Genomic DNA, 59,255 nt, shown 5'->3' on the forward strand with positions numbered 1-59,255 from the left:
AGGCTCAGGTAATAATGTACAGTCTGTTTCCTGACTGTATTCCTGTGACAAGATCTGGGAATTGTTCTGTGCTATTCAGTTCTACTGAGGGCAGGTGCAAGGTTTTTCGGGAGCACAGGTAAAACTCCATCTCCCACCAACCGCACACACCAATACCCATTATCCAGAACCTCCGGTAATAGTGTGGAGGGGGCGTCTTAGAAGTACAACTCCTGCCATTTGCATTAAGTTCAACAATGATGCCTCTCTGCTTAATTTTGTGATAGATTCATGGGCACCCCCCCCCCCAGATGGTGGAGCCCCTAGGCTGCTGCCTGTTGGTAGAGCCGGCCCTCCTTCTACTCCTTCAGTGATTAGTTTGCACTGCAGTGCCTGCTAACTGTGTATTGTGTTGGCCACCCTGGACCATACTCACTGCCTACTACCCTACTCTGCCAAATCTTTGGGGGCACGATCGGTCTTCCAGATACTGGCCAGGACAGTGGGCAGCCGATGACGTGATTAGCGCTGACATCGTGGACCCCTCCGCTCCTCCACAGTGGCACTAATCACAGCATTATATAGTTTGGGTGATGATGAGAATGTGCCATTATCAGTGGAGGCTCCAGAGGTGGGGCTGCCGCACAGTTGAAAATTCAAATAGGGAGCCACACCCACTGTCACCAACTGCCATTCCAATCTGAATCACTGGCAATGGGTGTGTGTCCCGTATTTATATTTTCAACAGTGCTGCAGCCCCTCCTTTGTAGTCGTCACTGGTATCTGCTGCGCCACAGCCCCTGCCTTGCTGACCTGGCTGCCAAGAAGTTGGCGACTGCGACACACGTACATTATCTGTATGCACCTAACGGCTGAAGGTCCTGTCGCCCGGTAAGTGTCTCTGCACTTTAAGGTAGTTGGCTTACAATAGTCTGGTGATACAATTAGGAGTATGTACATTTTCACTTTTTTTTTTTTTTACCAAAACCCTACGGGATGCGGTCATTTGGTCTACAGCATGATGGTCGTCAGTAATTAGGTCGACACCATTAGGTCGACATGGTAAAGGTTGACATGGTTCTAGGTCGACATGGTTCTTGGTCGAAAGGTCATTAGTTCGGCAGGTCATTAGGTCGACAGGTCATTAGGTCGACATGGGGTCTTTAACTTTTTTTTTTTTTTTTAGCCGACTTGTGCCAACAGGTGGTATTTCATGCCCTACCATCCACTAGGGCATAGTGGGAGAATAAAATAGTGTGCTGAGTGCAGCAAGACACCGAGCCTGAAGCATTGCGAGCGCAGCGAGGGGATGCGGTGCTCTTTAAACTGTGTCCATGTTGATTGTGTTGACATTCGGGTAAAAAAACTGTGAAAAACCCCATGTCGACCTTTTGACTGTCGACCTAGACATTGTCGAACTAATGACCTGTCGTACTAATGACCTGTCAAACCTTTCGACCTAGAACCAGGTTGACCTTTTCCCATGTTGACCTAGACCCATGTCGACCTAATGGTGTCGACCTAATGACTGTTGACCATCATGCTGTAGACCAAATGATCGCAACCCGTACCTACAAATAGCTTCAGGAACATTTGTCTTCATGTTACATTTAAGACTGATGCTGTTATTGGCTTTCTAACTGATTAATTGTAGCATTCCCAAGCCATTCTATTAACAGGCAGGTGTCACTTGTCCTACATGGTATATACTTTAAGATTGATCACTTAACAGTTGCTTTGCAATTTATGTGACAATGGGCCCGATTCAGACCTGATCGCACCGCTGCGAATTTGAAAAGCGGGCGATTATCGATTCACTGTGCATGGACTGCAATGCTCGCGCGCTTTGCTGGCCAACGAAGTACTGATACTTTTTCTATTTGCAAGCTGTTGGCAAGGTGATTGAAAAGAGATAGGCACTTGGGGTGGTAGCCGGCCGTTTCATGGGAGTGTCAGGGAAACTGGGAGTGTCAGGGAAACTGGGAGTGTCAGGGAAAACGCTGGGAGTGTCAGGGAAAACTCTGGGAGTGTCAGGGAAACTGGGAGTGTCAGGGAAACTGAGAGTGTCAGGGAAAACACTGGGAGTGTCAGGGAAAATGGAAGTGTCAGAAAACGCTGGGAGTGTCAGGGAAACTGGGAGTGTCAGGGACAACACTGGGAGTGTCAGGAAAAATGGGAGAGTCAGAAAACGCTGGGAGTGTCAGGGAAACTGGGAGAGTCAGAAAATGCTGGGAGTGTCAGGGAAAATGCTGAGAGTGTGAGGACAACTGGGAGTGTCAGGGAAAACGCTGGAAGTGTCAGGGAAAACGCTGGGAGTGTCAGGGAAAACGCTTGGAGTGTCAGGGAAAATGTTGGGATTGTCAGGGAAAATGCTGGGAGTGTCAGGGAAAATGCTGGGAGTGTCAGGGAAACCGCTGGGAGTGTCAGGGAAAACGCTGGGAGTGTCAGGGAAACTGGGAGTGTCAGGGAAAACACTGGGAGTGTCATGGAAAATGGGAGTGTCAGGGAAAACGCTGGGAGTGTCATGGAAACTGGGAGTGTCAGGGAAAACGCTGGGATTGTCAGGGAAAATACTGGGATTGTCAGGAAAAACGCTGAGAGTGTCAGGGAAACTGTGAGTGTCAGGAAAAATGCTGGGATTGTCAGGGAAAACGCTGGGAGCGTCAGGACAACTGGGAGTGGGGAAAAACTCTGGGAGTGTCAGGGAAAAACATTGGGAGTGTCAGGGAAAACGCTGGGAGCGTCAGGACAACTGGGAGTGGGGAAAAACTCTGGGAGTGTCAGGGAAAAACATTGGGAGTGTCAGGGAAAACGCTGGGAGCGTCAGGACAACTGGGAGTGGGGAAAAACTCTGGGAGTGTCAGGGAAAAACATTGGGAGTGTCAGGGAAAACGCTGGCAAGCCCAGGCGTTTTAGGGGAGGATATGTGACATCAGCAACAGGCCGGTTATGCCTGTTTTCATCGCAACCACCAAGTAAGTCTATGGCTACTGCTAGCTTGCAACGAGTGGAGCCCAGTGGAAAAATCATCCGATGGTGAGCTGCTAACGAAGGGTTTTGGACATTCTCACTCTGCTGTAACGTCTTTGCAAGGCGTATAGTGGCAGCGTTTAACACAATGCACATTCACGGCGGTGTGTTCAGGTCTGAATTCCCCCCACTATCCAGGCGTTGCTCACTGCACACTTCCACATCATGCTACTTTAGGCTTTAATTAGTATACAGCACATTGCTTTAGTTATTGATCATGCCCACATGTATACCTAGTTTGTAATTTAAATTACCAGTCATGTCAGCGCCCGCAGCTATGTGTGTCCCCTAACAGATCAACACTTGAATTGCTTCATCAGACACCATCTAGTGGCCATTGAGGTGAGGAGCAGCGTTATTCTTTTATTAGTATGACATAGGTCTGTAAGGATACGGTCACTAGGTCGACCCTATAAAGATCGACACAAGCATTAGGCTGACAATGGAAAGGTCAACAGTCAAAAGGTCGACATGAGTTTTTCAGGGTTTCTTTTTAGCCGACATGTGCCGACAGGCGGTATTTCATACCTTACCATCCACTCCAGCGTGGTGGGAGACTATAATACTGTGCCGACCTCAGCGTAGCACCGTGTCCGAAGCATGGGGAGCAGACGCGGTACACTTAGACGTGTCCATGTCAACTATGTCGACATTCGGTTGAAAAAAAAGTGAAAAACTCATGTCAAACGTTTAACTGTCTACCTTCCCATTATCGAATGCTTGTGTCGATCTTCCTGCCATGTCAACGTTAGCCACGTCAACCTATTTTTGTTGTTAACTTAAGCCCCGTCCACCTTCAATGGTCAACTTAATGTATGTCGACATTTATACAATCGACTCATACCGGGTCTGTAACCAGTGTTCGTGGGAACTAGAACGTCTCCTCCATTCACGTAAATAAGTCAGATGTTGTTATTAATCTGTTTCTTTAACTTTTTTTTTTCTACCAAGAAAACTCTTCAGCCCCCTCACAAGCAGCAACAAAAGGCTCCAAGTGAACACTTTGCTGACCATTGCAGCTTACTGCTGGCGGAGGCGAGACCTGTACAACATTCTTAAAGAAAGGAGATTATGAGATTTCAGAAATACAGTTCCAAGGCAAAGTTTGAATAGTTCTTTAGTATTAAGCTGGGCTGGCTCTTGTTTAACCCCTTGCATCCGTCAGTGGTACCCGTGGGAAGGACCATCCTCTCTCCAGATGGCATGAGAGCAACGGGGGAACTTGTCCAAAGACTGCTAGCAGTATAACTATATGAGAACCTAACACAGAACTGAGCTATTCCATTATACTGGCTGGTGGTGCAGTATAGCAAGGGTTAAGGTATTACAAATGAGCGAGTCAGGCTTAAAAGCAGGGGTGAAGGATTTCAGAATTAATTTAGAAATTCTTGGCTGATCAGGACGGACCAGAGCATACGTGTATATAGCCGTTTTATTGGAATTGCCAGGTTGTGCGGCCATACCTCAGTTAGAAGGTAAGAGAAATCATTATTCGGGATGTTTTTTTTAAATCTCTCATCAGTATTGTTTGACTCTTTAAATTCATCATTGATGTATTAAGCTATTGACACTGTTATATAGGTTTTCATACTTTGGGGGAGTGTATCAATCATGGAGAGATCTATACTGTAGGGGTCTATGCACTAAGCATTGGGGAGATATCAAGTGGAGAGGAATAAAGTACAGACCAACCAGCTCCTGTACTTTTTCGAATACAGCCTGTAACAAGGCAGTAAGGAGCTGATTGGCTGGTACTTTATCTAAACTTACTTCATCTCTCTCTTCAAGGCTTAGTAAATAGAGGCCATAATGGAGAAGCTGTCTATAGACTGTGCTAGATAAAAAAAAACAGAAGCTAATTGGTTGCTATGGGCAACTTCCTCACTTTAGTTCTCTCTAAAAAGGGGTCATTCAGACCTGCTTGCTAGGTTGTGTATATTCGCTGCCTGGTGAGCAGGTAAACTCCGCCCCACCAAATGCATGCCCCCCACCCCCACAGAGATTATTCGATGGTTGCTCACCATCTATTGATTTCTCGTCTCTTCGCATTACACCCCACAGTCGTGCCAATTATACACATTGCACCAGCTAAAGCTCCTAAGGCACTACGCACCAGGTAGAGCCCCTTTGACACTGCTGTGTAATGCCCATTACACATTATGCTGCACACCAAACTGTTACATATTATGCTGCACACCTTAATGCCTATTACACATTATGTCACACACATTAATGCCTATTACACATTATGTCACACACCGTAATGCCTATTATATATTATGCAACATAAGTGCTGCTTACTTACATGCTCATTGCCAGGATTTCCATGCTTGCTGCCAGGGGTTTCTTGCCCATTGCCAGGGGTTACATGATTGTTGCCACAGTTGGTTACATGTCTGTTGCCAGGATGGTTACATGCCCGTTGTCAGGATGGTTACATGCTCGTTGCCAGGGTGGTTATATGCTCATTGCCAGGGGGTAACATGTTCCTTGCCAGAGGTTTCATGCTCATTGCCACAGTGGTTACATACAGGGTGTGTATATGTATGTATATATAAGCGCACTAGCAAATTCCACCACCTTACAGTTCTCACCACAAGTTTTTAGGTGAGAGATAGTTATTCCAAAATGTGTTACACATTCAATACATATAGTAACAAAAATGATTTTGATTAAAAACAACATAAAATTGCACAACATCTGGTCATTACAGTTGTAGTAGACACTTGATGAATTCGAAACCCTACACGTTTCTTCTTAAAAGACTTCATCAGGGGTCAATGCATAAACCATTCTCTGGCCCTTATTCTGATTGATGCGGATATTCCCGAATTCTTACGGTGCGGTCCGCACGCCATGCTGTGCTGCCGCGTGCGGCCATCGTCCGTAGAAACGCCCACGTGTCCTCCGCATTCGGACGGGCTCACTCTTTAAGAACAGGGCGTGTTTACGGACGACATACAAACCATGCGTGTGCGGGGGAAACACTCAGATTCTGCACGGTATTACAGAGTATGCACGGGAATACCGCATCCGAACGGATGGCAAGCGGTCCGTCCGCACGGAAGCGGTGTATTTACGCAAAACTACCCACTATTATGTCTATTCTGCAATACATCACATGACCCACTTATTCAATTACCTATCCTCATAAAAAAATGTTTATTTGGAATTGGAATCAATTAGATGCCAATATATCCTTACAAGCATGCCTAACACATGCATTGCACACATTAACCCTTACAGCAATTGAAGTGCAATGGTTTCAATTAAAGCACTGACAAGCGTCCTATTAGTGAGTAATGAGTTAAGGAGTCGATTGTATTGGGTTCAGGTGTTAATGCTTGTAGTCATTAGGCGTTCCGTTCGCCTACCGCAAGACCGAGTGGTTTCCGCAAAGCAATACTTGACTTATGGACACCGCACATTTCTATCGGTTTTGTTCGCGTGCATTCGGAGTGCTATCCGAATGCACGTCCCCCAACATAAGTGTACTCCCCCGTGTCCGCCCATGTTTCCTCCCAGTTTTGCCCACTTTGAAACTACGCCCATGTGTCATTCCGCATGACGCCCATAATACGCCCATATTTCCAGACTGATTGCGGTGCACAGTTTTGTACGGGATTTGGCCGAACAGGTACGGAGTCAATGCATGGCACATGCGCGTTGCGTTCTCCACGCATGCGCAGACGCCGTAAAGACGCTATCCGAAAGTATGCGGAAAAGTACGCATCAATCAGAATAAGGGCCTCTATTCTCAACACTGAAGGATTATGTATGCAAACCTACTTGATTCATATTGCCCCTGAGGAAGTCCTGATGGGCGAAACGCGTAGGTTTGTGATTTTGAAATGAACAGTCAGATGTTGGAACCAATGTTGGAATCAATATTGAAAATGTTCATATGAAGAATCCGAGGATAAAATCTTGTAGTGATTGTTTTTGAATAAACATATTTGATTTTACAATTGTTTTATATTTTTTCATATATTTATAAAACAGTTATTAAAAAACTAGATATTGGTAAACCTAAATAAATAGAGCGCACTTCTATTCTCCCCTTCCTCTCTCTCACTCTCTCTCTATACATATATAGAGAGAGAGAAAGAGAGAGAAAGAGAGAGAGAGAAAGAGAGACACTATATATGTGTGTGTTTTGCTGTGGGTGCCTGTGTGTGTGTTTTCCTATTCGTGCAAAGTTTAGTAATTCCATTACATTTTCATACCCCCACTTCGACCGCTGTGTATATGTATGTGCTCTATATGCGTTTATACAATAAGTATGTATTTGTATACTGTATGTGTTTTGTGTGTGTGTGTGTGTGTGTGTGTGTGTGCATATGTATTTATGTATGTATGTATGTATGTATGTATGTGTATATGTATGTGTAGGTCATACTTTCCTACATTTTGTTGCTCCTCTCTGAGAGAAGCCCGGAGAGGATTTGCTAATATGCGATTCGGGGGCGGACTGCGGACTGTGATATCATCAATCCCCTCCCCCATTTCAGACAAATGATGTGATTTGCTTTCTTTTAGCCCTGCCCCCTTCCCCGAATCTCAGTGATTGCCGGTATTTCACTTAGTTGCGAAGGGGGGGGGGGGGGGTTGGCGCAAATGTAGGGTTTTTGTCCACCTTTCTGGGGGGGGGCGACTTATTTTCGGGAGCCTCACAGCTGATCCGAGAGGGTAGGCAAGTATGGTGTAGGTACAGTATGTATGTGTTCTATTGTAACATGGGTGAGGATACCCCTTGAATCCTGCATTTGCCCCTGTTTGTCACTTTAAAGATTGCTGATAGGTCAGATCAGTAGATGGAAGAACACCGCCCACCCAGCCACTGCAGACATTAGTAGACGCTGGGAAATGTATTTAGCCCTCCCCCTGTTTTTTTGGGACTGTCCCTTGTCCCACCCAGGGCCTGTAGTGTCTTGCGGTGTGGGGGGTGAGGTGGGACTCCCACCTGTCAGCTTTGTACTGCCTAGCAGAGTAGCATACTGTACCTCCCAATTTATTACAATCTAAAATCGGGAACCTGGAGTGCGCCTTATGCGCGCGGATGAAATTTTGCAACTTGAGAGTGTTTGCAATGCTCCAGCGAGGCCATTTTCGCTGCTGTGGGGACATGGGCAGCGTCTCTGTGAGTTGCTGGCCATGTCCCCAGCCCCTCTGTCTCCTGGAATATATGCTGTGCACATGCGCACAATGTCTATTCCACACAGCCAGGCAGGTGGGGACTCCCAAACCCTCCCCCCCCCCTTCCCCGTGGGACACTGCCAGCCCCGAGCGGGACGCTGGACCGTTCCCGGGGAAAAAACGGATGGTCCTGCAAAAATCGGGACATTTGGGAAGTATGGAGCAGCAGGAAATATTCGCTGTGTGCATGGAGGCAGGGAGAATGCCCTCAACAATGCCCAAAAAATGGGGCATGGTCTCGTGATTGCAGTATTGCCATGAAGCGTAGCTCTAGAAAGGTCAGGCCCCTTCCCGGGAGCATGCGGCTGGGCCGGGATTTCAATATGTTGGGATGTACAGTATGCCACACTGCAGGGACCTGCGGTGAGGTAAATGGCTCAAGAGTCCATGGCAAGTACCAGAGCCAGATATGCACACAATATATGATCCATGGGGTACATGCCGGCATTATACACATGTGCAGCAGTATACACTGCTGGAGATTCGCTGAGTTTTGATAAGAGATGTGTAGAAAATATAGCCAGGTGAGGCATTGCCTCACCTGCCATAGACTTTTTACTCCAGAGTTTTGACTATAAAAATGATTAGAATAATCAAAATAAGATTTTTTTAAATAAATTGATTGTATTTTTGACATACTTTATCAATTAAAAATGCCGGCATACACACTAGTATGACAGGAAAGGCTGCGCCTCACCCCACCGCACGCCACTGCCACACTGCTCCTGCTGCAGAATATGATGCCACCAGGCCGTTTCTACAGGGGGACGAGCAGAGCATTGGGATCGCACAGGGTGCCACGCCTCCCACCGTGCGATCGCCCAGCTCATGCGCTGACTGCTGACTACTATTGCTGCCAGGCAGCCAGCTCCTTGACCTCCCGCAGGTTCCATCCTCACCACCCACCGGTGCCGCTGACCTCAAGCTACCAGCGGCTCCGGGTGTTTCCTCGAGTAGTCCCTACCAGCCGATCCCTAGTACTCTGCGCATGCGTTATTTAGTACAGTTTCCATACTCGCTGGTTAGAGATTGTCTTTATGTATTTTTCCCCTGCTGGATTACATTGCCGGCGTGCTTTCTGATAGGATTATTCTTTGCATTCCTCTGGATAAACACAGTTGGTGTTCAGAAAAGGTTAAACCTGAGGAATTTATACCCTTACTGATACCTCACTGTATGGTTAGGTTCCTCTCTAGTCAGGCGCACCCATGGCACATGCCAGGGTGCCATCAGGGGAACCACGATCATAGCAGGCGATCACCCACTAGATGTTTGCACATCCACCAAACAACCACCAATAGAATAGATTGGGTATGGGTGAAAACCGGACCAGGACAAAACCCCCGGACCGCTGGACCAGACATCAAACTCTGCATTTTGGAGCTTGTAGCCTCCGGTCCGGGGGGTGTCCTGTTCGGGGGTGTCCTGTCCGGGGGGCTGCCTGTCACACCTGTCACCAGGGAGAGGAGCAGGGGGAGATTAAAGACTCCCTGTATGGTCCGTGCATGTAGCAAAAACCGGACGGTCCGGACCACACAGGGAGGCTGTAATCTCCCCTTCCCCATGTCCCTAGTGATAGCTAGTAGTAGTAGTAGTAGTACGTTTATTTATAAGGCGCCACAAAGTGTCCGCAGCGCCGTACATAGCAAACAAAAAAAAAACAAATTACAAGGTAACGTACAGGGTGTGTAGAAAGATACAGTATAAATAGGGGTATAGCTGGTAGAACTAAAATCAGCATCAGTTCAGAAGTAGGTGTCAAAATAGTCAAGGAGACCGAAGATGAAGTAGAGGAAGGGAAGAACAGGACAGGAGCACAGGTGAGGTAATGAGGTAGGGTGAGTACGTGAGGAAGGAGGGCCCTGCTCATAAGAGTTAACATACTAAAAATAGGTGGGTGGACGAACGAAATACGATAGGATAAGTAGGAACGGAGGGGAACGGAGGCAGGATAGGAGGATCAAAAGAGGTTAGGAGGAGGGATAGGCTAGTCGAAAAAAGTGGGTTTTGAGGGAGCGCTTGAAGGAGGTAAGGGAATCAGATAGCCTGATGGGTGGCGGGAGGTTGTTCCAGTGCAGGGGGGCAGCGCGAGAGAAATCTTGGACACGGGAGTGGGAGGAGGTGATTAGGTGAGAGGTCAGTCGGCGGTCAGCGATGGAGCGAAGAGGACGGGAGGGAGTGTGGATAGAGATCAGTGAAGAGAGGTAGGGAGCTGTGGAGGAGGAGAGAGCCTTGTAGGTGGTGGTGAGGAGTTTAAAGAGAACTCGGAAAGGAATGGGGAGCCAGTGAAGAGATAAACAGAGGGGGGAGGCGGAGGTAGAGCGGCGGGAGAGGAAGATGAGCCTAGCAGCAGCGTTAAGAATGGATTGGAGAGGTGCGAGGCGGGTGAGAGGTAGCCCAGAGAGAAGGATGTTGCAAAAGTCAAGGCGGGAGATGACAAGAGAGTGAATGAGAATTTTGGTCGCGTCAGTGGAGAGGAATGGTCTGATGCGTGAGATGTTGCGTAGGTGAAAGCGGCAAGACTGTTAGAGAGCACGAATGTGGGGGGTGAAAGAGAGGGAGGAGTCAATGATGACACCGAGGCAGCGCGTTTGGTCGGTGGACGTGATCTCGGTTTCACCAATGCTGATGGAGATAGTGGGAGAAGAGGGGATGTTCGGGGGATGGAAGATTAGAAGTTCAGTTTTAGCCATGTTTAGTTTCAGGAAGCATTGGGTCATCCAGGCTGAGATGGCCGTGAGGCATTCGGAGACCTTGGACAGAAGTGATGGGGAGAAGTCGGGGGAGGAGAGATAGATTAGGGTATCATCAGCATAAAGGTGGTAATGAAAACCATAGGAGCTGATGAGGGTGCCCAGAGAGGTGGTGTAGAGGGAGAAGAGGAGAGGGCCAAGGACTGACCCTTGGGGAACACCGACTGGCTGGGGGGTAGTAGGAGAGGAGGAGCTCGGAGTGGAGACGGAGAAGGAGCGATCGGAGAGGTATGAGGTGAACCAGGAGAAGACCGTGCCAGTGATGCCAAAGGAGCGGAGGGTGTTGAGCAGGAGAGGGTGGTCAACAGTGTCAAAGGCAGCCGACAGATCAAGCTGGATGAGGATAGAGAAGAGGCCTTTGGATTTAGCCGATAGTAGATCGTTAGTGACTTTGGTCAGGGCAGTTTCAGTGGAATGTAAAGGGCGGAACCCGGATTGGAGGGGGTCTAGAATGGAGTTAGCAGTAAGGTGGCTTAGGAGACGATTATAGGTCAGACGTTCTAGGAGTTTGGAGGCAAAAGGGAGGAGGGAGATGGGCCTGTAGTTGGATGGAGAGTTGGGGTCCAGATTTGTTTTTTTGAGAATTGGGGAGACAAGAGCGTGTTTGAAGGAGGAAGGGAAGATCCCAGAGGATAGGGAAAGATTAAAGAGGTGAGCCAGGTGAGAGCAGACTGATGGACTGAGACGACGGATAATATTGGAGGGGATAGGATCAAGCGGGCAGGTGGAGGGAGAAGCGGATTGAAGGATAGAGTGGACTTCAGCAGCAGTGGTGGGGTAAAATGAGGACAGGGGTTGGAAGGAGGGGAGTGGAGATGTAGGAGGGGAGGAGGGAGAGGGTGAGGTCATGGCAGCAGTGATGGCAGTCCTGAGAGAGGAGATTTTGGTTGAAAAGTAGGTAGCAAAATCAGCGGCTACGATGGAGGACGGAAGAGCTGGAGGAGGGGGGGAGAGCAAGGAGTTGAAGGTGGCGAAGAGCCTGCGGGGATTGGATGATTGGGAAAGGATGAGGGACTTAAAGTAGGATTCCTTGGCCAGAGCAAGGGCAGAGCTGAAGGAGGAAAGAATGAATTTGAAATGGAGATAATCCGCAAGGGAGCGTGATTTCTTCCAGAAGCGCTCAGCAGTGCGAGAGCACTTTTTAAGGAATCGGGTGATAGGTGAGTGCCACGGTTGGGGGTTGGAGCATCGAAGGGGGATAGAGGAGGGAGGGCAGGCAGAGTCCAATGCCGAAGATAGGGTGTCATTATAGAGGGAGGCAGCGAGGTTCGGGCAGGACATGAGGGTGATTGGGGCGAGAAGAGGACACAGAGGACAAGCCACCCCCCGGACAGGACACCCCCCGGACCGGACCCTACAAGCTCCGGACTGCAGATTGTGATGTCCTGTCCGGCGGTCCGGAGTGTAGTCTGGTCCGGTTTTTACATAGTCCCGAATAGATTTGAGTTTTATTAATAAATAACAAAGCATACATGTCATTCTTCTTTTACAGGTTGTGGTATAGAAGACCTATACTGTCTATATAGACACCCTATTGGTCAACAGGATCAAAAGGTCAACAGATAAAAGATTAAGGTCGATGAGTACAATGTCATTGAGAGTAGCTCAGAGAAGAGATCCAGATGGACAGTGATGTAGGTGGAGCCGGGACAGGTGCGCCATTAGGCTCCGCCCCTCCCTGGTAGAGTCCCCCAATTTGCATAGGGGCAGGGCTAAAATGTTACGAGTACAGAGGAATCCCATCATTATGCCCAACTCCCTCTCCACAGAGAGTAGTCAAGTATGAACAATGGTTGACACAAAAACGGTCACATCTTGTATATTTCTTGTTTCGTGACCAACGGCAGGAAAAGTGTATTCCCTCACCATGCCTCTGGCTCTCTCTGCTAACACTGTGCTAACCACAGGTTACTGTTCTCAAAATATGTGAAAATCCCCAATTTATGGAGGGAATTTACTAACATGGGAGTCGCTTCTCGGCCTTTTGGCTAAGATCAAGTGTAGTATCTGTTCTTATCAGTTGGGTATGGACTGGCCTCTGGCAGAGAATAGAGAAAGGTGAGACTGAGTAGCTGCTCTGATGGGCGGAGGGTGTGGGACCCCTCTGTTTTTTCCCGGGAGTAGTGAAAAGTCTCACTAAGTATCTTCACCTCTGCCAGTGGTAGGAGGCTCCGTAAACCCACTGGTAGGAGGGGGGGAGAAACACTGGGCTTAGTAGTTTGACTCTCTTGACGGGGTTCGTAGCCCCCGAAGGATGAGACAGCGAAAGGCTCAGTCTAGTATCCATTCCCAGGGAGCGGAGAAAGGCTGGGACTGAGTAGATGGCTCCTGTTCCAGAGGTTCGTAGCCTCTGATGGGGAGACCGCGAAAAGCTCAGCCGAGTATCTTAACCCTGGGAGCGGAGAAACACTGGGACTGAGTAGATTGCTCTTCCGAGGGGGGTGCAGCCCCTAAGGGAGTCTTTCGAAAAGCCCAGTGGAGTACCCATTCCCATGCCAGGGGCTGGAAAGTACCTGCTGGTGAGACGGAGAAACACTTGGTCGGACGCTGACTGGCTGGCTGCCTGGAGTCCGAGGCTGCACTGTGCCCCCGGGGAAACTCGGGGGTGCCGGACATGCACGGGTGATCCCAAGTCACCTTGCACGAATGGCACTTGCACTGCGCACTTCCCTTTAGGTTAGCGCTTCACGTCCTTACCCTGTCCTTTTGGATGGGGTAGGACAATTTTTCACACCCCCCCCGGCCTTCTGGCTAGGGCCTTATTCTTTTCTTTTTATGATTTGCACGTTTTGCACTTCACGTTTTTCGTTAGTTTGTCACGTTTTTTCATTTGGGTAGTGCGGCTGTCCCTAACAGGCCTTCCGTTCCCCAAACGTGACTGGGACTTTTCACCTTTTGGGGAGAGTCCCGGTTCCCTCGAGGGCAACCCCGAGCCGCAAGGCGGAGGGAAGCCTAAGCGGGTCTCTCCAAACCTTCGGGTGCGGAGGACCCACCGTCCGAAACCCTTCCGGGGGTGGAGGAAACGCGGGTCTCTCTGAGCTTCGGCGAAGAGGACCCACCGATCCCTTTTTTCCCTTCCTCGGCCTTATGGTTGAGGGGGGTTAGGGGAACCATGGGGCCTTTCTCCTTTGGGAGAGGGCCCACACGTTCGTACGGCTGCCCCCTGTGCACGCGTTTAGTCACGTCACTGGTGGTGGTGGGAGCACACCTCGGGCTCCCTGAGTTTCTACAAACTCAACATGGGAGTTGGATTTCACATGGGATGCTGCTACGGGCAAAAGCACCTACTTCTTATTTATTTACCACCTTCTAGAAGATGATAGATCCCATGTGAAATAGAAATTCCATTTTAGTAAATTTCCCCCATTGTGAGCAAATAAATAAAATGTCTTTGTGATTTTTAACAATGTTTCTTCAATATATATATATATTTTTGGTCTACCCAATTTGGTTGCTAGGGGCAACATTTCACACTTCTAAAAACTCTCACCTTAGTACATTTACACCAATATGGTCTTGTATTATTACTGTATCACAATACTGAAACTAAAAGCTGGGTACACACTAGACGATATATTCCGATATCGTTAGTGATTTTGGTACTTGTTTCCTAGCACGGTGCCCATCGCATCGCTTACCATAAGGCATACGATGGTATGCGATGCGATGCTATATTACGCGATGGCAGCCGATGTTATACAATTTTAAATTGTATACCATCGCATTATATGCCATTGTATGACATGGATTCAGTATTGAATCCCGGCGGTCGGGATCCCGGCGTTCAGAATCCCGACGCCGGAATCCCGACAGCCGAAATGCCGACAAGGGGGGGACGTGGATCGCCCCCCCTTGCGGGCTCGCTGCGCTCGCCACGCAGCGGGCCGGTGCCTCGCTACGCTCAGCACACTAATTTATTCTCCCTCCAGGGGTGTCGTGGACACCCCAGGAGGGAGAATGTGTCGGCATTTCGGCGGTCGGGATTCCGAACGCCGGGATCCTGACCGCCGGGATTTTAACTGCATCCCGTATGACATATACAATGGTATACGATTTAAAATTGTATAAGCACCCTAATGGGTGTTTTCAATGTAAAATGTGCCCCCTATAAGATAAATAATTGTATAAGCACTGTAATGGGTGCTTACTATGTAAAAAGCACCCCCACGCCACCCCCACTATCAACGCCAACCCGAAGCGTGGCGAGTGCAGCGAGCCCACGAGGGGCGGCGGTACGCGTCCTACGACCTTTTCATACCCCCACTATCCACGTCGGTGTGGAGTTGATTCTATATAGTGTGTCGAGCGCAGCGAGCCACCAAGCCCGAAGAGTGGCTAGGGGCCGCGGAATACATGTAATGTAATACGCGTCCCCTCGCGGGGCTCGCTGTGCTCGCCATGCTTTGGGCTTGGTGGCTCGCTGCGCTCGCCACACTATATGAAATCCACTCCACGCTGATGTGGATAGTGGGGGTATGAAAAAGGTCGGAGGACGCGTACCATCTCTCCTCGCGGGCTCGCTGCGCTCGCCATGCTTCGGGTTGGCATTGATAGTGGGGGTGGCATGGGGGTGCATTTAACATTGTAAGCACCATTAGAGTGCTTATACAATTTAAGGTACTTGTGTACTATCACGGCGCCCATCGCATCGCAGACCAAATCGCATGCGATGCGACGCGATATCGGCCGATGTTCTACAATGGCATACAATTTTAAAATTGTATGCCATTGTATATGGCATACGATGCCATACAAGGCGATGGGATGCGATTATAAATTGTATAAGCACCTTAATGGGTGCTTACAATGCTTAAATGCACCCCCACGCCGGGTACGCGTCCTAGGACCTTTTCATACCCCCACTATGCACGTCAGCGTGGAGTTGATTTTATAAAGTGTGGTGAGCGCAGCGAGCCACCGAGCCCGAAGCGTGGCGAGCGCAGCGTGCCCCGTGAGGGGACGCGGATACCTTCACAGGTATCCGCGTCCCCTCACGGGCTTCATAGGTATCCGCGTCCCCGCGCGGGGCTCGCTGCGCTCGCCACGCTTTGGGCTCGGTGGCTCGCTGCGCTCGCCACACTTTATATAATCAACTCCACGCCGACGTGGATAGTGGGGGTATGAAAAGGTCGTAGGACGTGTACCGCCGCCCCTCGCGGGCTTGCTGCGCTCGCCACGCTTCGGGTTCACGTTTATACTTGGGGGGTGGCGTGGGGGTGCATTTAAGCATTGTAAGCACCCATTAGGGTGCTTAAAAGCACCCATTAGGGTGCTCATACAATGTAATATCGTATATGCGTTAAAATCGCATCGCATCGCATGCCATCGGGTGTATGGCATGCAATGTGATTAAAAAATCGGGCGATTAATTATCGGGGCGCCGTGCTAGTACACAAGTACCCAATTTAAAATTGCATTGCATGCCGGCATATGGCATGCGATGCGATACGTCTGAATATTGTGGGCACCGTGCTAGGAAACAAGTACCATGATTTTAGCGGAACCCCTAGGCAAAATATATAGGGACTGATTAAGAATTGATCGCTGATGAGTAAAGCTGCAGTGCCCTGCGATCAGAAAGCCACCGCCCACACATAACAATATAGTGCATAAATACTAGACAATATGCATGATATATCATTAACAATATCGATATTGGGCATATCGTTAACATTCAATGAATCGTCTAGTGTGTACCCAGCTTAACCCAGGATTGTTTTGTCTGCGAGATGTATGTTTCAGGAAAGTTGTTTTGTATTTGAACCAACGGTCAACGCCTCTCATTCAGTATTCCAGTCCAGTGCAGCACGTGAGACGACTGTTGCTTAATGCAATCTGCTTTGTTCCTTGGTTACCAGTAGAAGGCAGATCTTGGAAGAGCTGCAGAACACTTGCAAACATTCCTTTATGTGGCAATCTGTGCAGCTGCTTTCTAGCGATCATTACGTTCATTCATAAATGTGCAAAGCTCATAGAGGGCCTAATTCATGACAAAGGACAAAGAAAAAAAAATCAAGGGATAATTAGCAATGCACTGTCATACGGAAAATATCTGCAGGAGGGGAAAGGAAGAGGTGATGTTGTGCCAGTATTGACAAGACGGGGCTGTCAGGGTGGAGTTGAAGAAAAGAGACAATATTATGAAAGGAGTACCACGGAAGCCACGTGGAGTGGAATTTTTGAATACAGTCATTCTGAAGGCCGGTGCTGTATTCCATTTTTGCCACATACCAGATTCTATTCAGTAGTTCCTGAGGACTCGGAGCTGTGGGTACCTTCCCATTACAGGCGATCTGGTATTTAGCAGAACACGAGATATGTAAGAAAAGTTTATTGGTTTCAGTAGGGATGCGATCAAAAGGGGCACATAGGAGAAAATTGGCAGGTGTGGGGGGAGTAGGGGGAGTAGTAGAGATTTGTGGTAGCAGGGAACACACCATGTCCCAAAATGCCAGAATTATCGGACAGGTCCACCAAATTTAATAAAATGTTCCCAGCTGGCCACAGTTACATAGTTACATAGTAGGTAAGGCTGAAAAAAGACTTGCGTCCATCTAGTTCAACCTGGTATAGATATCCATTGCTGATTTGGTAGGTTCTGGTATTTTACAGACAAATTATATTTCTTATTTGTACCCTCCAGCACACGTTAAAGAAGCTTGGGTACATACGGTGCAGGCGATCGGGGACTAGGTACCATCTTGTGTAAATTTTATACAAATTTTCCCTTATGGCAATGTTTATGGAGCATTTGGACATTGCGGATCGAATTATATCCCATTAATCATCATCAAAATGGCAGCCCAAGACCGACTCCCATGCTTGATCATGGGTCTCTAGAGATGGTGACGGGATTTGTGTCAAAATGGAATTATACAATGGGAGATGGCGCCAGTGTCAGTGGATCGGTGGATGCAGAATCTCTCTATCGGGGACGGAATTTGGGGTGGGTCAGAAGTGTGAAGAGAAGTGAAGTGGCGTAACTGAAGGCAGTGAAAGTGTAATGTGTAAGGTATATTATATTTCATTTGCAAATCAGCAACTGTTTTTGGTGCGGATATACCCGATAGATGGTAGAGTCTCGTAAGGCCAGATGATGTCCATGGAGAAGCCATCATATTTGAGAAGCAGGGGGAAAATGAGGGATTGCTCAAAAGAGGAGTGAGTGGGGATGGACATGTATTCAATTGAAATTTTCGGTACTTGTTTCCTAGAATGGCCACAATCGGTGGTAATCATGTACCTTAACTTAAGGTACACGATTACCCCCGATGGACCTGATTTCCTTTGAAATCAGGTCCATTTTGCTGGCAAAGGCAAAATCAGGTCCATCGCGTCGGTCGGGTGCATTTACATGGCACGCGACGCGACCGACGCGATGGACCCGATTTTGCCATAGGGTTCAATGTTAAAATATTTTTAACATTGTAATCGGGAAAAAAATGGGAAATGGGCCAATATGGGCCATTTCTCATTGTATATGCCCCCCCCCTCATTGTGAACGTCACCCCACGATTGACGCCAACCCGAAGCGTGGCGAGCGTAGCGAGACCATGAGGGGCAGCGGTATGCGGCCTCCGACCTTTTCATACCCCTACTATCCACATCGGTGTGGAGTTGAGAATATAAAGTGTGGCGAGCACAGCGAGCCCGAAGCGTGGCGAGGGCAGCGAGCCCCGCGAGGGGACGCGTATACCTGTGAAGTTATACGCGTGCGCTAGCCACGCTTCGGGCTCGGTGGCTCGCTGCGCTCGCCACACTTTATATTCTCACCTCCACGCCGACGTGGATAGTAGGGGTAAGAAAAGGTCGGAGGACGCGTACTGCCGGCCCTCGCGGGCTCGCTACGCTCGCCACGGCATCAATCGTGGGGTGCCGTTGAGGGGATTAAAATTGGGGTCTGGGGAGAATTTTACATTGAATCCAATGTAAAATGGGTCCCAGGGACCCTATTCACATTTCAATCAATGTAAAAATCGGGGCCATCGCGTCGGTCGCATCGCATGCGATTTGGTCGCATGTGATGCGATCGATGCGATGCGACCGACACGATCAAAATCGGTGTGGCCGTTCTAGGAAACAAGTACCAAATTTTCTGTTGAGAATGTCCCAGATTCGAAGGGTTATATCAATGGTAGGTGAGGGATGAAAGAATTGAGGACGGGATTTGCGAGGAAGCCAGGGTAAGTATGAGACCGAGGGAATACCAACTAAGTCTCTTTCCAGATCTACCCACCATCTGGAGTTTCTCGGTGAGTGCCAGGCAATCAATTTGCTAATTCTCGTGGCATATAAATAACGCTGAAGGATTGGCAATCCGAGACCACCATTCTAGGAATGGTTGGCTAGAATGGTGTGATGAATTCTAGTTTTTGTATGATTCCATATACAATTTGTCTATCGCAGATTGTACAGTAGTGATGGGATTGGGAGGGATTGGGATCAGCATAATATAATTTTAATCTAAAAGCTAAAAAAATATATAATAATCCACATTAACCATGTGCAATATTTGCTATTACTTTCAGATGCCGTCCTATGACATTCTACACCGCTTCTACCAAAGTGTGACCAGAACAAAGAAAGTGTCCTTAGAGGGAACAGCGGGATCTGAGCTGTGCCGCTGCTTGTCCTTACTGGACCTGGTGGCGTTGGGTGTAGGGAGCACCCTCGGGGCTGGAGTGTATGTCCTGGCAGGAGAGGTGGCTAAGGTGGTCTCCGGTCCAAGCATCATCATATCCTTCCTGATCGCCGCTCTGGCCTCTATGCTCGCTGGACTGTGCTATGCTGAGTTTGGGGCCCGTGTCCCACTGACGGGATCCGCCTACTTATACAGCTATGTAACTGTTGGGGAGTTCTGGGCCTTCGTCACTGGCTGGAACCTGATGCTTTCCTACATAATAGGCAAGGACTACGCTGTACACACAGATGACGCCAAACACAAATACGCACACCACTTATCTTCCTCCGCACACATTGTCCTGATTTTATTGTGGGACTCTTTTTTTCCCCCCAATTGCTGTTATTACTTGTTATTGTATAAACCTAAATGTATCCTTTAAACCAGGGGTGGGCATTAAGCGGCAACTTTATTTACAATATACACCATAAAGTGCCAGCATTTGGGGTTAAGCTCCTGCATTGGTGGCTAATAGAATAGTCACCCGCGAATCCGTTAGCCGCAGTAAATGACTGTAGCTGATTGGATATCCCCTAAGTGTATAAGGTGTGTTTACACTTGAGTCCCACCTTGTCTAGTTCATTCAGTATATTTGGTCCTGGTATGCATCGATAGAATTAGCATGTTCTTCAACAGTCTAACACAGCGGCGTAACTAGAAATTTTATGCCCCTCTGCCCGAAAAAAATTTTTGGCTCCCCAAAGCCACCACTCGGGCTGCAGTGCCATTGTTACGCCACTGGTCGGACAGCCACAGGTTCTCTGGATAATGGCATCCTTTAATGGGGTAGAGCAGCGGTTCTCAAACTGTGTGCCCTGACCCCAAAGTGGGTCCCGACCTTCTCAGCATGGGGTCGCGACTCCATGTTGCTGACCATCAAGGAGTCTAAAAAATCTGCTGAATTGTCTGTTACTTCTGACTCCTCCCATCATTTTCTGCCTCCACAATGCTGCCATGCATGTGCTGTCTGCTGACTACACATGTGATGGGTTATGGTATATTAGACTCCTCCCATCACTCTGTGTCTCCACAATGCTGCCATGTATGTGCTGTCTGCTGCCTACACATGTGATGTGATGACCTTCTGCAGTAACTTGCTGGGGTCCTGTCATTATTTTTATTGTCTGATGGGATCCCAGAGCCAAATTGTTTGAGGACCCCTGGGTAGAGCATGCTTCAAGGGCGCTTACAAAGAGCACATAGAGTCACCTATGCAGTAAGCGTTAGAGCAATAACTCCGAGATGTAGTTTCTCTACTTGTTGTCTTGTAGGCACGTCCAGTGTTGCCCGGGCATGGAGCGCTACTTTTGATGAGCTGGTTGGAAAGGAAATTGGAAGCTTTTTCAGAAGGACAATGCCCATGGATCTGCCAGGACTCTCGGACTACCCTGATATCTTTGCAGTGTGTCTCATCCTCCTCCTTGCAGGTATTTCTATATAAAACTTTAATGAAGTTTGGGGGATCTGAAAGAAATTCTCCGGAGAAGGGGGGATGGAGCTGTTTATGGGAGATCTATGTACTAAGCCTTGGAGAGTGATAAAGTGGATGGAGATAAAGTATTAAACAACCAGCTCCTAACTGCCATGGTACAGGTTATGTTGGAACAATGGTTAATGTTTTCTCTCCACCCAAGTAATCTCTTTCAACGGCTTAGTACATAGACCGCTTGGGCAATTAGACAGCTTCAGATAGATATCGCAAATCATTTCCGTTTAGACATCTTACCATAACTCGTAGGTGCATGGACAGTATGTTTCGATGATACCCAAAATGTGTGAGCTACGAACGGACCTCACACATCAAAGTCTAACATGGAAATAGTCCACACATGAAAATGTCAACAATATCACTTAGCATGTGGTCATTAACTGAACACATTCGTCATTCCGTATATAAAATTAGACCTAGGCTTAGGGTATATATCCATACATGATTATGAGAGTAGTAGTCATGAAGTAAATTTGCCCACCAAAGAAAATGATCAAATGGGCTGTACGGATGGTGTAATGGTTAGTATTACTGCCTCGCAGCACTGAGGTCATGGGTTCCATTCCCACCATGTGTTATATATACGGGGCAGTACGGACGGTGTAATGGTTAGCATTACTGCCTCGCAGCACTGAGGTCATGGGTTCCATTCCCACCATGTGTTATATATATACCGGGCAGTACGGACGGTGTAATGGTTAGCATTACTGCCTCGCAGCACTGAGGTCATGGGTTCCATTCCCACCATGTGTTATATATATACCGGGCAGTACGGACGGTGTAATGGTTAGCATTACTGCCTCGCAGCACTGAGGTCATGGGTTCCATTCCCACCATGTGTTATATATATACCGGGCAGTACGGACGGTGTAATGGTTAGCATTCACATTTCAATCAATGTAAAAATCGGGGCCATCGCGTCGGTCGCATCGCATGCGATTTGGTCGCATGCGATGCGATCGATGCTGAGAATTTCACAGCCTTGCGAGTCCACCAATGGCCACTTGCCCCCCGAACCCCCGCAGGCATGCGAATGGATGATTTGCATAATGGATGCGAATGGATGATTTGCATAATCATCCATTCGCAGCCTTGGGTGCGGAGGAGAAATCATTCGATGGTCGGCGACCATTTCTTCAGATCTGAGACACCTCTATGGTGTCTCAGACCGGCAGGCGCCCTGTGCGAGGACATGACGGGCATCCGCTGATGTCAGCTACCGAAATCGGCCCCAATGGTTGTGGTTTGTACATGGGCATTAGTGCGCATGTGTAAACCCCGACTGCATTCAAATGCATTTTGCTTGCTGTGCGATTTGATCTGGATCGAACAGCAATACGGGACATTAATCTGGCCCTGACCGCAATGAAGTGCCCCCGCATTGGTAGACACACCCACCGGCGTAGATAAAAATAAGTGCTCCACAATGACTATTTCCACGACATGTGGCTGCTGGCTAGTGGCCTCTTCTCCTCTTCTTAGCTGTGCAACCAAATAATAGCAAAGAGGTACATGTCCCAGGGAGGTAACTCCGAGGGACAGTGGAGACACCTACTCCTGGGCACCAAGCCCTGAAGGGGCACCTGCATGTACAGCAGCACTTCTATTGTTCACAGCTGGGTCCAAGTATAGTGGCTGCTCTACCAACAGAGCTATGCCGTACCTCAATTCTGATGTTGTCATAGAAACATGGGATGTAGCTTCAGCTACGGTGGGTGGTGTTTTACCAGGGCTGCTGTGAATTGGATGATGCCGAGCAACACTTTAACATTGCTGTCCTGGTTGCGGTCTTTGTAACACAAAGTGAGGTTGTCACGTCTCACTTCCCAGGCCTTCTGTCCTTTGGTGTGAAGGAATCAACCACCGTGAACAAAGTCTTTACGACCATCAACATAATTGTCCTGGTGTTTGTTATAGTCAGTGGGTTTGTGAAGGGCGACCTGAGGAACTGGGCGATCACGGAGGACGAGCTGAGTGACGCCATTCAGCGCATGAGGTATGATTTGCCTTTCTCTGTATTTGCAACCGATTGGTTGACCCTCATTAGGTAGGCAGCGTCCTTTACAGTATGTTTCTCAAGGAGAGATGTATCAAGCCTCATAGAGAGATGCAGTAAAGAAGTTGCCCATAGCAACCAACCAGCTTCTGTTATTTTATAGACTGTGCTAGATAAATGATAACTAGAACCTGGTTGCTATGAGTCATTTCTTCAGAGCCTGTCTATTGTTAGTTTCTAACAGTGGACAGAGCATATGATCTATTTGTAGGGGGTGTAGCTAGCATCCCGGTGCTTAGGATGCCAGCGGACAGAAGACCAGCGCCAATTTCCTGACACCTGTCATAATAGTGATGGATGCTGAAATCCCGACAGCCGACATTGCAAGCGTAAGTATGCCGACATTGCAAGCGTAAGTATTAGGGATAGGGTTAGACATAAGTAAGCATCAGGGGTAGGCTGTGTGTGTGTGTGAGTGGTGGGGGGTATAGGTTTAGGTTGCAGGGAGGGAGGCACTGATGTATTTAAAATGAGTGCAAAGTGTGCGGTAAACATGGGGGTGCACCTATTTAATAATCACCACTCGGTCGGTCCAGCCGCGCAGCACAACAATTACTGAGAAAATGGCCACCGCAACCTATTCACAGTGATTCGTGCATGCACAATAGAGGTGTCCCCAGGAACGCGGTGCAGGCACCATGTTTCAGGAGACCTGTGCAGTATACTAGTCTCGCACAATGCCAGAGTCACTGCACTGTCTAAGGGCATCTGGAGGAAGGGTTAGGCTGTGGGGAGGAAGGGGTTTGGGTAAGGCTGTGGGTAGGAAGGATTCGGGTTAGGCTGTGGGGATGGAGGGTAGGCTGTGGGGAGGGAGGATTCGGGTTAGGCTGTGGTGAAGGAGGGTAGGCTGTGGGGAGTGATGGTTAGGCTGTGGTGAAGGAGGGTAGGCTGTGGGGAGGGAGAGTTCGGGTTAGGCTGTGGGGAGGAAGGGTTTGGTTTAGGCTGTGGGGAGGAAGGGTTAGGCTGTGGGGAGGAAGGGATTGGGTTAGGCTGTGGGGAGGAAGGGATTGGATTAGGTTGTGGGAAGGAAGGGATTGGGTTAGGCTGTGGGGATGAATGATTTTTGTTAGGCTGTGGGGAGGGAGGGTTAGGCTGTGGGGAGAGAGGATTAGGCTGTGGGGAGGAAGGGATTGGGTTAGGCTGTGGGGAGGAAGGATTCGGGTTAGGCTGTAGGGAAGGAGGGTTAGGCTGTGGGGAGAGAGGGTTAGGCTGTGGTGAGGGAGGGTAGGCTGTGGGGAGGGAGGGTTCGGGTTAGGCTGTGGAGAAGGAGGGTAGGCTGTGGGGAGGGATGGTTAGGCTGTGGTGAGGGAGGGTAGGCTGTGGGGAGGGAGGGTAGGCTGTGGGGAGGGAGGGTTCGGGTTAGGCTGTGGGGAGGAAGGGTTTGGTTTAGGCTGTGGGGAGGAAGGGTTAGGCTGTGCGGAGGAAGGGTATGGGTTAGGCTGTGGGGAGGAAGGGATTGGGTTAGGTTGAGGGGAGGAAGGGATTGGGTTAGGCTGTGGGGAGGAAGGGATTGGGTTAGGCTGAGGGGAGGAAGGATTCGGGTTAGGCTGTGGGGAAGGAGGGTTAGGCTGTGGGGAGAGAGGGTTAGGCTGTGGTGAGGGAGGGTAGGCTGTGGGGAGGAAGGGTTCGGGTTAGGCTGTGGGGAGGAAGGGTTCGGTTTAGGCTGTGCGGAGGAAGGGTTAGGCTGTGGGGAGGAAGGGTTAGGCTGTGGGGAGGAAGGGTTCGGGTTAGGCTGTGGGGAGGAAGGGTTAGGCTGTGGGGAGGAAGGGTTAGGCTGTGGGGAGGAAGGGTTCGGGTTAGGCTGTGGGGAGGAAGGGTTCGGGTTAGGCTGTGGGGAGGAAGGGATTGGGTTAGGCTGTGGGGAGGAATGGTTTGGGTTAGTGTGTGGGGAGGAAGGGTTTGGGTTATGTTGTGCTGAGGAAGATCTCGGGTTAGGCTGTGGGGAGGAAGTGTTAGGGTTAGGCTATTGAAAGGAAGTGTTAGGGTTAGGCTGTGGTGAGGGAAGGTAGGCTGTGGGGAGAGAGGGTTCAGGTTAGGCTGTGGGAAGGAAGGTTAGTTTGAAGGCAGTAATACTTTCCCTACTACTCTTAGGTTCGTGGCCTTCTGGATACTTGGGTCGCTATTCTGTCCACCAGCGTTCTCAGTGCCGGGATCTCGTACCCAACCCATTTTTAGATGTTCTTGACTACAACGCATGTTCAATTTGTTTTTTTATTTCCAGCATGTCAGTGCAGCCAGAACATCCTGTAGCCAGATTATGCAATTAGTACATTCACATCATTTGGGAATTCTTTGTGATAATTAGTAAGAGTAAAGCCAGGGCTGATGCAACAAGCCGGCAGCGCAATAAATCAGATTCCAGCAATCACTTATCTATTGCATGGGGATAAGTTGCTATGGGAGACGGTTGCAGGTTTGATACATCTCCCCTTAATGTTACTCTCATACAGAATCCGGCAGTAAAACGTAATCACCATGGTTTCAGAAATGTCTTTTATTATGAAGCCTTGCAAGCGTGATGCCAGAAGTATGCAGTGATCAATTATTAAATAATAATCATTAAATAATGAAATATTAATACAATAGCACATATTTGGCCCTATGCAGCAGCCTGCGACATGCAGACATCGGCGCGATTCCGGTGGGTTTGCCAGTATTTATAAAAAGGCAAAATCATTTAAAATAGGGGCAATCTCACTGGAATTGCGCCACTGCACGAATCTCGCAGGCTATGACATAAGGCACCAAGTAAGTCGTATTATCTTTGGGAATAATGCTGTTTTAATGAAAAAAAAAAACATGTTTTAACCATCATACCAACAGTAATCATTCTGCAGGTGGCAACACAACTGGCACCTTTGGCATTGGCGGATTCACGCCGTTTGGTTTCAGCGGTACTATTGCGGGAGCTGCAACCTGCTTCTACGCCTTTGTTGGATTTGACTGCATTGCCACCACAGGTATATATACTATATATACTATGTAGTACATTACATTCGGGAAGGGGGAAAGTAACTGAGAATGCACTACAGGGGTAATATAGATCACATGTTCTCAAACTCGGTCCTCAGTGCCCCGCACAGTTTTCCAGTTTACCTGTGGACAGTGATTAACAGCGCTCCTGCTGGGTGAACTGGAAAACATGACCTGTATGGGGTTCTGTAAACTGAGTCTGAGAACCACTGATCCAGATTCATTGTGTGAATGAAACTCTGCCATGCTGTTTTCAGGGGAGGAGGTGAAGAATCCGCAGCGAGCGATACCGCTGGGCATAGTCGTGTCCCTCACCATTTGTTTTCTGGCATATTTCGGAGTTTCTGCCGCCCTGACGCTCATGATGCCCTATTACCTCCTGGGCTCCGAGAGTCCGCTCCCGTCTGCTTTTGAATATGTTGGGTGGAGTGTAGCCAAGTACATTGTGGCAGTCGGGTCCCTCTGTGCGCTGACCACAAGGTAAGATGGAAATTCCCGCCCCTTTCCTTAGATCGTCATTGATCACATGATGTGATGTATTACCTACATACCTGAGGAAGATATTGCATACTATCATTCGATTGCAACCTCATTGTTGCGATAAATCGCATTATTGTTTGCACATCGAATGTGTCACCCGGCGCGATACGCGGGCCCACCAGTCAAATGCCGTGTCAATAGATATGTGCAAACAATATTTATAGAATTGCATGAGCGATCGCATGTGGTTTTTACTTGAACGTGACGTCATTAAGCCCTGCCCCCACCCATGCTGAAAAATGACCCGATTTGTCCATCTCCGTGGAGGGGGCAGGGCTAAAATGGTGCGATTATGTTACTTTAGCCCCCGCCCCCTCATCGGAGTTAAGTAGATAAGGTTATTTAAACGGTGCATCAGGGGGTGGGGAAGCCGTGATCAGGGGTGAAAGTGGGGATCCCCCAGAAGGGGGCCAAGGGGTGGACCCGATTTTCAGGACCCTCCCGACCATTCCGAGAGGGTAGGCAACCCTGGTATAGCAGCTGGTAAGGCCTTTATAGTACGCTTTCAGGATAAAGTGAATTTCTCTTGTGTAGCAGAATCTCTCCCCAGCCAAACACACACACTTCTGTACGCTGCACTGGGGAGAGAGGTAATGTACAGATGGCGCGCCTGTCAGCCCTCCTGAAGAATCGCCAGATCTCCTGAGCTGGCGCAGGCTGGCGGACAGGAGCGCTATATGACGGGGACACGCAAGTGTGTGCCCCCTTCAGCACGGCCGCGGTGAGTGGATTCCCTGCCCACCCAGGGCTGCAGGGGGGCTACTGGGGAGCAGCGGGTTCCAAAAGAACGGGGCATACAGGCATCTCATACACGCGCCCCCTTCTGTCAGATGGCTCACAGCGGCGATTGGCGATACTATCTGTAGCTGCAGAAGCAGTCTCATAATATACCGCTGTATCTTCGAAGTTGCAGCAAGCATCTATTAATCAGTCCATGAAATGTAGGATCGGGACATACATCTATGCATCAGAAGAATTGCCGGTCGTGTACATATTTATTTCTCAGTGACTACTAAGCTAGAAGTTCTGTCACTGTGTATCCTGTCTTGTCTCACAGCCTCCTGGGAGCCATGTTCCCCATGCCGCGGATCCTGTTCGCCATGGCCAGAGATGGGTTACTCTTCCAGCCACTGTCTCGGCTCAGCAGCCGCCAGAGTCCAGTCATTGCCACCATGGTGTCCGGCGTAGCGGCAGGTACTTCTTATCCATCTTTTCTACCTGACCGTGGGACCCTCCCAGTCCTCTATGTAAGGCGTGTGTGAGCCGGCCACCAACAAAGGATTTTTGTGTCAGACTGTGATTATATCCAGTTATTACACATCACATTGGGATTACACATCCACCAGTTTTATATCACTATGACAGTGAAGTAAATATATTTCTATTTATTTAAAATAATCCCAACCCCACACTCGTACCAGTACCCACTTTCAAGCCCTAAAGTGAAATTTTGTGGTAGGCAGACTTGGTAATAACAGTCCAGCCCACCACCCGAAGTGCTGCATCTCCTCTCAGGCTTCTCCTGGGTAGACGGACTTTGGGAGCAAGGAGTCCATCACTTTATTGGTCATGTGATGCACATGCCGTGGGGGGTGATATATGATATATTTTCATATATCACAGTATTATAGAGCATGGCGGAGTATGACCACCATCTGCCACCTACAGTGTGTTGGACCACCTTTTCAGCTGCAAATGTTCTAATAATGCAAATAACATAATTACAAGAGTATGACTGTGGACCTACCTGTATAGTACATGCACACATATCTAAGAATGATCTTTTACAACATGAGCTCTGGCTTACAGCTATCATGGCGTTCCTGTTTGACCTGAAAGCCTTGGTGGATCTGATGTCAATCGGAACACTGCTAGCCTACACCTTGGTGTCTGCTTGCGTCCTGCTGCTGAGGTAGGTGAAGAATGGGAACTATTGCATCGTCGATGTTGGAGACAGTTTCTACATAATGTTGTTTTGTGATTTTCTACAGGTACAAGGTTGAGACAGAAAATGTACAGAGAAGCAATGGAGAAATGCATGACCATTATGATATTGGTGTACGGAGGCCACCAGTTCCCAGTCCGGCACGTTCCTCGATACTTGTGGCTCGTGGTGTGCTAACGCTGAGTTAGTGTCAATTAGCCTTATTCAGTGATGACATTTTTCGCATGACATCATTGTGAGACGTCAATTTCACTCATAAGAAGGAAGGTTTAGGGGCAGGAAGTGGATTACTCAAATGCCATTCAATGGCGAGACTGGTTTACTTATGATGTCATTGCAGTTAGTGGGTTCGGCATGAAGTAACCTGGCTACCATCCTTAGCGCCGGAAGGCATATGGGGATAGGTGGGGAGCAAATCAATGTATGACTGAGAATGAACATGTAAACTGTGGGCTGTCTGATCTAAGGGGAGGGAAGCAATAGTCTGGGCAGCAGGTAGAGGAGAGGAGGAAGATGTGGAATGGCACAGAACAGGAGAGTAGTCCAGACCTGGACAAAACTGCTTTGAGTATATAGAGTATCGAGTAGAGCAATCATTCCCAACGTCTGTCGTTAAGATACAACAACAGTGCGAGGATTTTGGGCCATACCCGGGTGTCCCCAGCCATTGGTGCTGCCCCCACTCACGATGCCACGCCTGTTTTCACCATTTCGCGGCCTTGACCCACAAAGAGTAGGCCCTCCAGCATTGGGTGTCATCAGAGGTAGGGGTGCCATTGTTGAGGAACACCTCTAGTGAGCAGCAATGGAGGGGAATGAATCCTACACCATACATAGCATGGCTGAGGGTTAGATGTATCAAGTCTGGGGGCCAGAAATACTAAGTTTAAAAAGTGATAAAATGGAGAGTGATAAACAACCAGCCAATCAGCTCCTACCTGTCATGTCACAGGCTGTGTTTGAAAAATGACAGGTAAGAGCTGATTGGTTGGTGGATTATCCCTCTCTATTTTATAACTTTTCAATGCTTAGTACATCTCACCCTAGAAGAGAGATAAAGTGGAGCCGTTGCTGTGTGTTAATGTTATAGGGAGGGGGTGGCACAGGAGATTGTGCAAAAAAAAATAGTTACACTGGTTGAGCGCACACAAAAATATTGTTTTTGCTTAAATTTATATTTGATTTACAATAATGGAGTCATTAAAATTTAACTTTTAATAAACTTTTCATAAAATTACCCCTTTGTTGTGTTTCCTTTATTTATGTATACACAGAGGGGAATGAGTCGTTCTAGGTGAAATAAAGAGTTAAAATCACATATAATTAGACATGGTGCTCATACAAAGAATGAGAAAAAGTGAAAAGTAGTTATTTAAAAAAGTCAGAGCCCGTCTCTTGCTGCACTGTATTTGATTGTATCTTTCTAAGGAGATTTACTAGGTCTATTTTTATGTTTATGTACATTGTTGCCATTAGTTTGGCTTCCAGCCCAGTCTTCTCTCTGCGTTGATGTATTACTATAGAGGTTTGTACTGGCTATTACTTTTGCCAGTTAGCTTCCGCTTATTTGCTCTTAGTCCAATGCTTTTTCCTCTTAGGGAAAAGTGTGTGTGTAGGGTGTTCTTTTTATTATTTATAGCCTTTTTATTTCAAGCTCTCTCAGCTTGAGGTTATATTAGTTGGTCAGGGGGAGGGTGGGGGATTTAGACATATATGCACCGTTCTGTGTGCTGCACTCCTATTAGGTGTTGAGTGGCTTTACATTCACTGTACTATTTGGCATTACCCACCAAATGGTTGCGTCTGTACAAGAAAAAATTTTTATACAGGAAAATTTTTTAACCAATCCTAGGAATCTAAATTTCTGTGTGTAGTTTTTATTTGTACTGTGTTACATTTGAGATAACATTCCAAATGGTTTTGTAGAGGTCTCTTGCCTTGCCCAACACTAGGAGTATTGTTGCAATCTTCCTTAAACATTTACTAGTGATTCTTAGGCCAGTTTGCCATTTTGCACTTTAATATATTTTGGTATTTGTGCACCGTTTTATGTAGGCTGTACTCCTATTGAGTGTTGGGTGGCTTAGTATTTGCACACCAAATGATTATTCTTACACAGGAAATTTTACACAAATCTTGGGAATCCCAATTCTGTGTGTAGTTTTTATTTATACGGTGTCACATTTGGGATAGCCTTCTATATGGTTTTTACAGAGGTCTCTTGTCTTGCCCAATAAAAGAAGTGTTATTACGGTCTCCTTTGAACATTTGCAAGTGATTTTTTAATTGGTTTGCCACTTTGTAATTTTAAAGGTTTGCCACTTTTATATGCTTGACAGTGTTTATGTATGGTATATACCAATACAGAGGTCCCCTGCCTTGACCGGCAGTTGGAGATCCGCTATGGTCTCCTTTTTAAGAGCCTATAATAGTGGCTTATTCCTTTATGTGCCTGTGTTCTTACAGATAGTAATATATATGGCTAGGTGTTGCCAGTTGGGTGGGTTACAATTGGCTTCCCCAACTGGGTTAATAGTAGCGCTGTTCCCCCTTACATGTACATTGATTCCACAGTGTAAGCTGTGTAGCTAGGTATTGCTTGATCAAATTATCAGATGGCTCCCCCGACTGGGTAAGCAATAATGCTATTCCCCTCTACCCATACACATTGCTCTACGTTATATCATATACAAATTATTTCATAACAGGCAGCTAGAGGGCGGGCTCTGAGAGCTCCGACATGTGTTTCACCTAATAAGGCTTTTCACCTAATAAGGCTTTTTCAAGACCAAGGTTGGTCTTGAAAAAGCCTTATTAGGTGAAACACGTGTCGGAAGAGGAAAAAGCATTGGACTAAAGGTGGCCATACACACGCAGATTTATCTGGAGATCTGTCTGGTTGGAACAAAAACATGGTTATGGATGAGAGCAAATGACAGTTACCATTTGCTTGGAAATGCTGGAAAACTGCCAAACTGTCACTCATCCATAACCAGGTTTTTGTTCCAACCAGCCAGATCTGAAGATAAATCTTACTAGTGTATGGGCACCCTAAGAGCCAATAAGCGGAAGCTAACTGGCAAAAGTAATAGCCAGTACAAACATCTATGGTAATACATCAAAAGAGAGAGAAGACTGGGCTGGAAGCCAAATTAATGGCAACAATGTACATAAACATATAAATAGACCCACAAACAAAAAATAGAATAGTGACTTATCAGGCGCTTGAATATTCCATAAATTCCAGGGTCCCTCTCATGTGCATCCCGTATGCAATAAAAGAGAAATGGCATAAAATAGTGAAGTACGTTTAAAACATCACAATTTAATCACAATGGCCATATAAAATACAGTTTAAAATACACAAATATAAAAAGCACTACATATAAAGTGCATCAAAAGAAATCCTCAGCAGCGAATCCTTGAATAAGGAGGAGATAAGAAAATTACCAGATGGTCTGGAACTAGCTATTACGCAGTTCCAAACAAGCAGGGATTCCCAATCCTAATCGTGAATACGGCTGGGCAGTCCACTGGTGATTTCTCTGGTTCCTCCTTCCTTAGGTAGCTGTAGAATGCAGTTCACCAACGCGTTTCTTCCTCACAAGGAGGACTTTTTCAAGACCCAGTAAATCTCCTTATAAAGATACAATCAAATACAGTGCAGCAAGAGACGGGCTCTGACTTTTTTTAAATAACTACTTTTCACTTTTTCTCATTATTTGTATGAGCACCATGTCTAAGTATATGTGATTTTAACTCTTTATTTCACCTAGAACGACTCATTCCCCTCTGTGTATACATAAATAAAGGATACACAACAAAGGGGTAATTTTATGAAAAGTTTATTAAAAGTTCAATTTTAATGACTCCATTATTCTAAATAAAATATAAATTCAAGCAAAAAAAATTATTTTTGTGTGCACTCAACCAGTGTAACTATTTTTTTTGCACAATCTCCTGTGCCACCCCCTCCCCTTACATGACTACAGTTACCCTGAGTGGCACCCCCGCAACATAAACAGTACAACGGGCAACATAGGTCCAAAATATTGTGCAGGCAGAAATCCTCCCCCTCCTTTCCCCCTCATTCAAACGTGTTAATGTTATAGTCCTGTTTTCTTCCAAAAATTACTCACATGATTAATGCTAAATAAAATGGTTACGATATAAAGATAATGCCATAACTACAGAGAAGGTTATCTACTTCCAGCCGTCCTGGTCTGCGTAGCGAGCGTGGTGTCTACGGCAGGAGCGCGGCATGTGCTGTCCGGTTCATTCTGGTGTGTTACTCCGCTTGTCCTTGCTCTCTTTGGAATTGCAGCGATCACCGTCTTCATCTGGAGACAGCCACAAAATCAGAGTAAAGCCGCATTCATGGTGAGTGTGAATAATCATGCCCATACGGGGTATTCAATCTTGCCTGTTATTTCCGCCAGGGAGGAAATAGCGACTGCTTCTGACATTATTAGTCCGAATGTCATTCAAAGTCAGGTCAATACTTCAGACTGGTGGAATATATTTATCTTCAGAGAAAACAGGCACGGATAGTTGACAATCCAGAGGCCGTTTCCGATAATACGGATTGGTCTCCATAGAAAGGCGGATTCCAGACGGTTCTGGCTATTTCCACCTGGGGGAAATATCATCCGGGATTGCATATCCCCCATATTCTCTATGATGGGAATGTTCCCATCTGCTGCAGGGCCCCCGCCGCTCACTTCCCATACGCCGCAGGGCCCCCCTGCCCACCAGCGCTACCCATCCTGCGCTGCCAGATCTGCACTATATAGTCAAAATTGTGCCTCTGCAGCATGCCATGCTATGCAAGTCCCGATACCATCTGATCGTATCGGGACTCGCATAGCACAGCATATCTCCCATGTGTACACACCATTAAATCAGACTGTTTTGCTCTGATGAAGGATTTGAGGACACTTCTTGTTTAGTTTTTTTTTATTTTGTTTAATTATTGTATTAAAAACAAGTAATGGGGCCCATGCCCCATCTACAGATCGATTGTCAGAGTGGGCTGATTGGAACAAAAACCTGGTAGTATTTGAATGACAGTTTTTGGCAGTTTTCCAGCATTTCAAAGCAAATGGTCAACTGTCATTTGTTCTCATCCATTACCAGAATTTTGTTCCAACCAGCCCAATCTGACAATCGATCTGTAAATGTATGGCCACCTTAAGCCCGCATGAAGCTTCCAAAGCTAGTCTGCTACCTTGTGATTGCCTCTGTGTATGTGCATGTGTGAGAGAAAAATATGTAGATTCACTCGCTGCCAACAGATGGCAGTGTTTCAGAGACACACAGACACTAGACATATACTGTATATAGATGATGATCTGCAGGTTGGAACAGTCTGAATTATAGGTGTAATATTACGTGCTTGCAGGGCCGGCGCCACCACTAGGCAGGCTTAGGCATTTGCCTAGGGCGCCGGCCACTGGAGGGCGGTAGTGAGCTGCAGCCGGCCAGCAGCAGTAGGAGGAAACTACCGCAGAGGAACTTGCAACTGGAAGCTGGCAGCTGCAGCGTGTCTCACAGCACAGGCAGCTATTCGGTGAGTGTGAGTGATTTCCTCCCCCCCCCCAGCCGGAGCCTGCCTGTGTAACTTGCTGCCTGACACAGTCCCCATCCCTGGCTGCCGGTCATCAGCAGCAATCTTCAGCGGCGGGAGGCGGCCGCCCGAGCCCCCGCCAGAGCCAGCCGCAAATCCGGCTGCCAGCGGCAATCTCCGGTGGGTGGCGGAGCCGCCGAGTCTACCCCCACCCGTCTGCGCAGCTACTCAGTCCGTGCTGCCTGGGGACTAGCTGTGTGCCCAGTGGCGGCGCATCAACCCCCCGGCGCATAACACACACCCCTCCCTCCGGGGGCACATCACCCCCCCAGCTGGTGAGCGGAGGGGCGTCCCTCACCCCCTCCGCCTGGGGCGCTGCAATGAGTAGCACCGGCCCTGCGTGCTTGCACTTTGGCCTAGAAATGTTTTTGCACATGTTACATGTTACAATGAAATGTATCAAAATATATGCAGTCTCCACCAGCTCTGAGCTGCTGCTAAGTTTTGCAGAGAGGACATTGGCGTGTTGACAGGGAACACTCCCGAATTCACTACCTTTCAGTACAATTTTTGTTTTTACACTTCTCCATAGAAGAAGGTGCACTTACTGCGTACACTTATCCCACCTCCACTCTTTTCATTCTGCTTGTGCAATCCTCTTCCCAGCCGCCAGTGTGACAGCAAATCCAAACATAATTGCTCTGATGCTTGGCAGGTCATTCATTACCAATTTACAGTTTTTAGAGAATGGGTACAGTATGGAGACTCTCGTACATGGAAGCACCCGTTTTTGTGTTGTCAACCAGATGCCAGAATGTTTGAAGTGTAGATTTGTGAAAGTGGAAATATGCTTTAATTTGCAAATCCCAATATTACCACTTTTACACCAGAATGCCGGGTGCACTTCAATCCAGGTTATTCCCGGGTAATGCCCTTTTACACTGAAAACGGATCAGCCCTGCCTTTCCTTGCTGCTGTCATTAAAAAATGGCTTTTTGGCCTGTTGATGATGAGGTCACAAGGGTTTGCAGGATGAGGGTAGCTAAACAGCCACCCAACAAGACTGCAAGATCCGGCGCTAGATTATTGTAATTGGATGGATTTAAAATTAAATAAATGATTTCGAATAATTAGCCACTGCTGCTGCAGGTGTTCTAGGGGGTCTGCTGGTACCCACAAAAGAGATTTAAAACAAATGGAAAACAGATAACACCATGCGCTGCTCAAGACGGAGAAAGTTTCCGGTTGCTACAGAAACGAAACGCGTTGACGTTGACTCTGCTGCACATTACCACTCCAGGTTCACCACCTAACAGCTGATTTGTTGCTGTACCATGTGCAGCCGCTCAGCCGCCAAGCTGTCCCGCTGTCCTGACGGCTATTCTTATCTCAGCTACTGCCGCTACCAGCTCAAGCAAGCCGCCTTAACGTATATCACTATCCATGTTTTACAGTGATTCCTTATTGGAGAAAAAACTTAGATCCATGGAGTAGGATTACATGTTCTATATATTTTGTTACTAATTTGCTACTATTGCAATCTATGTATCTGTTTTATTTTTATTAAATTGTATCATTACATGTTACTCTTTATAAATTTCTAATTCTACAGTGTGTCCAGTGTACATTTTATTCAGCAAGGCAATTACACTATCCACTCAGCAGCGCATGGTGTTATCTGTTTTCCTGTTGATGATGATGTCACAAGAAATGGAACATGAAACTGTTCAAGTTTTTTGCTTTATTAAGCTGAAAATATGCATAAAATCATCATACATTGGAATCTTTATAGATGTAATGCATTCTCATAAAGAAAGATGAAGATGCGTATGAATACAAACTTGTAAAAACTTGGAAATAGACCAAAAGTAATACTTTGTGCCCAAAAACACACTGGGGAGAGTTCTTCCAGCACAGACTGTTGCTGTAGTGTAGGGTACAGGCTGCAAACAGCGTGGTAACGCTGCTTCTGCGCTGCTCCATGTGTGCGTCTCCGGGAGATGACATCATCTGCCAGAGCCGCAGAAGCACCAATCAGCTCTTCGCGGCCTTCTTCCTGCCAAATATCCCGGATAATGTCCATTTACACCACCCTGAGCCCCGGATAAGCCCCGTGTCCGACCCTGAACATTTGCCGGATCAGATTCCCGGGGAACAGTACCCGCGTTTTTTTTTTTCAGCCCATTTACACCACGCCCCGGACTGGAGCAGCAACATCACGGGTCCAACCACTGGTGTAAAAGGGGTATATTTCTGTCATTGATGCATTGCATAAGATATTACTTCAAACTTGTATTTTCCATAAATGTGTAAATTCTACCATTAGAAACCAATTATTATTTTTTTTTTTCTTTTGTAGGTCCCATGTCTGCCATTTCTACCGGTCCTTAGCATCCTAGTTAATATTTACCTGATGGCTCAGTTGAGTCTAGACACATGGCTCCGATATGCGATCTGGATGGTACTCGGTAAGTTTGATTGCTGATGTCAGCAATCTACAATCTGTCACAACTTATTCTGAACATTAGAAACCTAACTCTTCTAGAATATAAGACTATATGTAACTCTTGCAGGTTTCATTATATATTTTGGCTACGGCATCCGCCACAGTGCTGAGAGGTTGAACAAGCATAGCACGATGAGCCAGGAAATGGAAGCCGCCGCGGAAGATATGGGATCCAAATCACAGTTCTTTGATATTCAACTGGGTCAATAAATTATGATTGCACCTTTTAAAACTGACGGAAACGCAACTTGCTGACTGCAAACAATTTTTCTTATAAATAAAATCACTTTATCTGTAACTTACTGCTGTGTACCAGCAATGCTTACAAAGGTCACATCCGAACAGTAACTAAGAAAGAGTTCCATGGACTGAAGCTGTGTTTTAGGTCAGTAATGGCTAACCTTGACACTCCAGCTGTTGCAATCCCAGCATGCCCTGCATCAGTTTTACTATTTAGCCATGCTAAAATTGATGCAGGGCATGCTGGGATGTGTAGATCAACAACAGCTGGAGTGTCAAGGTTAGCCATCACTGTTCTAGGTACTGAAGCAAATATGGTTGTCTTAGATACGGGAACTGGAAGCCATTTTCCTCCTGGTTTATCGCTGCATCAACTCAATGAAGGTAGACAGGGTTAAGGGCAACACCTGAAATCAGTCAACATGGCTAAGGTTGACATACAGTATATATTTTTGTAGGCATGGTGCTCTGCTGCACTCATCCCACTATTATTTTCTCCCATCACATCATAGTGGATGGTAGGGCATGTAATATTGCCTATTGGCACAAGTCCACAAGGAGGGGGGGGGTGAAAAACCCATCAACCACCCCATTGTTGAGCTGTTGCTTGTGTCGACTTTCCAAGTCTGTTGGCCTTAGCCCTGTCGACTGTATCCCGATTAGTATTAGAGAATTCTCCCCCAAAAGGCATCATATAAACTCTGTGGCTGATTAGGTAGACCTACATTCTGACCAGACATCATAACCAGGTGGGCTTCTGACATCACAGTTGGTCGTCACATACAGTCTCTGCAGATTGTATGGGCAGTTGGCTTGTCACCCATACACACAACCAGACCTACCAATGTATCTGCTGGGACAATGTAATACTGTATGTTTGAATGATTTAGTTCAACGTATCTAGTTTATATGCCCATTGATACTCATATTTATCACCGAAAGTATGACTGATACATTGACACTGTCAAAGACAGTCATTTGTGGAACTGGACTGGGGAATCTTGATTAGAGCTAAAGAAGGGTGGAGAGAAACAGAGGCCTGGTATCGTTTGTCTAGGTTGGTGCTGGTGAACAGGACCAGCATGGAAAGGTCTGCAGGAACACAGCAGATAGATACTCCGCAAAAAGTCTCAGGGCTGGAGAACACAGCTAGCAAGGAAAAGGATAACATCGCACTGGCAGCAGCGAATAAAGAATTCCCCTTTATACCCCTGGGTAGCTGATAATTGGTTGGAACCAATACTTATCAACCATTGGGTATGCAGCAGTCAGCTGTTTGCACTTATCATGGCCGTTACCAGTGCAAATGACCAGGAGCACACCAAAAACCAGAACAGCATGTGACAGTCTTACATGTTAGCACAGCTGTGTCTGTGGTAGTATTAGCACAGGAGAAGAATCACTATTGGGGGTCATGAGTGTAAGACACCTACCTCCCAACTGTCAATACACTGATGAAGGGATGCAGTGTGGCCTACAACTCACTCCAGCAAGGCCATGCCCCCATTTTGCCACTGTGGGGGCATGGCCAGCCCCTCTGTGCACAGCAACTCCCAACTGTAGAAAGCAGAACCATTGGGGAGGTATGCCTTCATTTACCTGACCACTGAGGAGGAATCCTTCGTGTAAATGGGTACTCACCAGCTAATTCCAGGAAGATGGTGAAAAGCTACAGTATATGATCCCATACACTACATCCCTATAGCTAGCCTTAGCCAGTGGAGTGGGTTATTGAAGGTAAAATAAGACCACACACACACACACTACGTTTTAGAGGAGCAAGTGGTCATACAGCTAGTGACTATGGGGCATTTGTACCAGCACAAAGATAAGACATGCCAGGTTACAGGTGGTGTTTGATAAATGACATCACTTTGTACATATACACCCATAGCTTCCTCCGAGCCAAGTAGAAATCAATCATGGCATTCCAGAGCGCCATACACACTGGGCAACACTGAGCTCAAAGCACCTCAGTTTTGCAGCTTGAGCCGCTTTCAGTGCAAAAACCACCCAGTGTTTACGAGATCGCTCCTCCATCATCGCCAGCCACCTCGGCTCATCTGCTGGTTACCAGCAGATAACTAGATGGTGCCCAAATGAAAAGGAGACTGGTGTAGTGACATTGCATCTGACCACGCAGAACTACCACACACACACACACCAGTGATCAGCAAATGCATTAACCCACTGCAATTAGATACAACACTGCTACAGCAGGAGTCTCAGCCACCCATCGCTCTGTGCAATGCAGGCCCCTGCCCCGTTACCCTTCACCGGCAATGCAGCTACGCTAAAATAGGAGGTGATATCTGCTGGTGACCAGGACAGTTGGATTTCAATATTATGGGCGAGATGTATTCAATTGAAAATGCAGTAAACCCAGCCGCACCGATACTGCATAGTAGTGTATCGCCATCTTTGGGTGGAAATACCTTATAGAAGCCTATTTGCTTCTTTTCGCCACAACCCCCCTCCCTTGGGCTTACCTTCCTGAAATGTCCTCCCAGAAGGTAAACCCCTCCTCCCCTAGAAAGGCACCCGGACGTCCTTCCCACTGCAGGTGGAACAGACGCTGGGGACAGCCTTCTTAGCTGTCCCCGGCTTGAGGGGAGAAGCAGGTGGTAGGGAGATGACGGAGGACCCCCCCCACACACCACAGGTATCGCGGGGGGGGGGGGGGGGCCTCCATCACCGCACTGCCAGATGCATATGTTAGTACATATGCGCTGGAATTGCGGCAATGTATTTTAATACATCCCACCCTATGGACCATATCCATGAATGAATCATTGTTATAGGCACAGAAACCAGAGTGATAGAGCTGCAGTCACCAATGCTTTAAAAGCAGCCCTGTAATGAAATACAAGGCCCTAAGACGTTGTGGTCAGGGCTTGGCAGGCTACCCAGTCGCCTGTTATACTAGAATTAGACACAGACATTAGCGCTTTAAAATAGTTTATTGAACGGCTTACAATGTACTTTTTGCAGAACGATTCCTATGGCGGAACCATACAGCTAAAATAATTCCAGTCACACAGGCAACTGCCCCGGCAGCAGCCGCTGCTCTGAAGAGGTCCATAGGCGAGTATTCAGGCTGCATATGGCCTAGACACCAGAACGAAGACAAGGAAAAAAAAAATATATATATATATAATTCGGGTATATACACAATATAATGCTCCGTGAGTAACAAGGCAAGTTACTGTACCTTCCAGTTTAATTCCTTCTTTCTCAACGGGAATAAATTTGATTGGTCCATTTGAAGTCACCAAGTTCTTCAGAGGCTGTGGCTCGTGGCGTTTATGCATTCTCCCTAAGAAGATTGGACAATGAGTTTTATAATCCTCCACCCCAAACTTGTGCTCAAGCATCCAGTCATGGTAGATCAATGGTATGAAACTCATGACCCTACAGCTGTTGTGGAACTACATGTCCCAGCATGCCCTGCCAGTTTAAGCAATCCATTACATAAAATCTGTGGGCATGCTGGGACTTGTAGTTCAATAGCTGGAGGGCCATGAGTTTGACACCACTGTGCTAGATATAGCAGCCCCTATTAGCAGTATCATTGAAAATGGTTGTAATTTTGCTACTGTATATTAATATATACACCAATAGACCCAAAACTGCCTGGACGCTTTCTAAAGTACGGTAGCAGGCCCGTGCCACCTGAAAAGTTCCATGGTGGCACAAACATGCCACTCACTTAAGGGTGGCAGATGTTATTGTGCTGAATCTTTGCCACACCCCACCACTGTACAGTGCCTGTAGTCTAAGCATTCTATAGTGGTGGGCATGGCCATAATGATGCCACTCCCTCTGATGACCTGGCTACCCCGTTGTGGAGGGGGGTCAGTGTCATTGCCGCCATCTAAGGCCTATTTACAGTTGGACGACATGTATGCCACCTGGAATGCTGCTGCAATACTCACGTTTCCTCAAATTACAGTACACCAGGCAGTTCTCCGTGGCAGATTGGACACAGATAGAAACACTACAGTGAAAGTAAACCTGTGGAAAAAAGGATTATATTTAATGAAAATATATTTTCTGATTACAATAGCACACAGGAGAGCTTTAGGTTAGCACATTTCAGTTTACCAGTCCATCGAGAGCAATGTTGGTGGTGGGGTCTACGAACGTGAAGGTGCTGACGATAAAGCGACTGTAGTGCGATGGGAAAGGAACATCTGCGGTCGGGCCTTGGACAGAAATCTGCTGAGTAACATAGTTGTCTCCAATAAAAGGACAACTGGAGAAAAAAAAAAAAAAAAGGTTCAAGGCACAAGCTAAATGAGCAGTTGAATGGTCATTCACTGGCTTACTACCTGTTCAACAAGATGGGCCACTGAGGGCCGAGAGTGGGATCCACAGAATTGGTGGCCCAACAGTCATTTAAGATCAGGTTGAGGCTTGGATCAGTTCTGTACAGAAGGTGGACCTCCAAGTAGACTGGATCTCTAAGCACTTTAACAACAGGGTAGTCCCCTTCAGAGTAGTACGATTGATAATCCATATCTGCAGGATAAGGATCAAAAATCGAATGTAGAAGCGAATCATGGCCACACAAAAAAAAAAAAAAAAAAGGGTTAAAAACACCCGGTTTCAGGGGTTTTACTGCATTTTCGAATGTACAAAGATCCCTCCAGCACCTTGGGGGGACCACTGCAGAGCCCAGGAGGGGACCCTCCCGCACAGCACAGGTATCGTGGGGGGCCTCAGTCACCACACCGCGATGCTAGCCACATATGTTAGTACATATGCAATGTATGTTAATACATCCTGCCCTTATCAAGTTAAGTGTTCTATTACAGAGAGCTGGCCTCAAGCTTTCAGTGTCAGATTAATAGGAAAGCTCCTTCATAAAACACGCTCTACTGTATATTAGGGGTCTCCATCCTGCAACACTTTTAAAAAGGAGCAGAGAAGTGGACAAGTTTTACATATTCTTAGGTTGAGGTGGACCATTTGCTATAAGACACTTTAGTGATTGCCAAGGAACAGTCCAGGTTTTAAGAATAGCCATGCTTAAACTGAGGTACTAGTGACAGATATCTGATTATGCCATCTGTGCACAAGCATGGATAACCCTAAAACTTGGGCCATTGGGGTGCCTAGAGGACCACAATTGGGAACCACTGGAATACTTAAAATGCACTAGTTAGAACTATGGCCCTCCAACTGTTGTGAAACTACAAGTCCCATCATGCCTTGCCACAATTTTGCTATTAGGGCATGCTAAAACTATAGCAAGGCATGCTGGAATGTGTAGCTTCACAACAGCTGGAGGGCCACAATTTGGACATGCCTGCGGCAAGGCTTAAGCCCAGTAGATACCACCGTCTTGCTTGTTTTAGTCACCTTGGGCTATGGTCATTTCCAGAGACAGCGGTCCAGACGTTGACACCGGAAGCGGCGGCGGCAGAGTTGATACGTGAAATTGTAAAGGTACAACACCTGATTGGGAATAGCTGCAGCGGACAGTCACCCTGGAGATCAAATAAAAGGACATCTGTATTAATTACATGAATACCATTTCACTGACTGACAGGGATCACAAGGTATTTTTCGCTTACTTCATAATACTGTCCCGCGTAATGGAAAATCCACTCCACGAGGCTGCGCTCCTTACACCTTTAATGGTATTCTCATAGACCAACGCACCACCTGACTCCTGTGTAAACACATTTGGATAGTTTACATACCAATACAGCAGATAATTCATGAGATGTATCAAGCCGTGGACAAATATGAAGCTGAGAAGTTGCCCAAAGCAGCCAATCCGCTTATAAAAAGTAATTTATCTAGCCCAGCCTTGGAAATGACAGAAGCTCATTGGTTACCACAGATAACGGCCCCTCTCTCCAAAGCTTGAAATGTATTGTTCTATTGTGCATAGACAGATCAAGGAGAGAGAGAGTCAGCTCTACTTAACACCTATTTACCTACCTGACGTAGGCCTCCACAAGAGAAGGGGAAACTGAATACCACAAAGGAGTTACTAGTCATCACCAGATACCCCGGGCAAGAAGAGGAGTTCACGCCAACGACATTGACAGAGCCCAGGATTAGAGGTGGCACAGTCAGATGTGCAGAAACTGCGACCACCATGTAGTTGTTGCTTGTGCACTGTGTAGTCACTGTAGGGAACAGAAGGCCGTTTATCTAAATGGACATAATGTAGAAGTTGTATCCAGATAACCCAAAACATGACCCAGACACTCAAGGGGCAGATTTATAAAGCTTGGTGAAGTGAAAAAGGGGCTGGTACTTTATCACCAGCCAATCAGCTCCTGTCATTTTTCAAACGCAGCCTGCAAAAGCTGATTGAGCAGTGAAGAAGTTCCAGCCACTTTATTACTTCACGGAGCTTAATAAAATCGGCCCCTGAATCCTTTAGGCGCTGTGTCATACAGACAAATAAACTTCTGATTTTAGAGACGTTTAGGCTTTAGCCTTCTCTATACCATTGGAGGTCACACCTATCGCTCTGCCCTCAAAGTCTCGTCTTTAGGTACAGCAAGCATTGAGTACTTACATTTGTTCCCATAGTAACAGGGCATTGTAGAATCAGTTGGGGAAAAGCAGCATCCGACTTCCTCACAGATGTCTCTTGACACAGACTTATTAGCACAGGAGAGGCGATCTGCTCGCACCACAGTAGTACACACACTTACACTCGGAGCATCCATGGGAACTGTATAAACAAGTAGATACTTTAGAATGCTTTTCCTGGCCATGAAAAAATAAAAAATGTAATAGTTTAAACATGACTTACTGCCATTGTAGAACCTTAACCCCTTGGGTGGTATGGGGGGGACTCGGGAGCGCTCAGGCACCCAAGTCCTCCCGAGCCGCCGCAAACATCCCCCAGCCTGCCACCAACGTCACTGCTGAAACTAACAGGCGGCTTAGGCAGCGGGGACAGCGGCAGCAGGGAAGTTCCGGCGTACTAACGCCAGAGCAGAGTTGAGGGGGGCTTCCAACTTTCTGTGGTGGGTTTTGCTGGGGCAAAAAAGCGGCTTGTTTACATATTGGCCCTTATTCAGACCTGATCGCAGTACAAATTGGTTCTCAAAATGGGCAAAACCATGTGCACTGCAGTGTAAAAATAATGCACTTTCAACACACCCCACCCAAATTTAACACTCTGCACATGTTACATCTGCCCCAACTGCAGTGAACATGGTTTTGCCCATTTTGAGAACAAATTTGTACTGTGATCAGATCTGAATAAGGGCCATTAGCAATAGTATAATATTTTGGTATTACAATCTCACCAAGAGCCAGTGGCGTCTTGATAAGACTACGTTCTCACGAATGTCATCTCACAAAATGGCTGCCTTCATTGTAGTCAACATGTGCACTTGAAGGCACCACCGAGTGCCCACTGCTGCCATTTGTAATGTGTTGCTATTTAATACAAATGAATATAAAGACTAGACAAATGGAACGACCAATGAAGACAAGGTTATTGTTACAACTCCTACGAAGGGCAGGTTACCATCCATAACGGGACACTTCTTTTCCACTTTGTATTGATTAACAGTTCTGTTCACGATCTCTTCCAGAAGCAGAGTCATCATGTAGTCTCCATCCTGCCAATACACAGGAACATTACAGCCTCCCTTCATATACTAACACAAGGGCTCATGTATTATGGCGTTGCTTTGGGGAGTTTAGTCTGTGGTAGAGATGCCCAGCTATGGTCTTTGTTTAACAAAGAATACATGCCCAACCCCAAACAGTTCTTAATTGTTATATGAAAAAAAAGCCAAGATTTTTGGGAGGACACATTATGCAGGAAAACCTGCACTGCAAAAAAGCAAAAGCTGGCGACACCCCATAAAGGCCTATGGCAGGGGTAGCCAACTCCAGTCCTCAAGAGCTACCAACAGTTAACGTTTTCCATGGGTTCTCACAGAATCACAAGGGAAGTATTTAGCTCCACCTGTGGATCTTTTAAAATGTGTCAGTCAATAATGAGTGCAGCTGTGCACCTACGAGGTGAGTTGGAAAACATGACCGGTTGGTAGCTCTCGAAGACTGGAGTTGGCTACCCCTGGGCAGGTGCACCAAGGAACATCAGGACACATCAACAGAGTAGTACGGGTGTGTGTCCCCTACTCATGACATCAATGTTTCCTTACCTCCTCTGTCACATAGCACCCATCATAAGCAGCACCAATGACCACCAAGTCACCGAGTCTCTGCCCTACCCAGAAGCCACAGGCAGAGTTATTGTCGAGACTGTGAGGCTCGCCTTGGAGGTCTAGAGAAAAAAAAAAAAAAGGCAGATTGGTTGTGCTTATACAGCATCATTAGATTGTGTGGGGTTCTCAGTCAAATGGGGCCCGTGACATTGGAATTTACAAACTAATTTTTGCACTACAAGAAAGTTTGCTTTGTTCATTATTTTTGCTCAAACCACGTGAATACCTCACGTGGTTTGAGCAAAAAAAAAAAAAAAAAATTAACAAAGCAAACTTTCAGGGATGGACATCAGTGTCCTTACCATCAATGGTTATATGGCAAGAGACCGTCAATGGGTTCTTCAACCGATTGTCAGCCCTGTTCTTTAACTGCACCAATCAGAGCCTAGGGGTGGGGCTTTGAGGTGGTGTCAGAACACAGCCATGTGTCTCCATCCACTTTTGACTGAATCCCCATTACTAATGCAGTAATCAGGGCTGAAGATACCAAGATACAGCTGGTTGCAATTGGTTCAGCCAAGTTACCACATCAGGAGCAAAGTATTGGTCAAGTTACCAGCCCATCAAAAAAGGACATGCACCCAGACATAGCAAGACTTAAATTGCCCCATCAGTTGCAGAGGTGCTATAAATGTTTGCTAAAACTCACCAAAATATATAGATAATGTTATGTAGAAATTTCTTACATCAATTGAAGCTCCTATACTGTATAGCCAAATAGAGCTAGACATGCCCCGGGATACGGTCACTAGGTTGACAATCATGTCGACATGGGTTGTTAGGTTGACACAAGCATTAGGTAGACATGGGGTTTTTCCACTTTTTTGGGGGAGGAGATGGTATTTAATGCCCTACTATCCACCAGGGTGTGGAGGGAGAATATTTGTATAGTGTGCCGATATTCGGGACAAAAAAAAAAAAAAAAAGGGGAAAAAAAAGGGAAAAAAAAAACCCATGTTGACCTTTTGACTGTCAATCTTCCCCATGTCAACCTAATGCTGGTGTCGACCTTCAGTCAGGTCAACCTTGTTGCTGTCCAATGATCCATACCCACATGCCCCTTGGGTAAAGACTGACATTTCCCCCCACAACAGAACACCATGTGAACTTTTACCACCAACTATTTTCTCCCAAAAACTAGTTTTCAAGAGTAGGAAAGTATGGTCAGCTGCCATCTACTGGCCATCAGCATACAAGACACTAGAAGTCACCCATAGAGGTGAGGAGCCACATTAGCCTCCTATTATATAGGATCATAATTTGATCTTCATCAAGCTGAAGACAGAGTAATTACTACTAGCCCACCACTAAAAGCCTTGTTTGCTCTGTACTCACCAAGCACACTCAGTGAGAAAGCAACACCCTCCACTGATGAAGGAAAGGACAGCTCCATGTCACCAACGCCACAGCGGAGGTGTGAGGCACCTTCCCATAGGTGCTGTGTGCCACCCACCAGCCACTGTATCCCACAGGCCCAGATCAGCACCAATAGCCCACACCCTGCTCTGACACATCCCATCCTGACTGAGGAGGGATAACAGGAGGCTAGACCTTTATTACATGTGCTAGGGGCACCTGATACCATGATTGGACACCTGATAATGGGAACACATGTGCCTTAATTTAACTCGTTAATCACCACTAACCTGGTAGTATTAGCATTAGTAGTGTCAATGGCAGTGCTATTTTTGGATGTCAAAAGTCCCTTCACTTAAGGTGTGTACACACACACGGGGGGAGATATATTGCTAGCAATATATTGCTTGCAATATATTGCTGAGCAATATATTGCTCAGTGTCTCCTTTTCAACAAGCGACCAGAGATGGTCGCTGTTGAAAACGAACCTCTGCTGGGGGTGCCGCAGAGGTAATTAGCTGGTCGCAGGAGCAAGCTCCTGCGACCAGCGATTACAATGGGGCAGAAAACGGGAGCGCGCACCCGGCGATTTATCGCCGGGGCACACTCCCAATCACTGGCAATATGGTCGCCTGCGACCATATTCCCAGCGATTATAGCACCTATCTCCCCCGTGTGTACACAGCATTAGGCTGGTTTCACACACTCCGGCTCCTGCCGGACGGCGAAAACACGTAGGCCAGGAAGCCGTGCAGCACACACTAGTTTATCATGGCGGGGATGGCCACAGCCCGGCAGCCGTCCCTTCCAGTGGTGGGATCCAGCTGCAGCCGTGCGGCCGGGCCGTGGCCGTCCCGTGTGAATGGACACAATAGTGTCCATTCACAACTAATGTGTGCGGCACGGCTCCCTGGCCATGCGGGATTTCACCGTCCGGCAGCAGCCGGAGTGTGTGAAACCAGCCTTACCCTACCCACAACATGTCAGGTTTTAAGGATTTCTATCTATGGAAACAGGTGAAACAGTTGCACTGCACAATACATTCTTAATTCATGCAATTGTCATATATATCATGTATTCGCAGCTGCGGTCTCTCTGGGACGCAGTAAGCTTAATGCAGAGGTTCCCAAACGCGGTCCTCAAGGCACCCCCAACGGTCCAGGTATTAAGTATAACCATGCTTGGCCACAGGTGACTTAATTAGTAACTCAGTCAGTCTGATTTAACCATATGTGCTGAGTCATGTATATACCTAAAACCTGGACCGTTGGGGTGCCTTGAGGACCGCGTTTGGGAACCTCTGGCTTAATAAGTCAACCAGAAAAAGGGCCCATATGCATCGCGCATGTCTGAGGGTGATTAGTACAATAAAATGCATGTGGATCATAAACTGCGGTGTGGCCAGATTTTGTCTGACGGGACACCAGCGCTTAGGGGTGGTAACCATTTTCTGTGAGTGGTTGGAACAATGCGGGTGTGCCCGGGCTATTATGAGGAGAGTCCCTGACATCAGCGCTGACTACTGTTGCAGGTTAGTGGAAGCCTCCGACATTTGCACAAACTGCAAAAACCTTTCAATGTTCCGGTATTTGGTTATCCGGTATTCCCAGGATTGGCCTCCCTAATAAAAAAAATTGCCCGCGCCCATTTGAAACGTGCTGCATTCATTCCAAACCAACACACAGTTAGGGCCAAGGTGGGAATCGAACCCATGACCTTGTGTGTATAATGGAACATTGTGCTTATTACTGCCCTGAGTGCCCTTATGACACTCACCTGGGATGACATCAGCACCTGACTGATCACACTGCAGGCCCTGCCTTCTCCTCATGGTATAAATGACCGGCCTGTGCTCACCTGCAGTATTAGGAGCTACAGGCAGAATGGGGATCTCCAAGGGCTGGTTGTGCTGCGCAGTAGTGTTGTGGAGCTGTAGCATAGTGATTAGTACGGAGGGGTTTTTGGAGGATGTGTCTGATCTGCATTGTGGCCCCAGTAAGATGCGGCTCTCCCTGCCCTCTGTGCGCCTGGATTTTGCTTCTGCCTTCACACTATTGGGTGAGTATTCCTAATCTCAACTGTTGAGACTTTGGTGTTGATATACTGGAGCTTCTAAAAACTGACAAGTGGTGTTGCTCGTAGTAACCAAACAGAAACCAGTTATCAGGGCTATGTTGCATTATGGAAATGTAATGAATCTGACTACTATAAGCAATGCCATCACTTAAGGTGCCCATACATGTTACAATTATTGCATCCAATATTGGATCCAATATGGGATACAATTATTGCATCCAATATGGGATACAATTATTGCATCCAATATGGGATACAATTATTGCATCCAATATGGGATACAATTATTGCATCCAATATGGGATACAATTATTGCATCCAATATGGGATACAATTATTGCATCCAATATGGGATACAATAGTTGAAACGTGGGTGTAGTTAGTGGTGTAAAGACAAATTTTGCCCGTCTGTGTTCTAGCGCTACTTATGGAAAAAATGGCCACCCCCTTATAGCAGAACATTTTTAAGGATGCCCGTATTATCAAACAGTCTGCTGTAAGGGGGTGGCCATTTTGTGAGGGACATTTTTTCATAAGGAGCCAGGAAGACTGGATGCAGACAAGTAGATCTGCGGGTCCCAGCTCTTGGCCACAGACGCTGGGGTAAGGCAGGCGGCATTGTAACAATAGCCTCTGCAACCCCTGGTGGTCACTTACACAGTGCCTCCCCACCACCGATGGGGTCTGCCACGCTATTGTTCTGACACTGGGTGTAGTACAGTGTGGTTGGAGCTCGCAAACCTAATAAAAGAGCACTGTAGTGGTTCCCTTGACTCTGTCCTAATTTCAATTACAAGCATATAAACATAACCGAGGTGATTAAACTGTCCGCTATGATTAGTTTATTTTTATTAACAGTTTCTTATATAGCGCAAACATATTCTGCATCGCTGTACAGAGTATAGTTGAACATTCACATCAGTCCCTGCCCCAGTGGATCTTATAATCTATATTCCCTACCGTGTGTGTACACGGTTGGAAGCCAATTGACCTACCAGTGTGTATATATATATATTTTTTGGCTCCGTAGGAGGAAACGGGAGTACCCTGAGCAAACCCACGCAAGTACGGGGAGAATATACAAACGCCGCACAATTAGAGCCATGGTGGGATTCAAACCCATGACCTCAGTGCTGTGAGGCAGTAATAGAAGGTGACCAACTCATCCCTTTAATCTGGGACACATATTAATTACACAGGTTCTGTGGCTGGCTTTCACAAGGTTTTAAACTGCCACAGAACCTGTGTAATTAATATGTGTCCCGGATTAAAGGGATGAGTTGGTCACCCTACAGTAATACTAACCATTACACCGTCCGTACTGCCACTATGATCAAGAGTCTCCACTCAAGTTTTCCTGGTTAGAGTACCATAAGACAAATCACCTGTAGTGGGAGATATACATTGCATTAACAAGGCTTCCCATGGAATGAATCCATTGTAGTAAAAATCAGTCCTTAGTGTACACTACACACTCTTACACTAAACATCAAAGGGGCACCTGCATATACAGCATCGCCTGTGGGTTCACAGCAGGATCCAAGTGACTGCTGCCATTCCTGTGACTGCCAGCCCTAGAAGGGATATGGTTGTATAGTCGACACTACTTAGGTTGACACTGTTGGGTCGACAGGTGGGAAGGTCGACATAGTTTTTATACTGTTTCTTTGCCGACAGGTGGTATTTCATACCCTGCCATCCACTAGGGCGTGGTGGGAGAATAAAATAGTGTGCCGAGCGCAGCGCGAGGGGCTGCAGTTTGCTTTTAACTGTGTCCATGTCGACTGTCAACATTCTGGTAAAAAAAAAATGTTGACTTAAGTGTGGTCGATAAAAACGATCCACACTCCCCTAGAAGCTGTCCTGCATATGCCTGTGGCACCTGGTAACCTGCAATATGACAGGACACCTGTAAACATGACAATGGTCGACACCATTAGGTCGACATGGTTCTAGGTCATTAGGTCGACATGTTTTTTTTTTACCTCTGTCAACATGGACACAGTTTGCTGCGCTCGCGATGCGTCGGGCACGGTGCCTTGCTGCGCTCGGCACACTATTTTATTCTCCCACCATGCCCTAGTGGATGGTAGGGCATGAAATACCTTATGTCGGCTCAAAAAAAGTGAAAAACCCCATGTCGAACGAATGACCTGTTGACCATCATGCTGTAGAGGTAGACCAAATGACCGTATACCTAATCATACACCTGCTGCACTACCGCTAGTGACCAGATAATCATGGCATCTATATTAAATAGATCAACTGTAGCATTCTTTCTATGGAATTTGTTTGGTAATTCAAGCAAAAACTTTATTGCCAACATTGTGATCCGAACTGTATCTCTCCCAGATAATGCAGGAAAGCCTCACAGGCTCCAGAATGACTCTGCTTGCGGGCTGTGGGTAGGACAGAAACCAGATGGCTCAATGCTTATTGGTGCTGCCTATGACGGATGCTATGTAAAAGAGGAGGTAAGGCGCACTACAAACCAATAACTGGGCATGGGGATCCCTGGGGGCTGACTACACTGCCAGACAATAGACCAACATGGCCACATGATCCTGACCGTTTTATGATCAGTAAGCTAAACCGATTACCCCCCCCCCCCCCCCAAGTTCTGGCATAGAAGGTGACCAATATCATAGGTGTCAATACTTCTAGGGCAGCACAATGGCTATGCCTGCTGTAGGGCTTAGCTGACAAACTGTGGCCCTCCAGCTGTTGTGAAACTACACATCCCAGCATGCTTTGCTAATAGGCAACACTAAAACTATGGCAAACTGTTGCAAGGAATGCTGGGACTTGTGGTTTCACAACATCTGGAGGGCCATAGTTTGGACATGCCTGTCCTACAGGCTCTGTACTCTACTACAATACATACAAACGTGTGAGCTAATGGGATCTCTTCACAGAATGGAGATCACGTGATGACTCTGATTGCAGAACAGATTGCCGATGGTCAAGTGGAGTATCAAAAAAGAGACTTACAGTGCCCGTTCCTGCCAGGTAATGTTGTATTCTATGCGAGTTCTCCTAGGTAACCCCTAGTGTGTTTTGGAAAGTGTAAAATCATTCGCTCTTTTATTCTAATTATTAATTCTGTTAATGTCGTATATATTAAATTACTTGACATGATCTTCTGTTTCTAACACGCATCAGCTTGTCATAGAACATTATATTGTGGCATTAAAATGTTCTTTTAAGCTTGTGTCCAAATACAGATGGATAAGAATCCTGCTAATATTACTAAACAATGCCCATCTGTAGTTGGGACTACACTAAGGACTGTCTCTCACCCCCCCACAGCTATGGATGCTCCGAGCCCCAGTGCCTGTGCTGCTGTCCAGAATACTGACCGCTTGCCCTGTGGTAACTCCTCTTTGACCAGTGCGGTCTGTGCCAGCCTAGGCTGCTGCTTCTCTTCCAGTTACCCCTCTGTTCCCTGTTACTATGGAAAGCAAGGTAAGACATCCCCAGTATTCATGCTACAAGTGTTTACTGGAAAAGTTCTTCTGAGGGCTTCCTGCTACATGACCTTGTATAGCTGGGTACAAGGCTGAGGAATTACTTAGTTTCTCTCCAAGGCTTTGTACATAGACCTACCAACCAGCTCCTTGCTGTCTGTAAGGGGGAGGTTTATCTTCTCTTCCTGATACCATTGATCTTGTATTGATAAAGCGAATGTACTAATTTACACCATTCTCTTTAACCACCCTGTGTAATGTTGCAGTTAGGAGCAGACTGGTACCTTATCTCAATGTGCTTTATCTCTCCAGGCCTAGTAAGCCAACCTTAAGTATCTCACTCCAAACTTTCCTTTAGGAATCATCTGGGTGGCTTTGGCACAGTCTTGTATGACCTAGGATGCAACTCAAAACATTGGTTGGAAGGGTGCTAACTTAGGTTGTGGTGGGTACCATCACTGCTTGGCCCTGTTTAAAAGGCAGCACCCCTCTTTTACCTCCTGCACTGTTTAGATGCCTATTGCTAAATACACACACCGGTACTTGTTTCCTAGCACGGCCACAACGATCATAATCGGGGGTAAAATCGCGGGCAAAAAATCGGGTGCGATGGGCCAGACGCGATGCCCGCGATTTCCCCATAGAGAACAATGTTAAATGCCTCAATTTACCCGCGATGACCACGATTTCCCATAGGAAACAATGTGAAATGGCTCAATTTACCCAAATTATCATAGGAACAATGATAAATGGGCCAAAAACACCCCTGAACATTGAAATGTCCCCCCAAAAGTAGTTTACGCCACCACGTGATTAACGTGAACCCGAAGCGTAGCGAGCCCACGAGGGGCGGCGGTACGTGTCCTCCGACCTTTTCATACCCCTACTATCCACTAGGGCGTGGAGTGAGAATAGAATAGTGTGGCGAGCCACCGAGCCCGAAGCGTGGCGAGCGGACGCGGATACCTGCGAAGGGACGCGTTTACCTGTGAAGGTATCCACGGGGCTCGCCGCGCTTCGGGCTCGGTGGCTCGCTGCGCTCGCCACACTATTCTATTCTCACTCCACGCCATAGTGGGGGTATGGAAAGGTCGGAGGACGCGTACCGCCGCCCCTCGCGGACTCGCTGCGCTCGCCACGCTTCGGGTTCACGTTCATCGCGGGGTGGCGAACTACTTTTGGGGGGACATTTCACTGGTCAGGGGTTTTTTTTGGGCTTTCTGGACCATTTACCATTCTTCCCTATGATGATTTGGGAAAATTGACCCATTTAACATTGTTTCCTATGGTAAATCGGGGTCATCGTGGGTAAATTGAGGCATTTAACATTGTTCCCTATGGGGAAATCGCGGCCATCGCGGGTGGACCATTTAAGCATTTTTAGGCGCACGCGACCGACCCGATTTTTCAATGGAAAAATCGGGGGCGTCGGTCGCGTCGCAGGCCACTAAAATTACCCCCGATGGCCAAGATTTGTGGCCATGCTAGGAAACAAGTACCCACACACCTACCTACCTTTAGGACACTCCAACCCATGGGTGATACAGTAGACAAATAACAGGTCTGCCATGCTAGAATTGGGACAGTTGGATGGTAGGTACAGTGGAGCTGGTGTATCAAGCAGTGGAAAAGATGCCTATTGCAACCAACTTGTGTCTAAAGTACACAACACTTAAAAAAAAAAAAAAATGTACGTGACCAAAGCTTCCTCAACGCTGACTGGTTGCTATATCAATCCTACTGTGCCTGAAACAATAGGACATGTTTGACCCATGCATGAAAGAGTAAAGGCATGTTGCTGTCGCGATTAGCCACTGATCTATCTGACAGGACAAACCCAAGTAGACTCTACCAAACTTGTCCAGACTAATGAAACCTGACTTGAAGGCTTTCATTTACAAATCTCCCTCCTCTCACCCTCCAGTGACTGCGCAGTGTACAGATGATGGCCAGGTACAGATTGCGATCTCTGAGGATGTGACTACACCATCCCTGATCTTGGGTTCTGTTGGTGTTCTCAATGTGGACGCCACCTCATGTCCCATGCTGAGTGTTTCGGCGACTGCAGCTTTCATCCTGTTCCAGTTCCCACTCTCCTGTGGAGGACCCAGTCAGGTAAATCAATGACACTCAAAATCACAAAATGGTCTGATATCTGGCAGACCCCTGTCTAGAAGCCATACGAACACTTAATGTTTAATCCAAGCCAGTGTTTGTTCGAATAGGGATAAGACTACTATATACACACTGTTCCTTACTTCATTCAATAGAAGAACAAAGCATTACTTGGGCCTACTGACTGAAGCTTCAACTCCAACCTGGGTTGGATTTAAGTAACTTGGTCATAGCCTTAATGTCCCTAACATCTTCTGCCCAATGGTAATGCTTGGTGACTACTACATACAGTAGTCAAAGTCTAAAGCCTTTAATCCAAGCACACATTGTGGAAAAACATGTCCTGTATAATGGAGAACATTTGTTATATAGGTACAGTAATTGCTGCCAGGCCTACAGTCTGTCTATGGTGATGCTAATTTTCTTTTGCCAGGTATCTGATGGCACGTTGTTGTATGAAAACACTGTTTATGCCACCAAGGACATAAGGTCATGGCAAGGATCATCCATCTCAAGAGACAGCACATTTAGGTAAGCCATAAAGTGGTGCAGGCCTGGGATGCTTCTGTATAGAGAGCAAAGCTAACCCTGTATTACTGCACTAGGCTGACTGTCCGCTGCATCTACTCTCACACTGGTGTTGTCCCGCTGCAAGTAGAGGTCCTCACCCTGCCACCACCACTTCCAGTGTCCACCTCAGGCCCTCTGCTCCTGCAGATGAATATAGCACGAGGTAATAACTGTCAATTGATGATTCATGGCAAATAAGGTTTATAACGGGTATGAACTAAGCAGTCAGCTTGCTGGAGCCACCTAGTCACTATTATAATAATGATGCAATGGTTATGCTGAGGTGCATTTGCCAGGCAGTATTAAAAGCTAGTGGTGGGGGGGGGGGGTGGTGGTCTGTAACTTGTAAATGGATCTGTACCATGGTGGGGGAAGGATAAGTGTTGCAGAGCAGGCATTTCAGCTAGGCACTCTACTGTACGCCACTGTATTGTGGACACTACCTAGCTAGTACAGGGGTAGCAAACATGTTATAACTTGGTTTCAAAGGAGCTGCACATCCCAGCATGCCTGCCAGTCCTGCTCCTAAGATCTACTGGGATGTTTAGTTCCACAACAGCTGAAGGTTGCCTGCCCCTGACTTAGTGCACTTTCAGGATAAGTGATGGCTTGAGGTGAATGCTGTAATGTTAACAAGGTTTCTCCTCTGGCAGACATACAGTATTCATCATACTACTTGACTAGAGACTACCCTGTGGTCAAAGTGCTCAGAGACCCAGTCTACTTGGAGGTCCAAATCCTACAAAAAACAGACCCAAACTTGTTCCTGATCTTAAATGACTGCTGGGCCACTCCCTCTACAGACCCCACCCAACAAGTCCAATGGCCCATTCTTGTGGACGGGTAAGCCTGCTATTCCATCTAACTCTTCCTATGGCAGTCTAAAATCTACTAATGTGACATCCATATTTCAGATGCCCTTTTACCGGGGACAACTACGTGACTCAGCTGGTCCAACTTGGAGCACCCACACAGAACGTTCCGTACCCTTCCCACTACAAGCGCTTCGTTGTCAGCACCTTCACCTTCGTAGTTCAGAGTTCTCAGCTTGCACTTGATGGACTGGTAAACTAACCTGTACAGTCAGCCTGTGCACTTGATGCAATTCACTGAGCAGAATTTTAAACTAATGCAATCATCCACATTTTATTGTCTAAACTCTCATACTCAATCTCTAAAACCTTGGTGATAACTATTGTGACTTGCTTCTGTAGGCCAGACTGGAGAGCACTGCAATTTTTCAGCTACTAATCATGGGGAGGGGGGTTCTGTTCCACAGGTCTACTTCCACTGCAGTGCTTCTGTGTGCGTCCCATCCACTACCGCTTCCTGCAAAACATCCTGTGGCAACAGGAAAAGTAAGTCCTGTGTGTTCAGGCTGCCGCTTATCTATTGGAAGCCAATAACTAACGTTCATCGTATATTTGCAGAACGAGCAGCCAAGGAGCCGGTGCTGGAGACCACAGTAAGCCAAGGCCCAGTTGACTTCATTGAAGGTCCATCAAATAGGAAAGATGTGATGTCCAAGCAAGGTGACTTTCTTGCTGTCTTGTAACTATTCCAGAAACTCTTGGTCCTAAATACAATTTCTCTCAACTGGTTAAATATTTCAGACCATTTGTAGAGCATCTTCCTGACTCTAGATCTTCCTACAGATGTGTCTTTCACTGAAATGCTGAATGGAACCTCTGACTTGGATTTCATTGGTGCTGAAAAGGATGACTCCATGAGTGAAGATGGAGACCAGGATGATGTTGACAAGACACTAACCATAAGAGTGAGAGGTAACTTACCACTTGGTGGACTTTCCCTGTTAAACTTGTGTCCATGCAGGACAAAACTCTACTAATTGCAACACATGCCTACACTGGCTGAGCAAAGAAATGGTGTCTTCCTACCTGAAGGCAATTGCTGTGGTCACCTGCTCTACAGCTTGCTAAAAAAACAACACACCAATATTTACTTAAACCCTTTGAGTGCCATAATCTCTGAGATCAAACTCTGCTAAAGATGCTAGCGTTTCACACTTGTTATATAAATTGAATATATATATATATATTTTTTTTACATTTCTATTAGGTGAACTTTACGTTCACGATGAATAAAAATGTTTTGTTAATTATTCACACCTATTTTGATTCACTTGGCATCTGATCAAGATGATAACATGTTTGAGACTAGTCTGAAGACCACTGTACTGAAAGAAGCTGTTTAACATTTCCAGGTACCTCTGAGCCCAACTCATCTGTTCTGATGTGGTTGAGGGGCGCAGCTGCTGGAGGAGGCATCTTGGTATTGCTAGTGACCATACTGGGTTTTCGATGGCGTCGCAGGAGTCAGAGCCCCACCATGCACACTGTACATATATAATAAAGCTGGTTTCAATATAATAAAGCTGGTTTCAAAATTACTTGGTATCTGGTTCTTGACTCTGGCTAGACTACAGGCTTCAGTCTGTCTTGGATACACTAATCTACTCTAAAATGGCTCATTCAAGTAATGGCCTCAAATCTGCTTTTGTCACATTTCACAGCCAAGAAATGGGCTAATTTTGAGACCATGTAAAGCACAATGATGGAGTTATGGCAGATGCCGTTTTATGTAGTGGGCTTTGCTGCAGATCCCTGGACAAGACTGTACAATTATCACTGCTGGGTAGACGTGTGTGGCACACTCACTGACTTCGATAGATCGAAAAAAAATTTCCCCCACCCCCCCCCCCCCCCTAAGGTTTCGGGGTCTTAGTCACCCCTTTGTCAAGGTGCATTTGATTTCACTTACACCTTGACAAAGGGGTGGTTAAGACCCCGATTGAGTGCTGCTGATTGCTTTACATCCCTGCTAGATATTTTTCTCTCAAGCAGTATCTACACTTAGCAGTATCTTGCAGCTACCACTTGTGCAGACCAATGGAAAATATCTTGTCAGGAGGCTTTAGCCTCAGCAATGGGCAATACCTGTGCAAAGATTCCATGGTAACATGGAACACATGACACCTATGAAGCTTTCCTTTCCTAGAATGTGTGATGTAAGATTTTAGTAACAACCATTAATGAAATCTTGCCTCATGGGATGTAGTGTTCTTCTCTAATTGCATTGCTCCTTTACTGTGTGGGGAGTAAAAAAAAAAAAAATATCTCTATAGAGGCACTCAAATTCTGGTCATAACGATCAGACACCTTAAACTGAAACGGTACAAAGAAAATATATATATTTTATTTCTCCCTTATCCAAAAATGCTCGGGGCTAAAAGCATTTTGCATTAGATTATTCCCTATTTTGGGATAACCTTCTATTTGATATAGCTTGCATATATGTTGTATAAGCACATATAATACACAAACAAAATATATTGTGTATTATATTTACTGAAATTGAATGCCAAGCAGTCAGTTTCTTGTGCATATTTAGTGCCAGCTACATGTAATGCTGGTTACCAGATGTACCCAGTATGTTTTTAGCAAAAAAAAAAGTACATTTTGGGAACTATGGATTTTGGAATAGTTTAGATAAGGGATACTAAACATGTGTATAGCCATGTCATGTTAGCAGGAAGGAGTAGTGGTACTCTTCCCATAAGGCAATCTAGAAAAGTGGTAGCTACTAGGGTGACCAACTCATCCCTTTAATCCGGGACACATATTAATTACACAGGTTCTGTGGCTGGCTTTCACCTGGTTTTAAACTGCCACACAACCTGTGTAATTAATGTGTCCCGGATTAAAGGGATGAGTTAGTCACCCTATAGCCAACCCTAGCCCTCAAGAGCTACCAACAGTTCACATTTTGCAGACAACCTAGCTGCTGCACTCATTAATCAGACACATTTTAAAAGTTACACAGATGGAGCTAATTAGCTCACTTGTGATTCTGTGAGGAGACCTGCAAAATATGCACTGTTGGTAGCTCTCGAGGACTAAAGGCCCCCATACACTAGCCGATTTTGGTCAGATTTCAGCCAGATCAGTCGGATCTGGCCGAAATCGGACCAAATCGGCTAGTTTTGATGTCCCCTCAGATCCGATGCGCGGTCCCGTGCGCATCGGATCTGCGTCGGGTGGTCGGACCTGCTGCACGTCCTACCACCCGACTTGGGACCTAGTGCGGCGGTAGAGGGAGCAGGGGGGGCTGGGGACGCTGCGGGGGACACAAGCGGCATAGAGCCGGCGGGAGCTGTCAGTACGGAAGGGAAAAAAAAAAGCCCATACAATGAATGGGCAGCCTGTGATTGGCTGAGCGCTCTCTCAGCCAGTAAGCAATTGGCTGAGAGAGCGCTCAGCAGCCAATCACAGGCTGCCCATTCATTGTATGGGCTTTTTTCTTCGGTACAGACAGCTCCCGGCTCCCCCTGCCCGGCTCAGCTGTAAGTAATTGCCGCAGCTGTGTCCCCCCAGCCGCCTCAATGTCCCCCTGCTCCCTTCACATTGCAGCTCCCCTGGAGTTGCAAATGATACATCGCATGCGATGTATCATTTGCAAAACTTGGCACATCAAGTGCCAA

At 46.8% G+C, this 59,255-nt stretch overlaps 3 protein-coding genes and 1 pseudogene across 3 annotated transcripts; 3 read left to right on the forward strand and 1 right to left on the reverse strand.

Annotated features, from left to right (window-relative positions):
• Nucleotides 1-723: 723 nt before the first annotated feature.
• On the forward strand, nucleotides 724-37,015 carry LOC146073891 (cationic amino acid transporter 2-like). Its single transcript, XM_083181454.1, has 13 exons — nucleotides 724-870; nucleotides 3,961-4,484; nucleotides 19,487-19,862; nucleotides 20,910-21,065; nucleotides 22,958-23,123; nucleotides 26,007-26,143; nucleotides 26,414-26,636; nucleotides 27,754-27,890; nucleotides 28,506-28,608; nucleotides 28,688-28,824; nucleotides 32,855-33,021; nucleotides 36,567-36,675; nucleotides 36,781-37,015. The coding sequence occupies exons 3-13, from the start codon at nucleotides 19,487-19,489 to the stop codon at nucleotides 36,921-36,923; spliced, it is 1,854 nt and encodes a 617-aa protein (XP_083037580.1). The 5' UTR covers nucleotides 724-870; nucleotides 3,961-4,484; the 3' UTR covers nucleotides 36,924-37,015.
• On the forward strand, nucleotides 12,927-13,135 carry LOC146076286 (U2 spliceosomal RNA; annotated as a pseudogene).
• A 2,879-nt stretch (nucleotides 37,016-39,894) lies between the features above and the next one.
• LOC146073892 (zona pellucida sperm-binding protein 4-like) lies at nucleotides 39,895-46,714 on the reverse strand. Its single transcript, XM_083181455.1, has 12 exons — nucleotides 46,505-46,714; nucleotides 45,107-45,228; nucleotides 44,461-44,554; nucleotides 43,495-43,653; nucleotides 42,906-43,096; nucleotides 42,533-42,630; nucleotides 42,318-42,445; nucleotides 41,285-41,474; nucleotides 41,058-41,208; nucleotides 40,889-40,967; nucleotides 40,165-40,269; nucleotides 39,895-40,061 (listed from the first exon to the last, which is right to left on the reverse strand). The coding sequence occupies exons 1-12, from the start codon at nucleotides 46,686-46,688 to the stop codon at nucleotides 39,925-39,927; spliced, it is 1,638 nt and encodes a 545-aa protein (XP_083037581.1). The 5' UTR covers nucleotides 46,689-46,714; the 3' UTR covers nucleotides 39,895-39,924.
• Nucleotides 46,715-48,379: 1,665 nt separating this feature from the next.
• LOC146073893 (zona pellucida sperm-binding protein 4-like) lies at nucleotides 48,380-57,164 on the forward strand. Its single transcript, XM_083181456.1, has 13 exons — nucleotides 48,380-48,584; nucleotides 50,955-51,076; nucleotides 51,518-51,611; nucleotides 51,912-52,067; nucleotides 53,994-54,184; nucleotides 54,618-54,715; nucleotides 54,790-54,917; nucleotides 55,408-55,597; nucleotides 55,669-55,819; nucleotides 56,034-56,112; nucleotides 56,185-56,286; nucleotides 56,410-56,538; nucleotides 56,979-57,164. Exons 1-13 carry the CDS (start codon nucleotides 48,410-48,412, stop codon nucleotides 57,122-57,124), a joined length of 1,761 nt encoding a protein of 586 aa, XP_083037582.1. The 5' UTR covers nucleotides 48,380-48,409; the 3' UTR covers nucleotides 57,125-57,164.
• The last annotated feature ends 2,091 nt before the right edge of the window (nucleotides 57,165-59,255 follow it).

The sequence above is a fragment of the Crinia signifera genome, chromosome 4, assembly GCF_055691185.1.
Source record: "Crinia signifera chromosome 4, ASM5569118v1, whole genome shotgun sequence".
NCBI classification, from domain to species: domain Eukaryota; kingdom Metazoa; phylum Chordata; class Amphibia; order Anura; family Myobatrachidae; genus Crinia; species Crinia signifera.

Excerpts from the sequence above, each read along its gene's own strand:
- LOC146073893 (XM_083181456.1), top strand. The coding sequence starts at position 48,410 with ATGGGGATCTCCAAGGGCTGGTTGTGCTGCGCAGTAGTGTTGTGGAGC. Across the intron at positions 54,185-54,617 it reads CCTGTGGAGGACCCAGTCAG|GTATCTGATGGCACGTTGTT; the intron begins GTAAATCAATGA and ends TTCTTTTGCCAG. Across the intron at positions 56,287-56,409 it reads AGATGTGATGTCCAAGCAAG|ATGTGTCTTTCACTGAAATG; the intron begins GTGACTTTCTTG and ends ATCTTCCTACAG.
- LOC146073891 (XM_083181454.1), top strand. The coding sequence starts at position 19,487 with ATGCCGTCCTATGACATTCTACACCGCTTCTACCAAAGTGTGACCAGA. Across the intron at positions 26,637-27,753 it reads CTCTGTGCGCTGACCACAAG|CCTCCTGGGAGCCATGTTCC; the intron begins GTAAGATGGAAA and ends CTTGTCTCACAG. Across the intron at positions 36,676-36,780 it reads TGCGATCTGGATGGTACTCG|GTTTCATTATATATTTTGGC; the intron begins GTAAGTTTGATT and ends TAACTCTTGCAG.
- LOC146073892 (XM_083181455.1), bottom strand. The coding sequence starts at position 46,688 with ATGGGATGTGTCAGAGCAGGGTGTGGGCTATTGGTGCTGATCTGGGCC. Across the intron at positions 44,555-45,106 it reads GGTGCTATGTGACAGAGGAG|GATGGAGACTACATGATGAC; the intron begins GTAAGGAAACAT and ends GTGTATTGGCAG. Across the intron at positions 40,270-40,888 it reads GTACTGTAATTTGAGGAAAC|GGAGAATGCATAAACGCCAC; the intron begins GTGAGTATTGCA and ends CAATCTTCTTAG.